The following is a 72,089-nucleotide window of genomic DNA, read 5'->3' as shown; positions in this document are numbered from 1 at the left end:
GCTATATATAAACATAATTTTCCTTACTGTGTATTTATACTTAAAAATATTGTATTCATTGTATGCTTTGTACTGCACTATTGTATTACTAATATTAGTACTATTATTACTATTAGGTCTGTTATTATTTTATTTATTATATTATTATTATTATTATTATTATCTATAATTGTCTTATTTTTTTACACTTTGTAGGCCTCATTTATTTTTGACCTGCTGTTCATATTTTATTATGCTTTTTTCTTTCTTTCTGTATGTTATATATTATGTCTGATTTCTTCTTACTTGTTGTTTACATTTTATTATTATTATCTTATTCAATTTTGTGTGTACTTTGTAAATTTGTAGTGTTTCTATAACGCAGTTTTTACTCCTGGTTGAGTGTTAGAGAAGGCCGTATGGCCTTAACTCTGCCAGGTTAAATAAATCATCATTATTATTATTATTATTATTATTATTATTATTATTATTATACCTGAAAAAAGCAAAATGAGATTCAGGCAGTTCATTGGAGCAATAAGCAGGTCTCAATATTTACTGCTGTTGCCTGGTTTAAACAGGAAGGTGACAGGGAAGTTCAGAAGAAATCCTCTGCATTAGTGTCAGATTATGTAGCGCATGACAAATATGCAGTGGATGTTTGTCTACGAAAAGTGTTTTCGGAAATTTTGGCGATTCTTCCGAACATTGAGGTGGTAAAAATATTTTCAGATGGAGCAGTGAGTCATTTTAAACAGAAGTATACATTAAGCAATGTGACATTGGATTTAACATAGAATGGAACTTCTTTCAGTCATATCATGGCAAAGGGGCCGTGGATGTGATTGGAGGCCAAATAAAAAGGATGACATGGATGCCTGTGAAATCGGGGAAGAAGATACAAAGCGCTACAGAATTTTGTAACATTGTGAGCAATAAAAACATCCAAATTATTGTTAAGGAGGTAGCACAGATTGAGATAGACGAAGGAAAAAAGTATCTTGATAAACAGTTTGAACATCTTGCACCTATTCCGCATCTCATGGAGTTTATTACGTGAAAGTGTTAGATCCCTATGTTATAGAATATGTACAACTGTCTTGTGAACAATCAATGCGAAAGATCCACAGGTTCCATGTGTGAAAAGAAACTAAAGTTTGTTCAGATAACAAGTGACATATTGACAGTGTTCCTGCAGTACATACTTGTTAGACTAAATAAGTGAGTCAGCGAGTGCCGTGGAGTGCTTCTACATGTTTAATTCCAATGGTTCAAATTCAATCTAAAAGAAGAACTCAACATTCTAATCTATTATTATGAACATAATACATAACAGCCATAGGCATGGGAAATATAAACTGTGATGTCACCTTATCATAATCGATAAGGAGGTCAGTGCCAGATGATTAGGAACGTGCTTGAATAACATAACATACTGTCTTACGCTAGGGAGTTGATGCCATATAGAGTGATAAGCGCTGTCAAGGTTGCTGTGACACTCTTATAGTCCTAAAACTAAACACCAATGCATATGGCTTGTATATACAGTATTTAATCACAGAGAAAGAACTATGTATGTTATTAAATAGGCCTATGTAATACTTGTATGTGCATTAATTTGTGTCATTTAAGATGCATGGTTAAGCAAACTAATTTTTGTATTCTGGAAAACATATTATTCCTTTAAATTAATCGTTATGTTAATTTACTACTTATAAAGTTTCATATTATTTTGTACTATTTACGGTTCTGTAAGTGCAACTTCATTTTAAAATTCATAGATGTCAGTCAGTTACACATCACTTTTTCGGCCATAACTCCATTGCTAATCGTGGTTTGGAGGTCGTTTTCAACTTAAACTGAAGATTACAATTTCCTTTCCGAACTATATTTTGCAAAATTGTATCAGGAATGACAATTCAGAGAAATCTGTGGAGAACCATGTTCACCCGAAGAGAGAGTTGACATTTATGTCAGTCTGTTACACACACTTTGGACGTAAATAAATAGTATACTTTTCCTATTAAAGACGTTTATTTTTATATGTATCTTAAGTGTACACTTCCCTCTATAAAATCCTGCGGTGACACAGTCTAATTTCAAACCATTATACAATTTAGGCAGACATTTTGCTGTCAAAGTGTACTGTAAATGTCAGTCAGTTACACGTGGAATTGCTCTCTAGTATCTCTAAGTTCAAGGAAAAGTCTGCAGGACTCATACTGATACTTGGTAATCCTGAATTTTCATATTACTTTCAAATGTTTATCTTGCATTTGCTCAAAACTAACTTCTGGTAGTTACGACGGTATTATTATAAGGGTGCGATATATAATTTGGATGTCCTCAGGAAGCCTGCGATAGAATATTCTAATCAGTGGTGAAATATAATGCATACTTTCATTGCTCTATGCATAGCAGAAGTGAAACTTCTTATGCTGTAAATATGTTAAACAATCTTAATATTTCTCTTGTTGACTAAACCCATCAAGTAACTCATGTGAATTGTTTTCCCCTTGATGTGAACATTGACACAGTAATCATAATCAATATTCCTTGGAAATTTGATTTATATTGTATTCACATCCACTGGAACATTAATTATTTGTCCCAAAATTCCATAGTGGCCATAGACATGCAACAATTACTGAATTTGCATTAATGGAGTCCATGGGAAAATAAGCAGTTTGGAGACCAAATCCAGTTTTGGTAGATGGACTGGTATTTTTGAATATGCAGTCATTTATTTTTGCGACAATGTTAGAATAGTATTTCTACTGAGGAATAATCGATTTCCAGAAATATTCTGTGAATAATTTGTTTATGCTGAGCAAAAGAATTTTTAAATCATTTTCAAACCACAACCGATCACAAATAAAGTACACAAATCGAAACTGATTTTTTATAAGTTGCTTTTTAAATATTTGATAAGCATTTTTATTTGATTTAAAGTCTTTATATGGTGAACTGCGATTTAATTCTCAATCACATCACTGCATAAGAGAGGTACCAATGAAATTAGTATCCCATATATTTTGTTACTATATAGATGGGAAATTAAATGTTGTTCAATAAGCATGCTTCCAGCTGTAGATTGCACTTTTCTATCATTACAAGGGAAGTTGGACTTGAATATCTGGAACCCGTGTGACCCATAAATTAATTAGTAATCTTCATTCCATACAAGATGACTCCTTATGTCAACAAATGCATATATCCAAAACCCTCCTATTGGCTGCACAATGCACGACACAATATTATTTATTTCCATCACCTTACCCAAACAGATATGTCTACTTACCTTGGAGTCACCTTTGATAATAAATTAACCTGGAAACCACAAGTACAACATCTGAAAGAACAGTTTATAAAACGTTTGACTATTTTGAAACAGCTAGCTGGAAGTACATGGAGATCCAAAAGATAAACACTAATAACAACCTACAAGATGTATATTGAGCCTAGTCTTCTATACTGCTGCGAACCTCTAGTCACTGCACCAAAAACTACACTAAACCCACTTGTCAAAGTACAAAATCAGGCACTCAGACTTATCACAGGAGGAGTGAAATCTACTCCCATTAACTGTATGCTTTACCTCACAAACATTAAACCTCTTGTAACAACAATAGAAGAAAGAGCCATTATTCTTTATGAAAAACTGATCAGAAGTAATGACGACTATTGGTCCACATACCTTAACACAAAAAGGTATCTGAAAACGCAACACGGATTCATCCAATATGCAGAGAAACTAAAAGAAGAACTCTATATACCCAATCTCCTTCAACCTCTAATGCTTCCACAAAACCCACTTCAGATAGATATAATTCAATCAGAAATAGACCTCCTATAACAAATCACCAAAAATCAACACAGTAAAGAAAATTTAAAACAATTGGCCCTTGAAACTGTCAACATCAGATATCCGGAAGACTATTGGATAAGAATTTATACCGATGGCTCAAAAACAGACCCTCAAGGAAATGTAGGAGCTGGTATTTTTAATAATCTTTTTTGCTTCTATCTCCCAGTTGGTTATAATCTATCTGCCTATGATGGAGAATTTGAAGCTATACATGTTGCCTTAAATCAACTTTTATTCCTATGGATAAATTCACAAATGCCGTCATCCTCTCGGACTCAAAAGCAGCCATTTTGTTCATAAATAAAACTGACCACCCCTACACAGAACAAATCAATAACTGTCAAAAAATACTTGCAACTTTAAAAGAACGTGGCAAAACAGTTGTATTACAATGGATCCCTGGAGATTGTAATCTACATGGGAATGAATAGGCTGACACATTAGCTAAGAAGGGTGCCAATCTCAAAATAAACCCACGGAAACCTTCGTCATTTAGCTCAGTAAAACAATATATCAAGCAACTACACAAAAATAATCCCCAACAAGAATTGGACATGAACATTTCGCAACAACGTAGGAAATTACTGAAGGATATACCTCCTGAACCCAGAAGAATAGCAGTTGCAAGCTTTCGTCTTAACATTGAACATGACATCCTGGGTAAACACCTCAATCATCTTGGCATCCTTCCATCAGCATCCTGCATTTTGTGCTATCAACAGGAAGACATGGATAGACAACATCTTGCAAAATGCCCTGCTCTGAAATCCTCCAAGGAAGTCGACCGCTACTGGGAAGTCAGAGCCCGAATGTTTTTAATTACTTAATTCGTAGTTTTATTCACTACTTTCTTGTTTTTCACTCAGTCAGTGATAGTAAATATCATGTACTAGCCATTAGACAAATAAATAAATATTATTTATTTCCAGTCTGAAAGCAAAAGCTGTTGTATATTTTCGATACCTTAATGAGAAATTCGCTAAACACGAGAAAGAAATATGATACATAAAGCAGTTGAAAACTAATAAAAACTGTCGAGGAAGAATGTGATTTGTAGGTGGGGTCGAGCACAAACCATTGGCAATTTATCTATGGCTGCGTCACCACTTAAAACACTAACCCAAACCCACTCCTGAGCGCAGCACACCAACCACATAAGTTGCAGTGGTTGCAAATGAGGCATGCATAGACACATGTGGAGAAATGACAAATGGGAACAGTGGTCAGTTAATCAGTTTCTGTTTGCTTCTTGTAGGCCTACTGTATTAGAATATGATCAGTGCTGTGCTGTGTTAAATTGTGTATGCTGTTAACGTCCTGCGATATGTACAGTAATATTGTATGTCTATGAAAGAAGGCAAATAAGGTGGAGTTGATTACAATGCATTTACTCCAGAAGCAGATTAACATTATGTATGTGTCTATGAAAGGAGACAAATAGGTGGAGTTGGTCACTATGCAAGTGTCCCAAACGGCCATATCTTGCAAAAACTCTAACAATTTTATGCCATTTAAATAATATTTCAAAATATTTTATTTTCTCTTGCAAAGATTGAAATTTCTAGCTACATTTATGTTGGAGTATCAATCCATTAAACTTGAACCTCGCAATTCTCAATTACACTTGTCTCACTTGAGCTTAGTACCAAACATACAGTGGTTATCACAAGAAAAATTACACATAAAAACAGTAAAAATATAATATGCACAAGAAAAAGTCTACATATATTCTACAAATATACATACTTCTATTTCATAATCATAATACTGAAAATATGGGAAAGCTGGAAGACCAAGGAACATAATTATATGTCATGTTTTCATAATATGTAATGGTATAAAATAGAGTGATTCTCTATAACATTTCAAGCAGAGTATAAATTTATTTTCGATTGTTCCACAGACTGAAAATAGTCTTATTTTCGTCTTACACATCCATTACGCAAAATAGGAACTATTAATTCATACAGATATGTTTTCTCAGCATAAAATTTGTCATGTAAATAAAAGTTATGCAGAACAGTGAGAATGTACCATTGTCATTGTTTGTATGGTGCGTGCCATCGATTTTGGCAAATGGATTTTGTTACTCTGAACTTCAGACCGAGTTACTCACTGGTACAAGGTCAGCTGATAGCTCGTGTCTCAGGCTGAAGAGTAGGTTGGAAGAGTAAACAAGCCTGAGCCGTGAATACTCATGGACAGGGACAGTCATCTTCAAAAACTATGCACATATCACAAACTATAGAACTAAAGTATTATGTTGTCCAATGTGATTTTGGACAAATCGCATCTAATTATGGACACTATGACCCAGCACTGCGACCTTCCACGATCTGTTACATTAACCCTCAAGCTAGGCACATTTCCAAACACATACTGGCTGACTACACTAAGGTTAGCTGCGTAGTTCACTGTTGTGGAATAAAGGTTAGCATGTCCGACCGTAAAACGAGTGGGTCCGGGTTCAAATCATAGTTGGGACAAGTTATCTGGTTGGGTTTTTATTCCAGGGTCTTCCCTCAACCAACTGAAGCAGAATTGTTGCTTAACTTTCGGCATTCGCCACCATTAATTCACATATCATCATCACTATACCATAGCCCGGGTTAAGTTTGCAGTGCAGCATGCCGTACTTGTATAAGAGCACAGCTGTTTGGCTACACAATTATTCACAGAATAGGAGTGGTAAACACACTAAACCTCATGTTGTAGTGTAAGCCTTTGGGTCCCTTCTCCGTACAAGAGAGAAAAAAAAAAGTTCACTGCATACCAAAGTTTCGAGCAAGCCACCCTACTCGCCCCTAGGCCAGCCACTCTGTGCTTCACAAACCGGCATTCGAGGAATGCTCATGAATAATGAAGAAATGTTGTAGATGCCTAATATGGGTAAAAGAGAGAACCCTGAGAAAAACCCCAACTGCGACTTTATCTGCCACAAATGCCACAACGAATTTTTCAATGAAAAATGCCAGACATAGCCAGAACTCAAACCCTGACTGCCTGCATGTCAGGCTGAAAGTCTGACCACTCAGCCACCACAGGAAACGTATCTAATTATACTAGATACTGTAAATCTCCCATCACTGTTTTATATTCTAACTCTTCCACTTCGGATATTCCTTCCTCTTCCATGAACTCACTATTGTCACAAGTTTCGCCACTGCTACTGCTGCACATACTGCTGGCACTGCTTGATACTACTCTTCTATTAGATTTAGTTTTCTTCTACTTGTAAACCAAGTTCTTTCACAATCTGCTGTAATGCTACTGACACTGCCTTAGAACCTAAGTGTGTCTTAGTCTTTTGTTGGACTATAACCTTCTGTATGTAAAAATTCTGAATAATATAAATACGTCTTCCAGCATGTTTATCTCATTTCTTCTGCTTCAGATTGCCAGTTTTTTAATGTCATGTCAAAATTTGACACCATGACCAAGAAGAACAAGAACAACTTCACACTCTCATTTATTAGTTCATTATACTGTATATTATATAAATAATCATAAAGACAATTTTTTTTTTAATTTGGCTGAGACTAAATTGTCCTTGCACTTAAAATAATTTATAATAAAATCCATTAAATTGTTGCTATAAAATATAATATTTTATGTATATAATTATAACACAACTAAGGAATACTCATATGAATAAAATTAAACTCATGGTTAAGTGAATTCGCTATACAGAGACAGCATGACAAAAACCACTTTTCCCATACCAGGGATGCTGAAAAGGTATATTTCCGCGAAAATCTGGTAATATACGAGGCGCATCCAGAAATTAAGTTTCCCGATTTTTTCCCCTTGAAAGTAAACGTAATTAGCCGTGTCAATTGCGCATGCGTAACAGATCTATGACGTATCAATCATACGCCAGCCGGACAGGTCCCGCCTGGTGCCAGTAGCGTGGCAGCAGTGGTCCGAAATGGAAGCTCTTATTCCTTCTCCCGCCGCCTGCGAGGTTCGGTCGGTGATAAAGTTCTTTAATGCACAGAGCATTGCGCCAATTGAAATTCATCGACAGCTCTGTCAGGTATATGGGCCGAACATCATGAGTAAGCACATGGTGCGTCGCTGGTGTAGGCAGTTTTCTGAAGGTCGTCAAAGTGTCCATGATGAAGAGCGCAGTGAGCGACCGTCCCTCATCAATGATGATCGTGTTGAGCTGGTGCAGCAGTGCATCATGGAGAACCGTCGCTTCATGATTACGGAGCTGAGCAGCCATTTTCCGCAGATATCGCGATCCTTGTTGCATGAGATTGTCACTAAGCACCTGCTGTTCAAAAAAGTGTGTGCCAGGTGGGTGCCGAAAAACCTGACACCCGAACACAAAATGCAACATTTAGGAGCAGCACTGACATTTCTGCAATGGTATCACGATGACGGCGACGAGTTCCTCGACAGGATCGTCACGAGCGATGAGACTTGGATTTCGCACTTCACCCCGGAAACCAATGCATTGGCAGCGTAGTGGATCTCCGGTCAGGGCGAAATTCAAACAGACGCTGTCGGTACGGAAAGTGATGTGCACGGTGTTCTGGGACAGGAAGGGCATTCTGCTCATTGACTTCCTTCCAAGAGGTGAAACAGTAAACGCTGACCGTTACTGTGAAACACTGCGAAAATTGCGACGTGCCACTCAAAACAAGAGGCGTGGAATGCTTACTGGAGGTACTGTGCTCCTCCATGACAATGCTCGTCCACATACGGCTCGGTGCACAGCAGCTGTTTTGACGGAATTTGGCTGGGAGTTGTTTGATCATCCACCCTACAGTCCTGATCTTGCTCCCAGCGATTTTCACGTTTTCTTGCACCTCAAGAAATTCCTGTCCTCCGGTGAGCATTTTGGCAACGACGAAGAGCTGAAGACGTCTGTCACATGCTGGTTCCATTCACAGGCGGCAGAATTCTACGACAGAGGGATACAAAAGTTGATCCCACGATACAAGTGTCTCAATTCTGATGGTGGCTATGTTGAAAAATAGCTGAAACATTGCTGTACCTGTTGCCAATAAATGTTTTCCTGAAAGTGTGTGTTCTTTTTTTTTTTAAATAGGGAAACTTACTTTCTGGATGCGCCTCGTATTTCGTAAATCTTCGTTTATCCTCACCGTGCAACCTTCAATAGAAAGATGGTGCAATTAAAGTCGATGGAAAAATGTTTGAGTAAGAAAGTACTGTATATGTGTACAGAACTATTCTTTTCGTTGCGAATTTTCTAGCTTTTAAAACCCAAGTGTACAGTACAACAGGGCAACTAGTGGCAAAAAATAGGAGAGACTGGCTCATTGTCCAAGGATTACCATTTCTTGTAAAAATATACTACGCGTGATTTAAATCTTCGAAGCAAGTTCTTGTATTCATCTATTTCCGGCTTTTTCTTTTTTAACGTGAGGTTTCTTGCCTGGGTGAGTGGAATGATATTTCTGTGTGCCTCTTTCGGTTATTTAACGCTCTTGAAATTGGACATATCGAAGATTTCTGTTGCTTCTGCAACTCGTTCTTGTACTTTGAGTGTTTTTGAATCTTTGGGAACACAATTCGACACTATTCATATATATTTATGCCTCTCACTTCATGAAGTCATAAACATTAGCAGTAATTTCTGTGAAATGTTTACCATTTTAATTTAGAAAATGTGGGAGACATACTATATATAAAATCATTGCAAATGAAAGTTGCTTACGGCAAGCTATTGAATCCACTCAGACTGTTCTGTAGTGTGGTTCATTTGTATGTTTCATAATAATAATACGAGGCGACGATGTGAAAATATGAACAAGGAGAGCATTATCACAACTCATTCACACAGGACAACAGTGGACCACTGACTTCCACTGTGAGCAAGGTTGTACACCAAAATCTAGGTTTTAGCTGTAATACATCTTAGGTCATTTTTCTATACAAAAACTGAATGTTTGTCGCCAGATATACTGCGCAATAGTAGGTAAGTAACCAAAGAATAAACCGTAAACTTTCGGAAGACTATAAAAATCTACTGAAACATGTTGAAAAATGGCTTAAACAGTCACTCAGTAGTGTGTATAACTAGACTATATGTTTTCCAACTGGACCTATTAAGAAGAAAAATTCAATTTTGATTCCTCAAAAATATTTGTACACATGTACCAACTGAAGAAGGAAGTTTAATATACACTCAGTATTTAGATTTTTATTCTAAATATCAGTTGCAGTTCTGTAAAAGGTACTGTCCTTACCATGTTTAAGCGAACAGTCCTTTGTTTATTTTAGAGCATTATATTTTTCTGTGTATATTCTTTATGTCTAGTTTCTCTCATAGTCACATTTCTGCCCATTTGGTTATGTTGGCCTCTTCTGTCTTCAAAGGTGAGCCCAAAGAAATCAGGACACAAGATCAAAAAGTGACAAGTCTTTGAAAGATTGATATTAGTGAATGAATAAACTGGTTCTTGAAACATCTGCTGTTGCTTGTGCGAGGAGTTGTAAAGCACTATGAGCAAGGCTGGTGAAGTTGATAAAAACAGGCGGGAGGGAAAATGACAGTACAGTTGACCATATCATGGTGCACCAATTGAAGAATTAAATTATTCTTCTAATCCAGAACACAGATTCATTCACATCAATACTACTACTACTACTACTACTACCAATAATAATAATAATAATAATAATAATAATAATAATAATAATAATAATAATAATAATAATAATAAAATATTGAACTTGATAATGCTTCCACAAGAACTGTGTGTTGCAAGCAAAATTAACTGCAAGTACTGTAGACTGAACTCAGTAACTTCTAAGCAATAAAATGATGGTACGTACCTCTTATCACTTATTCGATTATATTTGGACATTTTTGTTAACGAAGTCACTTTGTAGTAATAATCCTGGCATTTATCTTTTATATAGCCTACATTTCTACACCTCGTATTGTCCTTACAAAGTCATGTAATGTTTATTACCAGCAAAGTTAGGCTGTAGCCTAATTTCATCAAACAGAAAGCAATAGTTAGCTTTTTCCTTTCTTCTTGATGATATTAAAGATGTAGTTAGCTCTGTTTTTCCTCGTTGATAATATTATATCAATTGCTTTGTTAAGTCAGCATTCTTGATAAGATAAAGATAATATATATTTATGATATGCAATAATGCACATAAGTTTATTGCATGGATAAAATAGAGTGCATACACTGAGATCTGTTGAAACAGTCATCTTCAATCGGCGCTCGCCTCAGTAAGTGGTAAATTTTTATGCAGCTGATTTCATTTTCCATAATGCCAATGTAAATATCCCCTCATTTCAGCAGTCATCTCCAACTATAGTCAGCAGCCAGACAAACTTTTACAAATGGACCTTTGCTTGATGGCCAGTCATAAACTGCTCAGAGTATGTATTATAATTTGTCCAGTGGCATATGCAGAATTTTGTCGGGGGGGGAGTCATTAATATTGTTTACTACATTATCAGACTTTAAAGTTTGTGTATTATTATTATTATTATTATGCTGCGGTATATTTATTGATATTATACTATGGTCTAATAGGACAAATTCATGAATATTCCTATAAAATCTTTGAAACGTAATTTTTTCACAGCAATCCAATTTTTAACAAACAAGTTAAATTTCATATTGTCATCTTAATTTTATTGCAAGATCAGTACTAGGTGGTAGGTCTCTCTATAATAAATATAGAATTGTTGTAATTCGAACATGTCACAGCATCAAGCACAGGGATTATATTGAAGGAGGTGTAGGAGGACTATGCCTTATGTCGATGTTGATTTTGTTACTCTGACAGTGAATAATCAGAGAATGGAAGACGATTATGGATTAAAAAATACTCACATTTAAATAAGTAAACATTTTTTTAAGTTCAAGGGGAGTTCAAACCCAGTAAACCCCCCCCCCCCCTCCACTTGTGTACGCCCCTGATTTCTCCTCTCCATGAGTGTCAATTTTATAAGATTTCATTGCTTAAAATTACAAAAACTATTGAAATTCTTTTTATCATCATTAAATTATTCATTAATAAGACTATTAATTGGTACCCAGATAGCATCACTTGGAGAAATATAAGTAACATACTGCACAACAATGCAGAAAAAAGAAAAGTGATTCCGGTATAATGTGTAAACTTAAAGACGAGATTAAGTAAAATAATTAGAATTTACATTTCATATGACATCTTGCTTTTTTAAATAAACAGATAAAGTAAATGTAAAATTGGTCCACTGCTGTGGAGTGGTGCTTAGCACGTCTGGCCATGAAACGAGCAGACCCAGGTTCAAATCCTGGTTGGGGGTTTTCCGAGGTTTTTCCTCAACCAATTGAAACAGAATTGCTTGGTAATTTTTAAATTTGGGCCTCGGACTCATTTCGCCCCATCATTAATTCACATATCATCAACCATACAATAGCCCGGGTTAAGTTCACAGTGCAGTGTGCTGTACTTGTACAAGAGTGCGGCCATTTGGCTACTCAATCATTCACAGAATAGGAGTGATAAGCACAATATGCCTCAGGCTGCAGTGCAAGCCTTTGGGTCCCTCCTCCATACAAGAGAGAAAAAAAATGTAAAATTGTCTGTATATTTTGTTACAGTTTTATTTTATTTTACAATACCTTTATTAAATGATCATATTCCAATATACTGTACCAAGGTCAAGCTATAATGGGGGAGAAGATAAATGATGTCCCCCATAATCTCGTTATATCGGGATTCTATGGTTTTGCTTTTCCCTTTAAGGAAACGGTTCTCTCTCTGCCTATGATCACTAGTAATAGAATTAACAGCAATCATTAATCAATCATAATTATATCACTGAAATGAAGTGCTTTTAAGCTATTTTTACTGTTTATGGTAACTCACTGATTTATAATACTGCAACTTAAAGCTTTATCTTGCAATTGCATGCAAGGATATTGAATGATTTTAGACATCAACAAAAAAATTATCAATTTTTATTGGCAAAACGAGATAGTCTGATCCCAGAAACCAACAAGATAGTACTTTATCTTCTAATTTAAAGGAGACTGTTACTTGCAAAGTGTATATAGGTATCCAATGAGTTTGCTGATGGCAGAAAGACAGACAAATGAACGACTAGAAAGAAATTTAGAAATATTGAACAAATTAAGATGATAATACTTTTTATAAATAAATGTGATTAAAATGTTCTGAAATGTAAAATTTATTGTTTTAACTTTAAATTAAACGAGAAATTACATTTTGAATGTATAGGTGACATGTGAAAACATGCTTCAATGTATTTTCTTTTAAATACATTTATATTTAGAAAAGAAGTATGATTTAATGTAATACAGTCAATTATTATTAAGAAAGGATCCAGCTTTCTCATAAATTTTCACAAAAATAACAACCGTTAATGTTATCTTCATATTTTTAGTTACTAAAGCTAGACTTATTTTAACTTCTCGTAAAGATGACATGTGCCTAATGCACTACAAAATGTTGGGAAGGGAGGCAGGAACTTGCAAATAAATTTTCTTACAAAGAAGCATTCTCCTTCCTCCCAACCCCCACTCCTTAGTTGATCCATTTACTTGATGGAACGTCATGTATGGTTCACGCATCTGTTATCAATTAGCACATATTATCCACGAAGTTTTAAATGCAGCTCGCAATACTATGCTACTCAAAGGAACATGGATGTTTCCTCTCAGTTTGTAAATGAATCTCAGAACACATAATGTTCTTTATTATATGCTTAAAAATGAGAAAGAGGAAGAGAAATTGCACTTAGTTCATTCAATACCTACCAGGGGACTACCATTTAAAATTCAGTAACCATAGAAAATATTCCCAAAAATTCTTTCCATATTATTGTATACCAGTGCATATTTTTATGAACTGTTGCAACTTTTACTGACAGAATTGTCAAGACAGACAGAATAAGACATATCATCATCACCATGTGAATCAATGCACTACCTTTTAGACTTATAACCTGTATAAATTACAGCTCCCAGTCAAATGGTTACTGTAAAATACAACAGAAATGACTTCGTAAAGTACCAGAGACAAAGTTACAAAGCATTATTCCTACACCAACAAGTCACTTCATCACTCATGCATAAAACTTCTGGATGATCGATAGTTATTTCTTAAAACATTTTATATAGAGGTTTGAATAAAACTCCATAGCCCTGCCTGTAACTGTAATATTTTACTTCTTGTTATGAAATAAATTCTTCTATAGCCAGGAATTTTTTAATTTCCAACAGTGCCGATTTATGAAAAATTCAGTACCTACTAAAATGCCTTCCTTTCCTGTAAAGGTAAATCATTCCACAATTCATACATATGGCTCCTCCAACTTGACGCCACAAAGCCACTTCTAAGAGATAATTTATTCTGTATTCTTTAATTTTAGAGTTATTTTAAAGAGTTGATCGTATAAACTTTTTTATGAAACATTGTTATACAACTAATAAAATCAACTGCACTTCTTAGTTAAACATTTTGTATTGGTGGGTAGCCCACTTGTCTAAATTGTGTCCAGATCTGAAATCTGAGCCTACACTGTTCAACATTGCATGTTATTTCCTACTCGTGTGTGTACATACTCTTACTTGTCTTGCATTACTGCATTCAACTTTATTTGTTTCAGTGTGTACTAGTCATGGATTGCACATGGCAGTTTGAGTGTTCGTCTAAACAACTTTTATAGATACGGTACATCTGGAAGTTCACATTCAATTAGGGCATAAACGTCTAAGAACCAAATACCCTGTAAAAGTTCCGAAATTTAAGAAAATAATCAATTCTGATCATTATCATGTCAACTACAAAACAATCTGTGTTAAGTACCATTTTCTAAGAAGTTTATTTACAATGTTTAATTTTCCTTAAGGAAATTAAATTTTAATAGTAATATAAGTAATGAAATAGTGTTACAAAGGCACTCTTGTTTAAATGCTAAACTGGAAACGAAATTGCCTCTTGAATTTAACTATTACAGACTGGCCTTCAAAAATGGTTTCAGGTACTTCTGGAAAGATATATTAACAGGTTCTTTGTTTAGTGGACTTTTAGATGCTTCTTCAAAGAGACGTTCATAAACCCGTCCATCATAACAGCCCAGAGCAGATGATAAGATCTCATCACAGATATCAAAGCCATCCACAATGCCAACAGCATTTGGGCGAATCTGTGCCAGGAGTTGCTCCATCCATTTTTGAAGGCTGGAAATGTCTTGTGATGTCACATCTGAATACTGTTAACATAGAAAATAGGAAAAATAAAATTAGTTATTAAGTTGTCTGTTAAATTACTGAGACAGTTTTACAGGCAGGTCTGATGCTTGTGACATTAAACTGAAATTAGTTTTTGTGTCATAATTACCAGATATTTTAAATTATCAACTCTAGTTTTTTCAGTTTCACTTACAAGATACTGGTTGTAACAGCTTTAATTTATTGCAGATCTGTATGAAATTTCAGAAATTATTATTCAGAGGTGTGGTGGTGGTGGTGATGATGATGATGCTGATGCTGACGCATAGAAGTTATTCAAGCTTCATACACAGATATATTTTGATGTACCGAAGTACATATGATATTTCCATGCAGATATTCTGCGTCATCATATGATGAAAGAGTGATGGAACGGAGAAAATTTCTCTCCGGCGCCGGGATTTGAACCCGGGTTTTCAGCTCTACGTGCTGATGCTTTATCCACTAAGCCACGCCGGATACAACCCCGACGCCGGTTAGAATCGTCTCAGATTAAGCTCCATCTCTTGGGTTCCCTCTAATGGCCGCCCTCTCCACTACGTCATAGATGTCTATGAACGCAGGACCGAAGTCCATACATGTGTTGAGATGCACTCGAATGAGTGACTGGTTGGCCGGGATCCGACAGTATGGGCGCCGGAAATATCATATGTACTTCAGTACATCAAAATATATATGATATGCATAATAAATCACTTTGTGATTTAAGACGGCGCCCATACCGTCGGATCCCGGCCAACCAGTCACTCATTCGAGTGCACCTCAACACATGTATGGACTTCGGTCCTGCGTTCATAGACATCTATGACGTAGTGGAGAGGGCGGCCATTAGAGGGAACCCAAGAGATGGAGCTTAATCTGAGACGATTCTAACCGGCGTCGGGGTTGTATCCTGCGTGGCTTAGTGGATAAAGCATCAGCACGTAGAGCTGAAAACCCGGGTTCAAATCCCGGCACCGGAGAGAATTTTTCTCCGTTCCATCACTCTTTCATCATTCATACACAGAGCTCGCCAAAGAAACTGATGGAGCTGAGAAAAAATTCATGAACTATAAAGCAGCGATTCTCAACCTATGGTATGCATACCACTGGCAGTACGTGAGCCACTGCTGGGTGGTCCTTAAAGTCTGAAATAAAAATATAAATTGTAATGAAATAAAAATATATAGCTGTTTTATGTATATTTTATGGAACACTTCATTGAATAAATTCGAAGAGTAACTGTTTCTTAATTAAACAGACTCTGGGAGCTTTCCATAATAAATTTTGTTAGTGGTACAGCAAATTTCCTAAGTTATAAATACTGGTACCCCATTAAAAAGTTGAGAACTGCTGCTATAAAGAATCAGAGCATGTAGTCTGTTTCTATGAGCCTCAAGATAGATGCTCGTGACTGTTCCACCGAAACTTCATTCATGGTCTTGACATTCCTTTTGGAAGATAATGGAATGTTTATTTTGGGTGCCTATGTCTTTACATATAGGCCCTACTGTAAATAATTTTTTCCAGTTTTGTTGTTCTTAAAATTCGTTGACTATATAAGGGACCTGAAGTGCTGCTGAGAATTTGAGAGTAGAAGACAATAATTTTCTTCCTTGGAACAAAGTACATTTACTTTCATGTTAAGATAGTAAGATAATCTACAATTGAAGAGGGTGATTCCAAAATGAGTTCAGTCCATTTTTATGAAAGTACTGGGCTAATTTTTTATCCATCAGTCTATGGACTGAGCGAATTTTCAAGTGACATGCACAATAACAAACTTTTAGGCAAGAACTGGCATTGTTTTGGAAGAAAATAAGCTTAAAATATGATAGAGGTCCAAAAAAATCATGTATATGTATAAATCATAAAAATGGTCAAACTAACTGAGCCGATTTTGGGATTACACTCTTCAATTTAAACATGTTAAATTCTAGCAAGGGCTTAAATATAGAGTATGGCTAGAGAAACTTGACGATTTTTAACACATAATGAAGAAGCTAATCATAATTTAGATTTAATTTATTGTTACAAAAGCCATTTACTGTTACCTTGTATCAAAATGTCTCTATTTACAATAAAATCCCGTTTTTTAAGAATAATTTAAGTCTCAGCCAAATTACCATAAGAATAATGTAATTAAATTCCTCCACACTGTCAACAAATAATTAATTCCCGCATCTAAAGAAACCCAATTTAAGGAATACTTTTCAAGTGGATTTTGTGATACTGAAGCCCGAAATATCGACTTAACTTTCAATAATCAATAGTACTATTATATTCGATACCACATCTCAATTGATATTAATGCGGCATGTGGCAGCATTATTCTTTATGTTCTTGCTTTGTGTTGCTTTCACAAAGTGCTTGCTTTGTTCCCGTGAGTTATGTGCATCCTGTTTCCAAGTTTTTTTGATAGTTTATGCATCATAATGACGACTAAATGGAAGACATTAACTATCGGACAGAAAGTGAAATTACTAAATGATCCATTGATTAAAGTTCACGTTAACACTTTGTTTGTTAAAAACATAAAATTACTTAGTCATACGTTAAAAAGTGCTAAATGATGTCGAGACTAATCTTCAAATAATGCTATTGCAAAACACACACACACACACACACACACACACACACACACACACACACACACACACGGGTTGCAATTACTTCTTTATGAGGAAAAAAGAAAGAAATTTTCAATGCCAATTTCAGTGTAATTCGAGTTCAACTAAATGGAAAAACATTCGTGTCTCACCATTTGAAAAGTTAAAAAATATAATAATGAAGTACTGTAAATAATAATTGTAGGCCTAATTATGTATAAATGATTATAATGTTTGGTACCATATATAACTTACATGTTAGTAGTAGCAATTTGAGCCTTTCCTTCCCATTTCATGTAAACCCCCTTTTAAGGGAAAGAAAAGTAATCCCTCAGTGATTCGTTAAAAAGAGGTTATACTGTATTTTTAAACAGCACATCATTCAAATAATGTCATTATTATTTCATGCACGCCTCCATCCTTCTTTGCAAGTTTCTCATCATTCGTCTCCTGGTGTCTTCTCCAATCACTGCTATTTTCTTCCAAATTTCCCTCTTCAGTTATTCAATTTGTAGGGTCTACTGATGAAAATTGAAGCAACCCTCAAAGGAAGTACTCACAGGCAGTGAGATCAGGTGAATGTGCGGGCCATGAAAAATCACCTCCACACAAGATAATATTTCCATGCTATCACAATATTGGCAGTGGTTCATCTTGTTGGAACCATACAAATGAGAGTTCAATTCCATAATGCTAAAATTGTAAGTCAGGAAGTTGAGTAACATTTCAATACATCGAAAAGATGTGACAGCCCTCTTCAAAAGAATACAGATCAATGATTCCGAAATTTCTTACACATTTGTTATGTAGAAGATGCTGATGGAGTTGCTGTGGATTTTCCTCTGCCCAAAATGGAAATGCTGTTTATTTACACAACCAGACAAATGAAAACGTGCTTCATCTGTCATGAGAAGAATAGTTTCGTTGTTTAAGATTTGGAGCAATTGCTGTAATAATGTACTGCGACTTGTCAAATCACATCACTCATCTCTTGCAGTCTCACCATCTTCTATGTATGAAATTTCAGATCCATATACACATAGCTTCCTCTGATTGATGTTGTGACTGACTTGTACATCTATTATCAGGCAGTACATCTCACTTGACGATATGTGTCACAGGAAGAACAATTGTTTGTATACCTACATCTGAAGTCTGACTAGTGTAATATGTAGCTAGTTGGCACTGTATGCAACTGAGGGGGAAAGGAACTGGCCACCTTATCCAATTGTCTCCTGGCCTAGTTGCCTCATAAGTGGTGCCTTGTTGGTATCACTTGTGAGGTTCAGACCTGTCTTCAGACATTGACTAAACAACAACAAACAATACCTGTAGCTTTGTGATATTGCAACTTCAAACCTTTGTGTGGCATGGTACATCAGAATGTCTACGAAATAATCACTGAGTTGCTCTGTTTAAAAAAAAATAAAATGTGCATAACAAAGGAATTATTTTGAGCACTCAAATTATCTATGGCAATAATTACGCTAAGAAATTATAAGTTTTTCGGCCTTAAAATGATGCTGAGTGTTCCACAACTCCACAGTTACAAAAGTGGCAATAATTAAGCTAACAAAAATCTGAATGATAAAATTTCCTGCCTTGTCGGTATTATAATTTGCCAACAATAAGAATCATAAAATCGTCAGGTTCCTCTGCTGAATCCTGTACAATAAGGCAAAAAATATACCTGCCACTGGAAGGAAAAGATTATAGGCTTTTTATTATTATTATTATTATTATTATTATTATTATTATTATTATTATAGTACCTATTTTTATGGAATAAAACAGGTTTAAAAATAAAATTACATCACAGGAATCCGGTAGCCAATACCTTAAATCAGTGGTTCCCAACCTTTTTTGACCGACGACACACTTTACTTAACGCCCACGATATCACGACACACTTATTTGATTTTATTATTATTAACAATAATAATAATAATAATCATCATCATCATATCCTTCACGTATTAGACCCTACAGGATCTGTTACGGTCTCATGCCAGTGCTTGCGTGGTCTTCCCAATAATAATAATGACTACTTTTCTTCTGGAGAAAAAGGGTGGTCGAACTCTATGTAGAATATTTTATAAGGGACGGGGAAATGGGATGTCAAAATTTTCAAAATTAATCCTGAACTGTGTGAAAAATATTAAACTTCTGCTCTAATTTTAGAATCAAAAGAGGTTACTGTTCACTGCACGGGAATTTTGTCGTTTTTAACCTCCTTTTCGTCAAACTAAGACTTCCAAGATCTAAGAGGAATTCAAAGAAAAATTATATTAAAAACATAGTTATTCACACATATTTCGATGAAAAATGCAACAAGAAGGTGCCGTTCCAACACGTTCCACCAGGAAAAAGCACTGATAACAACTTCTATGTAGTGTCGGACATCCAGTATTGTATATAAGTTATGTTAACACGCAATAGAAAATTCTACAAGAACAAGCAGCAACTTGAGTGGCATTAGAAAAAAACAAAAGTATGTGTCAAAAATCCCAACCTATCTATGCTGGATGTCTGATAAAAAATTTTTATTATCGTTTTTGAAAACTCGCCTATTTAAATTAATGTGAAGTCTGTGCTTGATGGGTTGCACAGAGTTTCTCATATGTGGCCTTATGGCTGAAAAACTGAACTGAGCATTGTTGCAGGTGTTCACGTTTCATTGGTAAAGTCTGTCTCAAAACCAATATCAAAAGACTTCGTTGCAAATAAAAAATGTGTTGTAAAGAGACATTCTGAATGCAATAAAATTTATTTTTCAATTCCAAAATTTTGCAATACACTCCATGGAGCTGCGCGACACACCGGTTGGGAACCTTTGCCTTAAATATCTGAAACCAACAGATTTCATGGACATACATAACACAAGGTATTTTAAACTACCAATGTGAATAAAAAGTTAATAAAATAACAAATCTGAAATATTTACAAAAAGTAGTGAAAACTGAATAATTTGAAGGGAAAAATTGTTGTAGGGTCGGGTATCAATCCTGGGACCTCTAGTTGAATGTACCAGCGCTCTACAAACTGAGCTACCCAGGAACTCCACCTGACACCATCTCAATTTTTCCCCCTCATATCCACACAACTCGAGTGGGCTGACAAGAAGCCTGAGACCCACATCGAGTGCATACAAACTCTGTGTGACTTGGAATTGTGGTTTTCTGTTAATGTACCTACAGTAACATATACATCATCCAAGTCTAGTTTATCAGGTAAAGCTCCCTGTGAAGCAGACTTGAATAAGTTCAAAGGAAAAACTGTTCCGGGGCCGGGTATTAGAAATAGCTTGCTTTATATAAATAATTAGATACCAAAATGTCAGTATAAGCAACAGCTTCGGCACGCAACTTTAATGTGGCACGGAAGTTCAAATCCACATAAGGATATGTGAATACATGTGTGTGTGCACATACATACACACGCACGCACAAGCACACAAATATAAAAAAGAACACATACGCATAAAACAAAAATTTAAAAAATGCGCGCGCGCACATACACACACATTCCATAAAGTATAAGCGAATTTATAAACACAAGTAATGGGTGAGAAAGTATGAAACTTACCATCAGAAAATCTCCTGATTTCTGAAGCAACCAATAAACACCATACAGTTCGCTTAGTTGTGTTAACACTGTCTTGAGAGCATCTGACACAATTAACTCCGCCACAGTCTCAACAAATCTATTTACAATAATAGCACGTGCATGAGCCTACAAAAGACAAACAACCATAATGAGTCCATCATATATGAAATAACAGGTAATTAAATAAACAAAATCACAACAAGGAATTAAAAAATGATTGTGAATATATTCCTCATAAGTAACAAAGAAAAACTGTAAGTACTAATAAAATCATAAAGAAATTACTCTAAATATTAATAAAATATAATATCACTATAGTACAAAAACATGAACAACAATAATTTCTCAGAAAACAAAATCAATTGATATGGATTTTTGTGAAAGTCTATTAATGTAATAGTTCAAGTTTTACAGAAAACACCTTTTTTATATTTAAAGAACAAAATGTCAACTGAATAGTTAATATTTACCATATATTAAATATTCTCTATTCACAAACAATTGCGGCATTTTAATAAAAATTGGTGAATCTCTTTACAATTTGAGATTTTTATAGCTTATATGTTGATTTTTTTTAAAACATGGTAAATTTATTACTATTATGACAAACTTGGAGATCTAGTTTAGCAAAGGCAGCAAGCAACCTTTGCTAACCTTTGCTAAACTATGCTTATATTTGGATTGCAGCATTCTTATAGTCTGTCACTGACTTAGTAATCAGTTTCATTGCCAAGAACTCCATCGTCAAGGGGTAGTTAGAATTTCACAAAGAGTGTTATTATTCGTGCACTCACTTCCGCACACTGAGCTAGTTCTATAGACGTCATGTTCCATGCATCTTCAGGAGAAATTCCTCCACGAATTCTCCTATCCATGTTGTCTGCACACATCTTTATTTTCCTACAACATATAAGAATACACTAATATATTATATATTATTTTTGTTCATGAATGTTTGAGGGAAAACCAAGAAGAATTTAAGAATAAGATATGTGAATGCTACAGTATATCAGAAATAAATAAATGTTGAAGAGTTTATGTTCTTCAGTAGAGAAAGAAAACCGTTGTATTACAATGTTGTGACAAGACAACGGTTTTCTTTCTCTGCTAAAGAACATAAGAAACTTTTCAACATATACTTCTTTTCCTTTTCCGATCTATATTTTCGTCTTGATCTCCCTCACACGTCAAACCATTATGTGCAAAACTGTAACAAGCAAAATCAACTTACCCTGCTGCTACTTGTTGATGAGCCCTAACAATACATTCTGCTGTGTTCTCCCACCGTCGTAGACCAGTGTTACCAGTTACAGCATGCTTCAAGTACGCAACAGTGGGAGTCAAAGCCATGCCTCCAACAGCCTGCTGCCATGCCTTAATGAGATATCGGGCAGTCTGTAGAAGCAGGACAGTGTTCTCTCCTTCGTATGTGGATGCCGCAGTCACTAACCCATAAATGGAAGGCATACTGCTGCACGTCATGTAGCCATGCCCCCCACAGGCGAGGCGGCAAGTCTCCACACCATGTGCTACATCTGCTGTACATACTGCCTTCAGGCAACATGATAGTGCATGGAGCTAGAGTATAAATACAAATTAATACAGTTAATGAATATTCGGTTCTCAAACTTTTTTCTTGAACATTTTAAAAATATATTTCTAAAGTTTAGTTTCCTAAAACAAATTGTTTAGAACATTAAAAGTGGGACACAACATATTGCTGCAACTCTAAAGTAGGTACTTCATACAAATGCAACAACTGGATAAATAGTGTGTCTAAATTTTACCAAAGACAATACGCAAACTTAAGAGTAGCAGCAGCTATGTTGAAGTACCGCTTCAATATCTAACTTCGCATCATCTTGCCATAAATAAATGCAGCACAACTCTTACATGTTTCAACATTTCAAATATTTTTATATTAAACATTTTTTCTCTGGCGTAACATGTTTAACAGGAATAAACTTTGTTATTTATTTATCTTTGCTTGTGTAAACAACACAGAGAAAAAAAGTCTTTCAACTAAAATGCCATATTTTTTAAAATAAAAGACTTTCAATTAAGAGCACATATTTTCAAATAAAGATTCTGATATTCTGTATCATTATGAACAAAATACTTCCAACAATTCAGTTCTTTTTTTTTGCAATAGCACAGAAATGGTTTTCCTTATTATTCTAAAAAGTAACATATTTGACTTCATTTATAAATTATATGATTTAATTCGATTAGTGCCATTAATTTTTCACAAATTCACATAAAATAGCTATTCATACAATGCAGTAATTCATATGCTATTTTTAAATTATAAAAATCTGTTTTAAAAGTTATATAAAACTGAAAAATATCAGTGCGTTATAATGAGATTCTAAATATATTCTTTATTTTATTAAATATTCAGCAGTGCTGTGAAATCAAACCTGTGAAGAACAAGTTGTCAAATTTATTGTGGAAATTCGCCTGCACGTAACAAGAGTTGCTTACAATTAGTAATGTTTAGGTGAGGGGTTTGGACTTTTTCCATTGCTGGTTGTCACAATAAAAAAATTAAGACACAACGTTTCGAAGGGTGGTTCTCCCTTCGTCTTCAGGTGGAAGGAAGGAGAGAAAGGAAAAAACCTACTGTTGGGATCGTTACATGCAGCTATTCTGTATGACTGACTGACGTAATTCCACACTGCTCTGCTAGATGTCAAGTCCACGATATTTCGCACTCACGTCAATTACAATTAGTGGCTAATGATCCTTTAAGAAAGGACTCATAATTATTGTAGGCAGCTACGGCAAATACCTTACCATAATAATACCGGACAGCTAGCAGTTCTGCGTGTGAACAACGCTGATGCTGCTACCTAGGCGGCCGATGTGGCGATACTCGCGAAACAAGCTGTAATCAACTGCAATATATATTGTTGCTGGGCTAGTTAATAGTTTTATTAATTAGTGCTGCGTTAAAATGTCAGGGTGTATATGTGCTGTTTATAACTGCTACAATTACAGCATTATAAATTGCTCCAAATCGTACTTTCGATTTCCGAGAGATCATAAAATGTGAGTCAACAAAATTCTTTATTAGGCCTAATGCCTTTGTCTCTGTGTTGATAGAACAATAAAAATTAGCTTTTTTATTTAGTCCTAATAAATGAATATAAGTTAAAATATATTGGAAATTTTAAGGTTTTAGCAAATTAAGTTTTATTGTTGTCCACATGCCTTTACTAATTATTATAAGCATCAGATTACTACCATTTTTATCTTTGCAGTTGTCAGCAATGGGTATCATATGCGTTATTGTAAATGTCAGAATTAATTTTGTCTCACTAATGCAGAGAAAAAATACGCAACAATTAATTACAGAAAATAATATGAAGCATGGAATATTTCTCATAATATGCAACTTTGATATAAAATAATATTAGATTAAATACTATTCAACATTTCTTAAGTGTCTCGTATATTATTCCACATTAGTACCTCACGTTTTAAACAATAGTCCAATTCCTGCTATGTTAATATTTGTATTTGTGGACGTAATTCCACACTGCTCCGCTAGATGTCAAGTCTGCGATATTTTGCACTCACGTCAATGCTGCTAGTATACAGCTGTCTGGTATTATTATAGTAAGTCATTTGGCTACGGTGCAGCTCCTTTCCATTGATGACTTCTAAGTATTAAATACGGTTTGAGACGAAATAATTGTGGTCTTGTGTGATTATTATTCTTCCATGCCATAGGTGAAGAATTTAGATATTACAACTAAAAGTAGAAATAATTGCTCTGAAGAAATAATATTATTTTCTCAGCTTATTCTATTGTATGTAAAACAGAAAATCACCAAAATAATTTGCCATTGTGTAGTTAAATTCCATAATCCATTCATTCATAGTTTTCTATACAAGGGCAGGTCTTTCACTGTAAACCCAGCATTCACCAATATTCCCCATTTTAAATTCAAATAGACTCATTAATGTTTTATTAAAAATTATGTATGTTTCATGTGTATCATTCCTGAATAACTGCATACTGAATATGAACAAAAGTGACCGAACACCTGAGGAGAAATTATTATACTAATCCAAATAGATAGACAGAAAGATGTCAATGTCCAAATCACTTTTTCAGTACTGGTATCAAGGATGCAGACAAAGTATCTATTTCAGTGAAAATTTCGAAATCGACCTTTTGCAGCAGCACAGTTCTTTCTCTTTAGGATTCACAAATGATAAAACAAAAAAGTACTCTTCTTAATTCTTACTATTCACTATCATGAACGTCTTTCATTAGTAACAACTCTTTAAAATTATCCATATTCTACGCAGTCTATGAGACAATTCCACAGCATCAGAAAAGCTGTTACGAGGTAAACTGAAGTATTTGGAGAAAACCTGCTCTCTAGCCACGTTAACATTACAAATCCCACAGAATCTGCCAGAAATCGAACTTTGGTTCCTTTACGTTTGTCGAGAAATTACAGCTGGACCAACAAATAATGAAATATTCACGAATGGTGTTGTGCTAGTAAATTCAAAGACAGTAGTTGCTATTCAATGAATGCTTGTCCCCTGGGACACAAATCTCACTGGAATATGATATGGTGTAGTAGTTTTTCATTGTATTTTGTGTCAGTGATGGTATGACAGTGTAATATTATGCAATTTTTCACGAAATTATAGTTCACTACCACATCTCGTTGCTGAAATAATATCAGCCATTATGTTAAAAATTGGATTTCTGTGGTCTGATGTTAAGACAGAGACAATATTCATAGGTACCTCTGGCAGTCTGTCCAAGTCTCCCTCTTCAAGTTCTGCTGTCACTGAATTGTACATATTCCATAACCAGGCGGCATTGAAACGAAGAGCAAAGCATGCTGCCAAGTTTGGAAATAACTTGTATTGTTGAGTTGTATAGTCAAGAATCTGTGGTTCTGGTTCACTGAAAAAGACATATCAAAATATTTTATTATAAACAATGATAAAATGAGATCTAGATAATCATTATATAGGTAAGGTACTGTTAGTCAATATAAAACTTGTAAGCAATATAATAAATAACAGAATAAACCTAAATAATATATTATACGAATTAATTACCCTGGTTTAAGTTCAGATTGTCTTCGCACTGCACTGTAGCGTATTGAAATAGTTGCGGCTTTGGACATATAGCCTGCCATATCTTGAAGAATGACAACTCTTACAAACATCATGGTCCCATATGTCAGTTTATCACTTGGAGATTTTACATATGTTCCATCCTGAAAATCACAAAACATGAAACTTCACTAAAGAATAATAAAGTAAATATGATTTCTATACATACATAATAATTCTACAGTACAAATATGCAGTTAGTCTGGCACATGCAAGCTTAATATATCAATATAATTTATATTGTATACAAGAAGAATCTTCTGATATGTAAATACAAATAATGCATATAATACAGTGCCCAGCTATTTTATACAGCCTATTGATAGGATCATCAATGTATCTATATTACGGTATCTCTCTATGAGCAACAGATCAAAGATGGTACTGTACCTATAATGAAGCATGTGGAGACGAATATATAGTGCACCAAGTAACTACTACAGATACCACTACTACTACTGCTACAACTGGTGATGGTGGTAATGGTGAAATATTGATATGAGAAAACTGCAATACTCAGAGAAAACCTGCCCTAAAATTAAATTTGACTTTTCAGAATCTGAATGCATGGAAAAGTCAATGTTTTAGACATCCATTTAACAGTACATCTTTCCCTTGGATCATGTTGATCAGATCTCGAAGCCAGAAATACATTTAATCCAGTTCTTGCTCTCCCCATGACACAATGTTTCTTATCTATTTTCATGTCTCTGTCAGAATTTGAAGAACAGCAGATTGAACTCAGATACTGTAACTAAGCTTTAGAAAAAAGGCTTTAAAATGAAATGACTGTGAAAATGGAGAAGAATCTTTGGGTTTTCATGTAGGAAAAATTGAAGACCTGGTGCAAAAACCAGGTAAGTCCAGAAATGAACATTTTACAGGAGATAAAATAAACTTTCCACAAAAATTGAATATGTATTAATTTCGAACTAATTTTTTACACGATAATTATTTAGGAAATTAGTGAATTTTTAATGTAATTACCATTCATCCACAGAATTTTTTTTAAATGGTGGACTTGATTGTTTTTGTCCCGAAAATACAACAGATTTCTTTGTCATGTTTGAACGTCATTTATTTCTAGTTTGAAAATAAATCTACGAAACTTACTTCAGTCTTAGGTGAGTTTCCATTGAGGAATTAATGCATATATATATATATATATATATATATATATATATATATTACGTATATTATATATTTTCAAACAATTACTATTGTACTATATTTTAAAGCTTCAAGTGTTTAGTGCAGCCAATAAGAGTAAGCTTATAATCATTTTTTTAACTTGGTTATTTAACGACGTTGTATCAACTAGGCCTACTGGGTTATTTAGAGTCAATGAAATTGGTGATAGCGAGAGAGTATTTAGCAAGTATTCGCCACAGATTATCTAGTATTTGCCTCATGTTTGGGGGGAAAACTTCAGAAAAACCAAACCAGGTAATCAGCCTACGCGGGAATCGAACCTGTGCCTGAGTGCAACTCTGGTTTACCAGGCAAATGCGCTATTAGTGTCTGATCTTGGGGGACCGAAGCTGTTGTTAAAATTGGTACTGAAAAATAGGTCTACAGGGAAAGAACATGACCTGCCTTCTATCTAGTGGGAAGATCTGTCTGTTTTTTGACGCAAATAAGTGAAACAGCCGAATCCTTTTCAACTGTAGAGACATTACTAAAAGTCAGACTTGACGGATTCTTGCACAAAAGTATGCAGTATATATTTATCTATGCAATGCATACTAAATGTAGATTTTGAAAAAAATTGGACTTGACCGGTTTTTTGCACCAAGATCTTCAATTATAAGATTATGCCAAAAAGATTCATCAATCAAAAGATTTAAATGACAATATTTGATTGAAATTCATCTCCATCATCTTCAATAACAATGGAAAAGTAATTTCATAGTTACAGATGTGTGTGTGTGTGTGTGTGTGTGTGTGTGTGTGTATGAGAGAGAGAAAGTGCGTGCACTTATTCCCATGCCCACTCCTTTATAACTATAAGTAATCCTCGTGGATGGATAATTGTTGAATTAGCTGTCAGTAAGATCTGTGAACATATCATAGTGCTAATATGAAAAACAAAATTACTTCAAGAAAACCTATTTTAACAGTTTCTCTAAAATTTCACACTGGATTCAGCAGGATTAGAACTTGGGTCTCTAGTATGAGAATCTGACATTATGTTCCAAAATATGTAAAAAAAAAAATAAAAGAACCACGACCTCCTTCCTAGCCCATCTTATAACTCTTCACACTTATTCTGTCATCACTATCAGACACATTCCATGACAGACCAGCCATCTGTCCAGTAAGTAGAGAATTAAATGGCTAAAGTTACATCTTGCATTGGAAGATAGTTGTGGCAACCGAGGAATACATGGAAATGGCAAGTAAAAAAAACAGAGGCCAACACTTTTCAGTATGTTTACTTCTTCACTGTAAACAAGTTGCCATTGTAAAATTATTAATTCATGCATCTGTTCTACCACATGGAGAAATTGTTTATATCAGGCTATAATGGTCTCTTCTGACTCTAATGAATGTGTGGAAGACTACAGAATGAGGGAACACTTTATGTAAATACAGTACTGAAATTGTTACTTTTAAAAAACTTCATACTTATACAATATTTTTTACAATATACAGAAAACTGTATTCATTTGTGTACTGATTTCATAAATTTGACTCTTCTTTAATGTTAATATTTAATATTTGAGGAGAAAAATTCGGCGCTGGGGATCAAACCCGGGTCCTTGGTTCTATGTACCAAGTGCTCTGACCACTGAGCTACGCCGAATTCAATCCACAGCACCGGACCGAATCCTCCTCCTTCAATGTTTCCCTTTGTGGCCTGACTCCAAGTTAGGCATATATGTTGTTGAGCGAATTTTCTCCTCAAATATTAATTGTCAATATTACAGATATTATTCTGCAGGACAAATTAATAAATTTATAATATCTTCTTTAATGGCTAGAACACATCATTTCGTAAAACTATTGTATATCACCACTGCCACAACCACTGTTCAGCCATTGGTCCTTTGTGTGTTATTATCTAGTTTTCTCTCTTTCTCTATGAAGTAACAATATCTACTATGACAAAGCCTTTCCAATAAGTCGTCATGAAAAGTAAAAAGAAGCGCTAATTCATTATCTCATAATTATTGATGTACAAATAAGAGTATATGCCTTCTATCAGGGCAGGGTACTTGCAAAACACTAGTTTCAAAACTAGGAATAGGAAACTACTCTCCTTTCGCAATTTTTCCGACAACGAATGGAACAATTTGTACATACTCCATGGATAACATTACGTGTGCATGGTTCCCACACATTCTTGTCGATTATCCCACCTTTCAAAATTACTATCTAATCTCCCAAAGCACCATGCACTAGAATGCCAAAAAAAAATCAACTTTACAGGAAGCTAAACCTGGATGCCAGATTCGCACAATAATCAGTTATTCCATTATAATACTTGTGCGAGAGCATACCTGGAGATGGAGGAGGATGTTAATTTCGAACAGCTTAAAATGTGATCATGATCATGAAGCATATCATTTCTTGCCTACAGAACTGTCTACTATTAACGTCCACTGATAATATTTCTTACTTATCCTAAGTTGGAGTACTTACTGTAACACACCATATTGTTACAAACATTCCATACAATTCATTCCTTGAGTTTTGACACACATCTTTTCTGCTTTTCACTTCATTATCTCCATAACTATTTATAATAATATGCAGGGGTATAGTTGTAAATGAAATAGTACCAGGGCAAATCGTGAAAAGATTATTATTATTATTATTATTTTAGGATAAACCACGATAAGATGCCCTTCAAGGAACTATGTGTAAACTGTATTTACTACTGTGAATTTGGCGGGTTATCTATTATAATTTTATTATTGAATTACAAATTTCATGGATAGTAGTACAATATTAGCCCATTGTGTAATACGTCAAAGACATTAACCGCACCCATATGTACTTAGTTCTTTCGGAAAAAGAGGTATTTTATAGTTGTTATCCTGGAAAGTGAACCTTTACAATGAATAATCACATTTTCAAGATGAATACCATATTAATAGAATACAAGTTTTCCATTTAACATTTACTGTAATCAGAATCATAATCGCAGAGACTTCAATGCACCAATGAAAATAAAATTACTAACAAAAATTTCCAGAATTATGGCCGAGAAAGCAGTTTGAGAAAGAAGGCATAAGAAAAAAGTAGGATATATTGTAGCTGTATGTAGTCTTAAGCACACAGGTAATGGGGCTGAATAAGAGGGTGGGATGTTGTATATAGGCTTAAGTGCATAGTTGAATTCTGTGTTATTATTATTATTATTATTATTATTATTATTATTATTATTATTATCATTATTATTATTATTATTATTATTATTATTATTATTATTACTTATTAGTAATGCTGCTGTTATTATACAAACTACTAATCTATACTTATAAAATACAAAGTTGAGTAAGAAGCAAGTAAAGCAATTATTATTGTGTCCTGGTATGACTACACCACTGATAATATGCCATTTCTTGTCTTCAATTCCATCACTGCTATGTTCTTTATATCATTCTGGTGTTCGTAAGCAGCATTTAATATGCCATTTGTTATATTCTTATCAAATTCTGAACACTACACCACATTCAATCTCTCAAACCACGGTTACAAAGCTCATGCCTATCTTCACGACTGAAGTAAATGAAACTCCATTTCACTGTTCTCATATTTATTTATTCATTCTGGCGGAGATAAGGTCATCAGGCCTTCTCTTCCACTCAGTCAGAGCAAAAGAATATGTATAGTAATTTACAAATAGAAAGTCACTCAGGTAACAAGTGTACTGTGCACAGTAAAAATATCGCCAATTTTCGACACAAAAAAATTCTGAAAATATTGAGACCAAAAATTCTGAATCAATTAACGAGAAACAATTGATGAAGTGTAACTTAACATGGCTTAGATGAATCTTTCTCGTGGTATATATAAATGAAATAATGTACTGGAGGAAATGTTACAAGCAGCAACAATAGAGGTTTCACTGTATTTCATCAATTTCTACTTAAGCAGTACAATTTATAAATTGTCAATACACCTGACTTTACAGGACTCTCGAAACAATAACAGTGAATATTGATGATGATGATGATGATGATGATGATGATGATGATGATAAGGAATGATAATAATGCTAATGCTAATGATGATGATGATGATGATGATGATAATAATAATAATAATAATAATAATAATAATAATAATAATTGGTAAATAGGGATTACTTTTAATCATGTAATAAACCTGTACTGCTTGTAAGATTTCGCCCCAACTACTGCAAATGCTAGATGAAGTAGAGGGGAGGTGGAGAGTACTGGTGGAATGAAAGAGGAATAAACTATCCTGAGAGACCCACTCTACGAAGTTTGCTTTGTCCACTACAAATAGGTCAGGGATTGAACCAGTGCTGCTTGAATAGAAGACCAGCATGCTAGGTGAAGGACATTTAAGTGGAAATAACACTAAGTATTGCTTCCATTGTATGAAGTATTAAAGCTTTTGGCACTATTTGATACTCTGTAAATGAATAAAGGCAAAATTCTATATCCAACCCACCATTAATCTGTTATCAGGAGTTGAGAACAGAGGTCATCTTGATTATGACTGACGAGATCTGTGATGGAAAAGAATGGCAACAAGTTGATTCATATCTCGCTGGTCCTGAACCATCCACAAATTCAAATGTATATCAGTTAATTTGGATTATACTGTAAACAGTCAATGACTTAATTGCAACGTGCTCAGCAAAATCTAAAAATCAGTTATCCCAAGAGGTTACCTTCTCCTAGTGAGTGAAATTAACATACAAAATCGGTACTGGAGTATGTTTTCCCAGAATATTACATTTCCCTCTATCATCATACCACCTATTTTCTACTCCTATCTCATTCTCGAAAGTAATAAGGATAAAGCCAAGTTAATTATGCAGGATTGTGATATGGCTTTATTTTTTATAAACAAATTCTCCCCCATACAATCCAAGAGTGATATCTGTAAGCCTTACCTCAAGAACCTGAGCATTCTTCATCAGCATTTGTTCACGAGGAATACGAACATTGTCAAAACCAAGATAGCCATTATTTGTTGCATTCATACCAAGTTTCGTACCAATTTCACCAATTTTAATACCTTAGGAAAAGAACAAAACAAAATAGAATTATTAACAGTAAAAAGGTACGGTAACTCTTCGTTTCATATACACAACTGTAGTAAGGAAAGAGTGATATCTATCTTCAAATCTTGAATTCAATGTTCAAATTTTTCGATTCAAGTATTAATAAACACTGTGATATTTACATTGCACTTCATTGTATTTATAATTAAGAAATGTATAGTATCATGTTTTGGTGTTTCGATAGACAATTCTAATGACAGAAAATATGAAATACTTAACAGACTACATAATGCAAACAAAAGTTTTTATGCTGTTCACAAATTATTATCTTCCCGTTTTTAAGCCAGAAATTTAAAAATCATTTTGTACAAAATACTAATCCTATCGGTACTATTATATGGATCGGGAACATGGAGTTTAACTAAAAAGGAAAAACACAAATTAATGGATTTTGAAAACAAAGTGTTGAGGAAAATTTTTGGTCCAATTTTTTACCCATATGAAAACAAGTTGAAAATTCGACATAATAATGATATTCACGAACTTTATAATCAACTGTCAATTTTAGATGTAATACAGACCAGAAGATTAAATTGGGCAGGAGATGTTATATGTATGGATGACTCCAGCAGCACAAAAATATATATGAACATCTTTAACAACACAAGGCCACTGGGAAGACCTCGAAGTAGATGGAAAGATGAAATTCAGAAGGAATGCGTGGAAATGGGAAGTATCAACTGGGAAGAACTAGTAAAAGACAGAACAGAGTGGTTTTGTGAAATCGACATGGAGTCAACATGCTCCATAATGTTCTTTGATCGATTGATAGTTGTTGTTTTCTAATGCCAGGCGTTTGACAATAAAGTCATTTGACCTCTTGCACTCCAATATTTTTCAAAGATATTATCATGGCCAGCCACTGAAGCATAGATTTTGAGGGATTGATTGATAGTAGCATGTCCTTTAAAATTCATGACGAACATGCATAATGTATCTGTATAAAGTATAAAAAATGTATGTCTCTAACTTTTTGTTACCTGGCATTGGTTTGTGTGTCTCCTCATCCCTGAGCTGCACAATAAACGGGTGAATACCATGGCACACTCCTTGCGTATGAAGCTGTGCTACAACAACAGCATAGTTTGCTGTATGGCCCACTGAAGAAGAAAAATAAATTGCTTAAGTATCAGTCAAATACAAAGAGAATTCAGTAAATAGGCCACAAATAGTTATGAAATAATGTGTATTTTCTGAAGGTGCATTATTATCCACTCAGATGGTAGTGCAGATTCAAGGTACACAGTCTTCTGTAGTAATAAATATTCAAATTCATATGTTGATTAATGTTTTTTAATAATAATTTGTGATCAATTTACTGACTTACTCTCGTAGTAATTATGAAACAACCCAATATTCTCTATTACTTCTTAATTATTTATGCTTAGTGTTATACAGTCGGATCGCCAGTTTATGGTCGTTATAGCCAATAGTCGCACAAACCGGGTTTTTGTTTTTGCTAAAAATTTCATATCTGTAAATTTTAAGCTGCACACTTACATGGCTAATGAACAGAATAGAGTTAAAACTTCGAAAAACATAAACAGAAATACAGTACGTACAGTATTTGTGGAGAGGGACTGAAGAGGAATTTTTCTTCTAATGTTTATACAGTACGTACAGCAATAATATGCTAGAAAAATATAAAAACCTATAATAAGTGACACAGGGCTAACGGCTTCGAAGCTGGGTACCTGGTTCTAATGAAGTGCACTGGTAGCAATCTAAAACATGGGGGCATGAGATAGTTACTCTGCCTGCCATTAAAAATTCACTTCACTAAATCCCCAAGGTAAAAAAAAAAAAAAAAAAAAAAAAAAAAAAAAAAAAAAAAAAAAAAGAAGTAGCAACAATGTAAATTGTTCAATAATGTAGTCCATACACGGTCTTGACTAATGAATGAGATAAAATGTTGAGCATGTTTTAAACTCACTGTAAGTGCTATCACAGTCTAACATATACAGTCACGAAGCTTGGGATAATTTTTTGCATTTCTCGTGATAGTTGCTAGCCGCTTGGAGCGCTGTAAGTACTAGGACCAATAGATTGTGCCACTGCCATCGTGATCTAATACAGGCTGTAAGGAAGACCATGTGACTTGTTTAACCCGGTCATGAAGAGCAGCGTTTCAACCATATAAATTAGTTGGAATGCATATAGAGTAACATATATTTCTCTAAAATGTAGTGTAGTTGCATTAATGAAATTTTAAAAAACAATTGAGACACTTCAGACATAATTCACTTGTGAGTTTAGGTGTAATATTATTTTTGGTGTGAAAATTACGTTGTTCGTATGTGTAATAGGCCTACCTACCTTTATTTCGATTAAATATTGTGAAATTCTTGTACATTCATTTATGTACGATTCAATAATTTTCAGTTCCACCGCACGGATATTTAGATATGTTGAAATTATAGGTAATGTTTACTGTACCAGTACTTCAATATTCGCATTTATACATAATAATTAAGCATAATGTCATGTATGATACCCCGCACATTCAATTTGTTTGTATTTGAATACTACAATTGAGCTCCATACACTGCAATAGAAAACCCGAACATAGGTCTACATTATGGCCTGGTTTAGATCGAAAAGGCAATGACTGTGTCGTATTTCGCATTGTTATGAAAAGTTGTGTAAACTTTGAAATGTTCGTTATCGGTTGTAATAACTGTAAATGGCTAAAATACAATAATTTGAATAATAATATGGGACAAGGAGACATTTGTATTCTATAAATTGTAAGGAAAAGAGGTCAGAGTTATCCTTCTTCCGAAAGATCCAGGAAGGTGAGTTTATAAAATATAATATATACTTTATGAAAATAATATATAAACCTTATGTATTTCATATTTCAATAGTGGAAGGAAGGTGTTAATTTTTTCAAAAGAACACGATATAAAAGTATACATTTTATCGTCTGCTAGAAAAAGGTTCTGTGCTGAAGCAATAGTAGCGATTCTGGTGGTTAGCAACTATCTATGGATGCATATTTATTAAGTATTGAGCTTCGTGACTGTATATACTAGACTGTGGTGCTATATAGTATAATAGTCATGAATGACACATCCTCATTCCAGTTTACTGTATTACAATAATTACGTAATTGACAGTACAAAAATGAAAATACAGTACTCTATAGATAAATTACACAAAGGCCTACACTGTCGCCGGTTTTCCTTTTTAAAATATACAAATGTGACATCCTGTATCGTATATATTAGAAAAATCCAACACATATAACCACAGAATATGAATAATGAATACACTATTATTCACTTCCGTCCTTTAGAAAAAAATAACACATTATTGGAATTTAATTTTCTGGTTTTCTACAATCACAGCAAAGACAGTCTACAATCTAATTGAAAACAAGAGTTTGAAAATAAGCATTACATTGTTGTTAGTAATAATCAAATACATAACAAACAAATTAACAATGGGCATTATACCCGATAAATTTCTCCCAAAATATGATAAAAATACGCAGTTTTATACATAAGTCACAATAAGCGATGTCGTACTAAGTGATTTTGAATAAATACAGTGTTTATATAGGATTTAGACAGGACTGTTAAATTTCACCATTATAGCCAATACATCATTAAAAGCAATGTCGCTACAAACGGTTTGGACCGTATTTGCATCTGGTCAAATGAAATTTCACTTTAAAAAATATAGATCTTGCAGAAACATGGACATTACGACGAAATGAAGAGAAACGAATTAAAGCATTTGATATGTGGATTTTTTTTAAATTTTAGTTGGTTGTTTAACGACGCTGTATCAACTACTAGGTTATTTAGCGTCGATGAGATTGGTGATAGTGAGATGATATTTGGCGAGATGAGACCGAGGATTCGCCATAGATTACCTTGCATTCACATTACGGTTGGAGAAAACCTCGGAAAAAACCCAACCAGGTAATCAGCCCAAGCGGGGATTGAACCTGCGCCCGAACGCAACTTCAGACCGGCAGGCAAGCGCCTTAACCGACTGAGCCACGCCAGTGGCTGATATGTGGATATGGAGAAGAATGGAGTATGTGAAGTGGACAAATAGAATAAAAAATGAAGCTGTGTTGGAAGGAGTGGATGAAGAAAGATTAATGCCGAAAATGATCAGGAAGAGAAAAAGGAATTGGTTGGGTCACTGGCTGAGAAGAAAGTGCCTACTAAAAGATGTGCTGGAAGGAGTGGTGAACGGGAGAAGAGTTCGGAGCAGAAGAAATCAGATGATAGACAACATTAAGATATATGAATTGTATGCAGAGACAAAGAGGAAGGCAGAAAATAGGAAAAATTGGAGAATGCTGGGTTTGCAGTGAAAAACCTGCCCATGGGCAGAACACTTCTGTAGCCTATGTATGTAGGCTATGCTGATTGTTTTCCTTATTTCCTTCACCATTTGAAAACAAAACGACTACATAATATATGATAATACTAACAAAATAAGCCCTTAACTAGATAAGATTATAAATTATTTACATAATTATTGTGATATCAAACTGAATGAACTTACACGTGGGATATATCTGAGATAATTATTATTTGTCTAATATCAATTTTAAATTACAAAGGATATTCAGAGATAAAAACGTTCTCATGAAATTTCGGTCAGTGTATGGGACTAGTGCCATCCCAGAATCGTGATGAATTTCGAAAAGTTACAGTAGGCAGCGAAATCTAGTTCTGCAGGCTAGCTATAATAGCTGGGAGACCATCGTGCAAACCACAAGTTATCCCCATACTGGTTGGATGATCGTTCACTTCTGCTGAGGCATGTGGATGTGAGACCAGCAGTTGGCATCTAGCTTTGGCCCTCCAATGCACTGTCGCATAATCAGAAGTTAAGGCAATATGATATGACAGCAGTAGGGTTAGGTCATTTGGCAAGGGAAAATCTGACACATATTTCTAGCCTACATCAACTATTTTACAGAAGTTTCTTACTGAGTGTCGAACTGCATTATTTTTATAAATGCTAAATAATAACTCTTGACGGTCACATTGATTGGACTGTTGTGTGGTTTCTGAAAGTTTCGAATATACCAAGTGAACCAGTGTGTAGTTTCAGAATGTTGGACACTTCAAGGATTCTCAAGGGTCGAGTGGTTACAACTCAGTCCGTAAGAGGAAAATATATATCCTTCTGAAGAACAGCAATGAACATGTTGTATTATTTATGTCATGTGAAAGAGACATGTTGCTGAGTGAGAAGGCTACAAATAAAATTACTAGTAACTTGTCATGTTAAAGTTACACTCTGCCAGCCATTATTCCCACTTATCATTCTGTCATCAACAACAAGGTGGAAGTTTTCATACTTCAATTCATGTCTGAAACACTCCTTCACTCACGTTCAGATACTACAGGCAATAGAATGACTTTCATATAGCTGTTAAAATATTTAACTGCTAGTATAACGAATAACGTAACACTCACATCCACCAGGCCACCACTTATAAGATGTCAAAGTAGGGCTATTAAGAATGAACTCCTTTCTTTTTGGATCATAATGAGCTGTTGTTTCCAACCCTCTGATGAATGTCCCGTGGCCCAGCTCCGTCTGAAACCAGAAAGATGAAATAAAATATATTCAATACATATCCCATGTGTTGTTACTACAGTATCGTTTTCAAAGGATTTCAGGTTACTTACTTATGGCTTTTAAGGAACCCAGAGGTTCATTGTCACCCTCACATAAGCCTGCCATCGGTCCCTATACTGAGCAAGATTAATTCAACCTCTACAATCATATCCCACCTCCCTCAAACCCATTTTAATATTATCCTCCCATCTACGTTTCAGCCTCCCCAAAGGTCTTTTTCTCTCTGGCCTCCCAACTAACACTCTAATCATCTCAAACGTCAGGATTTAATGTTCCTAATTATGTCAGGTGAAAAAAAAAATGCGTACAGTTCTGCATTGTGTAACTTTCTCCATTCTCCTGTAACTTCATCCCTCTTAGCCCCAAATATTTTCCTAAGCACCTTATTCTCAAACACCCTCAGCCTCTGTTCCTCTCTCAAAGTGACAGTCCAAGTTTCACAACCAAACAGAGCAACTGTAAATGTAACTGTTTTACAATTCTACCTTTCAGCTTTTCTGAGAGCAGACTGGATGACAAAAGCTTCTCAACTGAATAATAACAGGTACAGTATTTCCCATATTTATTCTGCGTTTAATTTCCTTCCAAGTGTCATTTATATTTGTTACTGTTGTTCCGAAATATTTGAATTTTTCGACCTTTTCAAATGATAAATGTCCAATTTTTATATTTCCATTTCGTACAATATTCTGGTCACGAAACATAATCATATACTTTGTCTTTTCGGGATTTGCTTTCAAACCTATCTGTTTACTTGTTTTAAATAAAATTCCCGCGTTTTCCCTAATAGTTTGTAGATATTCAGGTCATCCCCATAGACAAGCAGCTGATGTAACCTGTTCAATTTCAAACCCTCTCTGTTATCATGGACTTTCCTAATGGAATATTCTAGAGTAATGATCGTCAGCATTGGCTGAAATGGGTAATGGGTAAGCAGTGCGCCATAATATGCCCCATCATGCAGAAGGAAGAGGGAGAGAGCATACCCACCAGCAGCCACGGATGCACCATAGTGCAGTCTCTTATCCACAGGTAAGAGACACTAGCCCAAGGGTGCACTGTGCTGATGACCGCTGTTCTAGAGCAAAGTTAAAAAGTAAAGGTGATAGTGCATCTCCTTGCTTTAGCCTGCAGTGAACTGGAAAAGCATCAGAGAGAAACTGGCCTATACGGACTCTGCTGTAAGTTTCACTGAGACACATTTTAATTAATTGAACTAGTTTCTTGAGAATACCAAATTCATTAAGAATATTATATAAAACTTCCCTCTTAACCGAGTCATATGCCTTTTGAAATCTATAAATAACTGATGTACTGTACCCTTATACTCCCATTTTTTCTCCAATATTTGTTGAATACAAAAAATCTGATCAATAGTCAATCCTATTATGCCTAAAAAAACCGCACTGATGATCCCCAATAATTTCATACACATACGGACTTAATCTTCTCAAAAGAATATTAGACAAAATTTTGTACGACGTCAACAAAAGTGATATTCCTCGAAAGTTACTACAGTTAGTCTTTTCCCCTTTCTTAAAGGTAAGTACAATTATGGACTCCATTGTTCTGGTACAATTTCCTTTTCTCAAATAACAAGTGCAAGCTTATAAATTTCACTATATAATGCGCTTCCACCCTCTTGCACTAATTCTGCTGGAATTTGATCAATACCTGGAGATTTATACTTTTTCAGATTTTCTATTGCAATTTCGACTTCAGAAAGTGTGGGCTCAGGTATAAATGGCTCAGCAGTTTGTATTTGAATTTCGTCCCGATCATTTCTATTTGACCTATTTACATTTAGTAGTTGCCCAAAATAGTTTTTCCATCTATTCAGCTGCAAGCAATTCTCCATTCTCATCGTTGATCACGTTTAACCTTGCCTGATATCCATTCTTAAATTCCTTTATGCCCTTATATAAATCTCTAATGTTTTTATTCTTACTATTACTACCTCATTCAGTTTTTCCTTCAAATAATCTCTCTTTTTATTCCTAAATGTACGACTTGCTTCCCATCTTTCATTGAAATAAGTATCTCTATTCGCCTCAACTGGATCCAGAATTTCAATTTTGCCTATTTCCTTCTTCCCATCTTCAGTGTTCAAAAATAATTTGATATTATGATAAACTCGTTAAAATATTGCACCATTCATAGCTACTGGCATTTTGAAGTCCCTCCCCCCCAAAAAATACGATATCTGAAAGGAACGTTACAGTACCTGGCCCATTAACCAGGTCTGGAATCAAAGAATTCCTGGATTTTGTTTTTCAATCAAATAAATAAGTAACTAATTAAAATATCGATTTGTAAGAATGCATTAAAGACTGCCCAAACATACGAAGTATATTTTTAGGTACTTTCTACAAATTATTATACGTTTGTATTATGACAGAAAGATGCTAAGTCATCATGCCTTGGACTTGCGTACAGAATGAGCATTGGGTTAAGTCTTCATCGGGGGAAATGAAACCCAGGGCACTCGACCTACAGAAAATTCATCTTCCACTCTTTACATTAAACTTGGTTTAATGGAGAACTTTGTAGTTGCTATGAATCTTGATTGTGATGATTTTCTAAGTATCTGCAGGAGAAGTTTGGTGATACAGAAATGAAAGTAGGAATTTTTATTGAACCAGAGATACAACAATTAATGTGTGACAATATATTTAGATCAAAACGCAGTGCTCTTGAGGTGGAAGGTTGGGACACTTTACTTCTTGTGGCAACAGAGTTTCTAGGGAATTATCGACCTGATGGCTAAGTTGACATTCAAAGCAAATGACAGAACTATAACAATCAAAGATTCCGGTATTTGAACATCATATTATTCCATTAGTTGTTTCTTACTTGAGCATATGTTCCAATGATGTCACAGTTCCACGCTCTTCCCATCCATTCAGCTTGTTGTTCCACTGTACCTTGCCCAACAAGTGTTGGAAGGAACATAACATAATGAAGGGTGATTGGATTACCATCTTTAAGAATGGCACTACCCAGCATACCACTCAAAGTTTGCCTGAAACAAAACATACCAATATTTATTATTACTAATTCCAATATTTCATACTTTCTAAATTAAATGTAATCGTAATAGCCTATAGTGCATATGGTTTTACATAAAGCAATGAAAATGTGATACCGTACTGTCGACAATTGTGTAACAGTCAAATTACAAAAGTATAAAAAAAATTCTAAACAGTTGTATTTTCTGTGCTTACATTTCAAAATGCGAACGTGAATATGAATAAATGTTAAAGTTTAAGGAAGGAGAAGCAACAATTACAAAGTGAACTCCACAACAATAGTGGAGCGTGAACAAGGAGGGTAGACATCATCATCATCATCATCATCATCGTTGTTAAAATGCAGTTTTCAACACGTCCAAATCTTTGTATCAATAGGTCATTGTCATTGCTAGGCAATAGGAAGAATTTCAAACCAGACATGACTAATTCACGTGAAATAATTTCGGAGATATTCAAGGCTTAAGTTCAGCTGATATGGTGACAAACTTAGGGCCGAATTCATAGTCAACACTTATCGTAAGGAAACACTTAAGCAGTTGCTTATAATAATTTCCAATTCATAAATCCCACTGAAGTGAACACTTATTCAAATAAGGTAGCTTGTCAGTTTACTCAAGTGTTTCCTCATATGCATTGTAATCAGCTGATTCGGTATACAATGGATGATGATTATGATTTAATTTCATTTATTGAGTTCTGTAATTAAAATGAAAATGAGTTTCGGCAAGCAAAAGATATATCAGAGATATGGAAAACTCTTTAGAGATGTATAATGATCAACAATTTAAGAGGAGATACCGTTTCGACAAGAACACTGTTGTGAATATTCTGGTGTCTCTCATTTAAATTCACAATACAACCATGAGGCTTACTGATTTCGCCACTGCTGAAAGTACTGGTTGCTTTGAGATTTTATGATACAGCAGCATTTCAGGTAGATTTAAGTGGCATTTTCTTTTCGAAAAGTATTCACGTCCCAAAAAGTGTTATTTGGATTTTTGTTTGTATTCTACCCAAGAAATAAGCTGTTAAAATTTGCGTAATTATATCATTTCCACTTTGTTTAGCATAAAAATAACTGAAAAATAAATGAAAATGATTTACTTACAGGAATACAGGAATATTTCCGGAGTTTGCATTAAAATCAACTGCAATTTTGTTCCATATCAATTTCTTCTTTTGGAGAGAACTTTTTTTTTTTTTTACTTTCGACGATATCTCCATATTTCATAACTAGTTATCTTAGCTCACTTCTTTCTTTTCTGTAAAATGCTTTCTGGACATCTTGTATAATTTTTAGCTCTATAATATTTACTTCTGTATTTGCGTATAACAATAATGCCGATTTAACAATTTGAAGGCGCTAGAAAACAATTGAATGTAGGAAAGCGCTCACATCTAGCCATGTTGCCATATTTCTTTCGATGTCAAGGGAATGCTCAGGGCATATGAATGAGTAGCGTCTCTGCAAAACGATCTGAAATAAGTGCTAAGGAAATCCACATTACTTAAGTGTTTCCTCATTTTATAAGTGACGACTATGAATTCGATCCTTAATCTTACAATTGCAGCCTTCAGCAGTTGAGTAAACAATAATTTATGTTGACCACAAGGTAGATTAAGATAAGGTGTGATTAAGATAAGAAACTTGATTATTTTAATATTCTTAGATGGTCACGTCTGGCTTGAAACCCCTCAATTATATAAGCTATTAAATAATTTGCATGATTGCAGTTTAAAAAAATTTAACATTGCCACATTAGAGCATAAGAGATGATAAATTTTAAAATACCGGTACACAGAGACACCACTGGCTGGTCAGCAAAATCACAATATACGGTACTTTTAATACTCAATTATGTACTACTGTTAACTGTTATGTCAACAGTTTATAAGATAAACATGTATAAATAAATTTTTCTTGTAAATAAGCTCAATCAGTCTATCCTTAATTTCTGGGAAGTTGTCTATCACTCTCTTCTTGAAGTCAGGTATCTTGCTAAAATGCCATAGTAGTTCCTTTTACATATGGATAGTATTTCAAATTTAGGCAGTCTTTGGTTGGTCATCCACTTCCTCAAATATTGTAGAATTCAATACACTGAACATTCAAAAGACACAAAGGATAAAGGAACAGGCAACACCAACTTCAGTAATTTTGTTGTTCCTGTATACACACACCGAAGTTCATTATTCAGAAATGTAAGCCAGTAATAATTGTTAAGAGTCAAATATGTGAATGTATCAGGCTCTGAGTAAATGTTTACCAGTTCGTTTTTAAATTAATCCACATAAAAATCCTTAGGGTATACACCAACAAGTTCGTTTAAATTTTGGAATCTGAGAATGGTAAATATTGCATTTTGTTTCATCGGGAAGTTACACGAAACCAAGTTCTTCATTGTTATTTATACGTTTCTCTCACCGAACCCAACACAGAATCAAGAATTTCTTAGGCAACCCTTCTCCGAGTCTGGTCAACACTCAATCTGAGGATAAAATAGCACCAATTTCTTAGTAATTTCCTAAGAGATCTAAAATATTGGCACCTGTAACCTTTACCTCTTTCATGCACAACTTTACATGAGATGACGTTTCCCACTTAGAACATTTAACAACCAGTGTAAACGAAAATCCTGGAAAAGAGAGAAAAAAAAAAAGAGTGAAAACTTGCGATTCTGCAATATATTATATAGATGCCTGGACTGATTCTGTATCTCAACTGTCGGAATTTGAATGTTGGACTGCAGTTTTCAATTCAGAAAAATATTCTTTCACAGTCACAACAATCTGAGAATGGTAGTTCCATCAACTATGAGAGAGGTGAGGTAGCTGAAAACCTTACTCTCTTAGCAACCCTACACAGCTTGAAGAACAATAGAAGAATGCATGAAAGACAGTTAAATTGTAGATGACTTATTTAAGTTCTTTCATAGTTTTAGCAGCATGAAAGGGAACCAAATGGAGTTCATAACGTAATAGTGTACAAAGATGGCAGGAGGCTAAAACTGTCTGACAATTATGTATTATTTTAATGTGCCGAAGTACATATGAAGTTTCCATGCAGATATTCTGCGTCATTGTATGATGAAAGAGTAGTGGAACGGAGAAAAATTCTCTTCGGCACCAGGATTTGAACCCGGGTTTTCAGCTCTACGTGCTGATGCTTTATCCACTAAGCCACACCATTCCACTACTCTTTCATCGTACGATGACGCAGAATATCTGCATGGAACTTCATATGTACTTCGGTACATTAAAATAATATATATGACATGCATAAATCGCTTTGTGATTTAAGACGGCACTTATTCCGTCGGATCCCAGCCAATCAATCACTCATACGAGTGCACCTCCGCACATATGTGGACATTGTCCTATGTTCATAGACATCTATGGTGTAGTGCAGAGGACAGGCCACTAGAGGGAACCCAAGAGGTGGAACTTAAACTGAGACGATTCGATCCGACACTGGGATGGGAATCTGGTGTGGCTTAGTGGATAAAGGATCAGCACGTAGAGCTGAAAACCCAGGTTCAAATCCCGGTGCCGAAGAGAATTTTTCTCCGTTCCACTACTCTTTCATTGTCTGACAATTGCTTGGACACTCTGTTTATGACCTGTCATAACAGTGGTCCCACTGTAATAGTGTCATCAAGTTCAATTCTTTCAGGGTTGCGATTATAACCCATCAGCTAAACACATAGCAGTCTTATCAGAAGACATAATCATAAAAGCTCAAAAACTGCTCTTCGATTTTTCCATTAATACAATACTTCTATAACATCACGTTAAAACCAACTTTATTATATATGGCAGTGATACTTGGGTGCTAAATAAAAGTGATACAGAGAAATTTGAAGCAGCACAAATGAGATTTTTAAGACTATTATTAGGCCTCACGAGATTGGATCACAAAAAAAAAATAGATATCCTCAAACAATTAAAAGTAGACAGTATAACGGATGTTAAATGTTATCAGAAAAATGGTTTCAACACACATTGGACCCACACCGCATCCTAAAATTAGCTCTACAATATAAACCTATGGGCATAACTACGATGGAAAGACCAGGAACATTTTCAAGAGTTTTTAAGGAACAGGTCTTGGAGAACCTAAGCCGGATTAGTTCATGATGATGATAATGATGACAGTACTTCACAGCTATACCCTATTAAGGTTCAACGAAATGTGTGTAGTTTTGTCAGGTTGGATAGAAATGAATTCAGCTTACTCTATTTCCCTTTGAATACGTTCATGAACAGTAAGCATTACAATCTAAATTAAATCATTTTGTATGTCACTAAAGCCCCTTTGAAAACTTTTTCTGATTCTAGGTGATCTTTAACACAAAACTCCTCCAAAGCCAATACATGAAGATAACCAAATAATTCTCTTTGTTAATGGAATGTTTCTCAATATGTTTGATGGCTTGGACTCTGGACCTCTCTGAAAGATTGTGGTCAATACAGCATCACTCTAAGGGTAATTTCATACACATCAGTTCCAATAAGGTATGAACTGGCTGGTACTGATGCGCTAAAACTTCTGACAATCCAGAAAACATATGAACCACTACTGCAGATCGACTGTCATCATTTAGGCGACCTTTCACCAAGCCTATAAGTCCCAACTCATCATTATCAGCTTGTTGAATTTCTCTCCTGTATCACTTACTCTCGATTAGTGATCGACATAACACAGTTCTACCATCCTTAATGATGACGTCATCAGACGTGGCAACACAGTAACTGACGAAATCATAAGAATCGTACTCCAGTTCCAAGTAGCCTGGCATTCCCACATCCCAGTTGGTAGGTGATAAGTACTGCACTAAAGCTCGATTTTCTATGTCAAAGTCACAGAAGTTTTGGTAGTACAGTAGTAGTAATAATTGTAAAAGCATTCTGTAACAATGAGTGAATATCAAATTAATATAGAGCTATTCATAACGTTGGTTGAGGCTAGACCAGTTTTGTGGGATAAATCAAGTGACATCTACAAAGACTGGGATGGCACATGGAAGGCTGGAAAGAAGTGTGTGAAGGATTGAAGTAGGACTCCTCATCTTAGTCTTCTGACAATGAAGATCATACTTGAATCAATTATATATCTTATTAAAAGTAGTAATGGACATGCGGAAATAGTTAAAAAAACTTTTTCTAATCTTTCCTCAGATATTCAAATAATGTGTCTATACAAAACCACACGACAATAATGTGCCTACCATCCATAACAATGACAGACGAGGACTAATTGCTTGCTGTCCAGCTCTTGCTGGCAAGTGTGAAAGGAAAAACAAACCAGCAGTATTTACTAGCATGATTCCCAGATTCCCAAATGCCACCACATGTTTTTGGCCATTTTATGTCAAGGTTCTTCGCCATCATTGCCAGACTTGTTCTTCACCGTTCCACACGGTCATTCATTTATCATACCAGCACTTACCAGAATTTTTCCAACAAATTTCTCGTCCTGTTGTGATAAAGTCAGTTCAGGCTGTTTCTGTAACATCTTTAATATTACTGTTTGTTCTACAGAGTGTTCAAAAACGTCACGCAACCTTATTGGGAAAATACATGCAATCATCCTCCCCCCCCCCCCACATGGTGTGTAGCTGTAGGGTACATTTTACAGAGAATATATTATATACATTGTCACGCAGTATATTTGCTTTGGCAGTTATTTCAGGACTCAGAAGGCCTTCTCAGAAAGGCACGAAACAGTTGCTCCAAACAAATCTTCCATCATACATCTATAAAACAAGTTTCAGGAGGCAGGGAATGTCGCAGCTGCATTGAGAAGAGGTCAATGAAAGGTGATAATAGAGAAGAAGTTGAGCGACGTGCGAGCTGCATATGCTATGAGTGTCTGGAAATCTGTTTGACATCTTTCAAGACAGTCTGAGCTCTCCATTGGCAGTGTCCACACGGTCTTGCATAGGTCCTTGATAATGTACTCCTACATAATCCATGCTGACCAGCAACTGCTGCCTGAAGACCTGCAACTCCGTCAAACTTATTGTCAGTCAATGGTTCTTGGAATCTGTAATGCTGGATGGTGGGGAAATGGCATGATTACTACTGGTCTGACAAGGCATGGTTCCATATCGACGGATACATCAGTGCCCAAAATTCTCGAGCATGGGCCACAGAAAACCCACATGAGCTGCATGACAGAAAGTTGGTGTCTAATGTGCCATGTCACGTAGTCACATCTTCATTACATTCTTCCAACACACAGTGAACAGTGACCAGTATATTATGATACTGTAAGCATTTGTCAACATGTTACTGGCAGAGAAGAAGCAAATCACGTTGCTTCAACAGGACAATGCCACAGACCACACAACCAGAAACACTATAGCTTACTTGAAAGAATGTTTTAAAGGCTAACTGATCTCAAAGTGGTTGTGGCTAGCACAATCTCCAGATTTAACACCTCCTGACACTTTGTCAGGATACTTGAATGATGTTGCCATTGATGTAACTCAGTCGTGCAATATTCAGGAATTGCAAGTGAACATTCAAAATTGTTTTGGTGCAATGCCGTGGCAAACATTGCAAAGAGTGTTCAAGAACATGATTAGGCAAGTACACTTGTGTGAAACACAGACTGGTGGCCAATTTCAGCATTTTCCAATTATCAAGTTGTCTAGATATAATTATAATAAGCTAAACTATGTCAAAAGAAACACGTAAAAAATATTCAGATTCACACGTACACATGCTGTATATCTCTAATACAATAGCCATAATATAGCGGTAACACAAAATACACTTTTTATTTCATTATTATTATTATTATTATCATCATCATCATCATCATCATCATCATATAAAAACATTTGACAAGGCTCAACATAATAAGTTATGGAAAATAATGTATAGTAAAGAATACCCCATTATTTACTTAAAATAATAAAAAAATGTATACAGAAATATTAATAGATATTACGAATGCAACCATTAAAAATGCTAAAATTAATCAAGGTATGAAACAAGGCTGCCCATTATCGCCAGCACTTTTTAACATATATTGACTCAGCTGTTGAAGAATGGCAACGAGATTTTACACATGGACTTAACATACATAATACTGATATGGTTTTAAATACTTTATTATTTGCGGATGATCAGCTGCTCATATCCGAAGACGGAAGATGAATTACAAATTGCAGCATATCATCTTCAAAAATGCATGATGACATATAATCTTAAAATTTCCAATGTTAAATCTGAAACAATGGCATTTTTAGGAGTAGATTATTTAATAAAGATGTAAAATTATAATAAATGATGAAGCAATAGAACAAATATCATCCTTTACTTATTTAGGCTGCAATACCTCATACACAAAGGAAGACGATACAGACCACAAACGGAACAAATTTCAGAGAATGTGTGGAACAATTTGTCACTCACTCAAAAATAAAACTTTAAAAGAAACACAGATGAAATTTTACAAAACTTTAATCGTTCATTTTTAACTTATGGCTGCAAGTACTGGTCTTTAAACAGAAATGCCAAAAGAAAACTGGAAAGCAGTGAAATGAGATTCCTCAGAAGTGTGGCAGATTATTCATTTTTAGACCTTTAGAGAAACGAAGACATAAGATACCAATTAAATACTTATAATCTAGTCCATCAAATAGAAGAATAAAAACAAAACTGGTACGAACATATTCAAAGAATGGAAGAATATAGACTACCAAAAATACTCCTTTTAACTATCACCCGAAAGGACGAAGAAGAAGTGTTGTAAGATCTAAAACACAATGGATAAACGACATGACCCTCTATAAAGTCGGAACAGGTCTTGTGGCCTAAACCCTGATACTGAAGAAAAAGATTGATTATCATTATTATTATTATTATTATTATTATTATTATTATTATTATTATTAAGAAAACACTGAACAATACATACCTAAATATTTCTAAATCACCTCCCTTGTCTCGCAGTTGTGTGACTTTCTGAAATAGCAAACATGCTTTTCTCACAGCCTGTTCATATTTCTCCTTGTGACTCAAGTAATCTTGAGGCACTGAATCCTTAAGTTCAGGATCAGATAAAAAGTAATGTTCTGAAAGGAAATACATAGACAAATATAAGTTATATCAATATAGGGCCTAATTTGCTTAATAGTTCAAATAAAAAATTCCAATTAGCAAGACATTGCATGCAACTCGTCTTTACATCATAAACTTGCATGTAAATATCACTAGATAATGTTGATATAATTTATGAAATACGAGAGAGCAAAACCTGATTCGTTGTTAAAATGTAAAGAACTAGGAACATGTTTCTCCAACTTGCTAACAAACTTCTACAAAGAGGATGATAGCTGTTAGTCAATTATGCCTTTTTCTGTCTGACAGGTGCAAGTGAATTTTATTCTTGCAAACAGTTCTCCAACAATTTCGGTGTGCAGTCCATTCAGTGAGAACTAATTATTATCTGTGTAAAAAACAATGATCCTTCACATGCAGCCAATCTTGTAAAGGGAGGGGGCTGATCTAGGGACGAGTGGGACTGCCTGCTCGAAACTAGTAAACTCTGTGAACCTTGGCTGGTGTATGTTGAGAATGCGCCTAGTTTGAGAGTAAGCGTAACAAATCTTCTAGATTACAGCACTGGGTTATAGTGATCCCCGATATGCAAACTGTATGTACAGCTGTCAAAAAAAAAAAAGTGGCCGCACTCGTGAACAGCGAATATTTTCAAAGTTCACTTCGGGTCACGGCGATGTTACACGATGCATGTGCTTGTACAAGCAGTTCCGGAACTATGAAAGTGTTCCATATCTGCGCCTCGTAGACCAGCGGTAGAGTGCTTGTTTAATGATTCAAAGATCGTGGGTTCAGGCCTTCTTCAAGTTTTCATTTTATTTTTTAATCGTTCTTTAGCGATGCAAATGATATTCAAATTATCATTTATATCCAGTTACCATTCTTTATGGATATCACGTTATTTATATTTTGTTATCGTTCTTTAGAGATATGAATAAAATTCAGGTCATCATTTGTATTCTGTTATCGTATTATAACGATATGAATAATAATTATTATTGTATCTCCAATGGGGGTTAGCCCTATTTTACATATGTATGTTAGGGCTATAGTTTTATACACAAAAGATAAGCATAAAGAGAAATGGAAAATAAAATTAAATTAGCTTACGCGATGTAAACAAAACATAAACAATCCGTAAGTTAGGCATTGCAATTGCAAAACAAATATCAGGTATCAATTTGAAACATACAAAAACATTAACAACACACATACGTAACACTTCTATAACACAAATATGCAGCTTTCCGTACTATACATCACAAATTAATACACAATAGTCACACAAACATAATCAAACTATAATTACGACATTGCGACGACATCAAGCATCCCATAACTGACTCACATACATAACAAATCAAGCATCCGTTACAACACATACACTTCAACATAGTAACCACACTTTTAAAAGTTACAAATTTGGCTCCAAGAAGAATAAATAGGACACTGTTACTAATTATATTCTTCCACAATTTCTTAAATACATCTGTAATAAATCTGTGAAATTCCGATATGAATATTGTTATCGTTCTTTAGCAATTTAAATAATATTCAAGTTATCATTTATATTCTGTTTTCCTTCATTAGCATTATAAAAGAATATTCAAGTTATTTATATTGTTATTGTTCTTTCGCAATATTTTAATTAAACAAACCGATATTTATCATTTATATTCTGTTATCGTTCTTTAGTGATACTGTATAAATAATATTCAAGTTATTTATATTGTAATCATTCTTTAGCGATATAAATAATATTCAAGTTATTTATATTGTAATCATTCTTTAGCGATATAAATAACATAAATTTAATATTAGGTTTGTAAAAATCCAGTTGCATAATACTGGTATTAGTTTTTCTTTTTGTATTGTTACATTATACTATCTTGAACCAAAATAAAATGAAAAGGAGTAACGAGGAATTGAACCTGAAACGTTGACATCTAAATTCCGACGTTAGTCCGCTGAGCTACGAGAGCAAAAGTGTGGAAACATTTTCGGAAAAATTGGCCCAATCACACTCTAAGATGTTCTGATGATTCGTAGAAGCTAGTCCAGGATGCAGGGGGCAAAGGCTAATTGAGATTTCCAGGTCTCTGACCGGGTCAAACATCCTGATAGAATTAATATTTAACCCTTGCCGTGACTTTCGGTGAAGTCCGGAGGGCCCAATTAGTCAAATCCACTCTCTTCATCTCCACGCTTGGGCCCCCTGGAATTTAATAAGATGCGAAAGAGATAGTGGTGTGCGGAAAGCAACGGGATGTTACCGCATTTAGACCTATCCTTTCCAAGAAAACTGCAAACATGAACAAAGGAAGCTTTTAATAGAAGAAGAAGGATCTTCTGCGGACCTCTGGAAAAAGAACTAAGGAAGAGACTAGTGAAGTGCTTTGTGTGGAGTGTGGCATTGTATGGGGAAAGAACATGGACATTACGACGAAATGAAGAGAAACGAATTGAAGCATTTGAAATGTGGATGTGGAGAAGAACGGTGCGTGTAAAGTGGACAGACAGAATAAGAAATAAAATTGTGTTTGAAAAAGTGAGTGAAGAAAGAATGATGCTGAAACTGATTAGAAAGAGAAAAAGGAATTGGTTGGGTCTCTGGTTGAAAAGAATAATAGACGACATTAGGATATGTGGATCATATGCGGAGACTAAGAGGAAGGCAGAAAATAGGAAAGATTGGAGATTGCTGGGTTTGCAATGAAAGACCTGCCCATGGACAGAACATTCATGTGTGTATGTTCAGAATGCCTGGAATATCGTGCCTAAGAACAGTCACTATTTGCAAAGACTAGTCAATTCCATGCCTACTCGACTGCAAGATGATCGAGATAAGAGGAAGATAGACTAAATATTGAATTGTGGCTTTTTGTTTTGTTTTTTGAACGCTTAATTGTTTGAATGTTTTAAGGCCGACGCCAGTAAATTTGTTATGTTTATGCCACGAAAGATATTTTATTGAGAATAAAATCTTTTTTCTTTCCATTTGCAGCCACAATATCATAATGATAATGATAAAGTCATGGCATAATATATTAATGAACTTGATGTTAATTACTAAAATAATCATAAAAGAGAAAGGAGCCATTATGTCTAGTTTGTCTCTCTCAAAAACAGAACAAAAAAGGACATAAAAAGCACGAGGTTGTAGTCGAACGCAGGACCTCATGAATAAGAGGCCTGAACACTACCATTATGCTATCGAATAACACACAGTATACTTCAATTATAACTGTAGATATCAGGCAACGTGGTCCAACAACATGTAACATCGCCTGTCTCCGAATTGTAGCGAAGATACCCGAAGGGAACTTTGTTTCAGGAGAGCGGCCACTTTTTCTTTTGACAGCTGTACATACATAAATTTTCCTGGCCATTTGGTACCCAGGTGGCACAAAGTGATTGAAAAGTGTTTGAAGTGTGCTACTGCAACAATAAATTAATTACACAAATCTAGCTTTCAGGCAAAGCTCCCTGTGAAGCAGACTTGAATAATTTCAAGGGAAAAATTGTTCTGGGGGCGGGTATCGAACCCAGGACCTTTGGCTGAAAACACCAATGCTCTTACCAACTGAGCTACCAGGAACTTCACCCAACACTGTCTTAACTTTTCTCTTTATGTCCTCGTAACTCGAGTAGGCTGACAAGATGCCAGAAACCTACATCAAGCGCACACACAAACACTGTGTGACTTGAAATTGTGGTTTTCTGTTAACATACCTATAGTAGCCTAAATCCAAACATACCTGGTTCTGGAACAATTTTTTCCTTGAAATTATTCAAGTCTGCTTCAAAGGGAGCTTTACCTGAAAGCTAGATTTGTATAATATATACTTTACTATAGGCATGTTAACAGAAAACCACTATTTCAAGTCACACAGAGTTTGTGTGCACTCAATGTGGGTTTCTGGCGTCTTGTCAGCCCACTCGAATTAAGTGGACATAAAGGGAAAAGTTGAGATGGTGTCGGGTGAAGTTCCTGGGTAGTTCAGTTGGTAAGAGCATTGGTACATTCAGCCAAAGGTCCCAGGATCGATACCCAGCCCCAGAACAAGTTTGCCCTTGAAATTATTCAACTAATTAATTCTCTAAGCTTTAACATCCAGCATGCCTTTCATTATTTTCATTATTGATTTGATTTTTTAAAATACTGCCAAGCATTCCTTCATCATGCCGCAGCAATCAGCATGCCCTTGTCACCAATCAGATTCTGTTATTCTTCAGTGGCAGCTGTTAAGTCCACATAGAGTCATTTCCATGTTGTCAGATTGTGTCTTAGCTATTATTGACCTCTGTTTTATATTAGGCACATACGATTCTATTGTTTAACAGTGAAGGAAAAGGAAGTGGCAAAATAATGCGTAACTAGAAACTCTCATCCTTGAGGCTGGTGTTAATTACTGAAACAAAACCAGCTTCCATTTTATCCGCCAGTGTTAACCTTTAGAAAACTTCAACAATAGAATAAAGGAAGCCACCTGGATATCAAATGAGTAAGCGGACTTTACATACTGTCAGTGACACAGTTCATCTGCCTTGGAAGGAATGCGGAGTTGGGGTAGTAGTTTCGAACAAGTAGTGGATGAAGTGGATGTAGAGAAAGTTAGAAATACAATGCAGCATTCATTGTAAAAACATTGATTTACCAATTCCGCACCACATTACTATGGAGTACACTACACATGAAAGTTATATTGCTACGTCTTAACTTTGAATATATATTTACACCAGCAATTCTATTAAAAAGCAAACGTTCACCTTCGTCTTGCAAGTACAAATGAAGAGAGAGAAATGTTTTTTTTTTTGGAGAAAATAGAAAGGGGATTAAGCAGAAGGTATTCACACCAAAAGTACCGTTAGCCAGCCGCTTGCTCCAAAGTTAGCCTCATACCCCTCTAAACAACACCCCTAACTTCCCCATGGTTCAGGGCAGATGAACTGTGTCATTGACAGTACATAATATAACATTACACAGCAACTACTTCCCAGGGCGACAAAATTTCAGTGGCAGCAAATTAAAAAAGAAAGAGAGAGAGAAATTCGTGAAACTACAATGGAAACAATATACAGTACTTTCATTGTTAAAGACCAAGAAAATTATATACAATATAAGACACAGTTTGTGATAAGAGTGTATAATATTATACGAGTTGTTGTTGTCTTAATAGCACTTGCATGAAGCTCCAAAGTTGTGTGCAACTTTAAAATGGATCACATTCCTGCCATCTATCCGCAATATGCGGAGTCCGAATCACGTAAGTGAAGTGAGTAGGCATTGGACACACACACACACTCACACATACTTGTATGATGTAACAATCCATAACTACTACTAGTGTTCTGCAATGTTCGAATATGAGAGGCAATCAAGACATTAAAAGTTTCGTCTTATTTCATATGAAAAACTAATCGCAAGATATGTACTAAAATTCTGAAAAGCGGTTAAAACATGGGTGAATGACAGCGAACATTGGTGAATATCGAACTTCGCTGTACTCGAGGAACTTGAACCGAGCATAGCGTCTGTAATGCATGATGCTACTAGATATAGAAGCCACACTCATTCGAATCCAGGTGCTATCAAAGAAAGTGGAAGACTTTGAGGTATAAACAGCTGACGACAATGTCAATGTCAAAGACACCATCTTGCAGCTGTGAATTATAATTTATGGCCATAATAAGCACTGTTGCTAATACGTCTTGATGCTAATCAGTGCATTCTTCTTCAGTGATCACGTGTTTTAGTTGGATGTTTCTGTATAGAGTTATTATTTTTCTAGTTTTATTTGATAGTGTGTAGTTAATATTTTTAGTAGTATTGCATAATGTGCATTAAGTGTGAATAGGTGTAACAATAAGTGGAGGCCTTGAGAAACAAACCAAATTCCTTCTACTGAAAATGAACAAAGTGACCCTCAACCTAGCACTAGTGATTCCAGTGCCACAAAGAAGGAAAGCAACAAAAACTTTAAATAAACGAAGCCAAAAGTTTGTTTGTAATTCGCTCGAGTATGTTAAAAAAAAACAATATAGGAAAGGGCTCAATTTCGGAGACCACCAAGATTTTGAAATTAGACAGAAAAACAGTGCGAAGAATTGTGCAGAGAGGTCCTGTCACGTCAAAAAACCCAGGAAACGAGACACTAAAATTTAATAAAATAGATGATTTCTGCTGTGATTTCATTAGACGCGAAGTTTATCAGTCTTTCAGAGATGGGCAATCGCCGACAGTGCGTGAACTTTTGAAACACTTAAAAACTGTTTCTGCTTTTTCTTACGAGGAAACGACACTTCGCGAACTCTTAAAAAAACTTGGATTTCGTTTTCGGTGTTTTCAGAAAAAAATGTAGTGATGGAATCGGCAAGAATAGTGGCTTGGTGGTACCATTACATAAATCGAATACGCGAGCTGTGATCACAAGGCTGCAGAGTCATTTATCTGGACGAAACTTGGTATGACACCTACGACATCATGAAGAAAGGATGGGACAACAGTACCTGCAATTGTATACTGAAGATGCTTTCATTGCGAGAAAAGCGTATTAAGATACTTCATGCTGGAGGCAGTAAGAGTTGGGTCCCAAACTGCCTTTTTATAACTGCAAAAAACATTGGGGATTCCAAAGCTGACAGCCATGATGAAATGATGGCACAAGTTTTTGAAAATTGGTTTTCATACTGTCTGATGGTGAACTTGCCAATGGACACAAAATGTGTCCTTATTATTGACGCTAGTTATCATTCACGACTGTTGGTTAGGGTCCCAACCAGGAATACTAAAGTACCGGTACAGAATATTATTTCATTCATGATAAATTACAACATTCCAGTACCGAACCCCATACCAATAAAGGCAGACTTGTTGGAATCTGTAAGATCTGCCAACATAACAAAGATGAGCTTGCAACCCCACTTGGACATGAAGTATTGCGTCTTCCCCCCCTTCCATTGAGCACTAAATCCAATCGAACTGATATGGGAAAATTTGAAATCGTATGTAAGAAAGAATAATGTGACCCTTACCCTTAGTGCTAGTGTGTGTTAACTTCTACGGGATGGAGTAAAGACAATTAACAATCAACTTTGGTCCTCGTGCATCCAACATACAGTCAAAATTGAGAACAAGTACATAAATCACGATACAGACAATACTCTGGAGAGATTTGTGATTCATGTGGGAGACAGTGACGACGACAATGATGAGTAAAGGTACATTTAATCTAATTTAATTGTTAGTATAAACTACGGCAACAACACGTCACAAAACAACTGCCTCCCTGCTGGAAGAAATGTGAAGGGGAGAAAAGTTTGGGGCACAAGAAGATATTAGTTAATAGATGACATTAAGATATATGGATCACATGCGGAGACTAATAGTAATTAAGGCGGAAAATAGGAATGATTGGAGAATGCTGGACAGTGGAAGACTTGCCCTTAACTATGAATATATATTTCGTATAATAACAAAGTAAAAATCATCCTATTCAGCATATTTACGATCTTCTTCGTGACGGGTAGCACAAAGAATTTGTTTTGGCATGAATCTGCTCCTTTCATATGAATAATTGTCTACAGAGATGTAAAGGTCAATTGCTTGTATGTACAACTCTGCAACATCCAATCAAGAATTACTTCATAAAAAATTAGCTAAGAAGGGCAAATTCCAAAAAGATTGCCGCTTTAAATTCAACACATGTTTTACAATAAGAACTTTCTTATCTGGATAAGATTAGCACTGCTTAGTCATGATCGTAATCAAAATGTTACAAAGGTTCTATTTACATTAAGTGTAACTTTACAAAGCAAACTTAACAACTCCTCAACCAAACTTAACGAAAAAGTCTAAAGATAGAAGTAATAAATTCGAAAAAGAACTGAAGATGCACTGATCTATATGATATGTTTAACAAGACAGTCTGTAGTTGGAGTGGGAGGGAAGTAAATAGAACTTCTCTTATCTAGTTGCGATGTATTAATCTATTAAAAGTCCTTGTCATTATTTTCAAGTTGTTTACTCTTGTGAAATCGGCAATTATAACCATTCGTTAATGTCAATATTTCTTAACTTCAGATTAATCTTTCATTGATGACCTGGAAGATAAAGGTAGGTACCGGTATTATCTGTTGATTAGCTTTCGTCTTTGACTAGTTAATTCAAGATTCCCTTATTCTCCATATTGATCAATTGATATACTGAAGCATTTCTCTTTGTTATGTACTTATACATTGGGAACATAAATTTGAAGCAAATTTTTAAAAAATACTAACAGTTTATAAATAGCCTAGTAAAAAGAAAATATGATTTTGTACTTTTAAACACTTGAAGAATCTAAAAGAGGAAAAATACCTACACTGTGTCATTAAAAAAATAAAAAATCCTTGACACACCTTTCATAAATGAAAAACATAGTTTTTGAAAATATGTTTCAAATATTCCCTTTTTTTATCCTCTACAATATTACTTTTGCATACAGTTTTTCTTCATAAAATTAAAATTAGGAAACCTACAAGCAGTGTTTCGTACTTTTTACTAACCTTCTGTACATGTAACACCACAAGGATCTCCTCTAACCCCGAGAAAAAACCCCACAAGTGTCACTATCTATTTTTCAATGAAAAATTCCAGACTCCAACCTGGACCGCCTACATTACAGGCTGCAGGTCTGACCATTTAGCAACTATGACATTAATACTGCATCTGTTTGTCACAGAAAACTTAAATTACAAGTCCTTTTTATTTGCAAACTTCGGATAATAAATTAAAATAGATCGAAGTGTAGTCTAAAGGAATGCATCTATATGACTTTTCTGGTCAGTTTCCTGTTTGTAACACAGTAAACCAATTTCTCACAGTTTCACTCTTGAGTCTGCATTTTAAAAATCACTACATTATTGATAAAATTCTTTGCTATTCTACTTAATATTCCCTTTTATCAGACTTTTAAACACCACTGTGGGTAGGAGAGAGAGATTCATTTCATTGTACACTAGAATCTCTCATGGGATCGGCATGATGCAGGGCCGCCGCTGAGATATCAGGATAATCACAAGACACTGGACGAACATGCAGTCCCATGGACAGGAGATAAATTTCTTTCACTGCACACACATGAAATAGAACCTCATATAACTTATTGGAAAGCACACGCGATGCCTACATAGCCATAATAGCAACCAGATCACACAAGAAGAATAATAATTATACTCATGTTGCAGGAATGTATGAATATAATTACATTACATTTAACAAATTTTGAATTACGGGCCCTGGGGAGGGATGGGACTTCTTAAACACTTGGCAGACATTCATTCATTCTCCGAAACAAATCTAATCTAACATTTTGTGAATTATAATATAATGATATTGTGAACAGTGCTACCTGTTTTCTCTTTGCGAAAGTCACCAGTGAAAGCTGAGTGAAAGTGAAGGTCAGGGTTTGAAATGAACATTTTCACGAAAAGGAACACTGTGCTATTTTTGTGGACATGTTAGTGTTGATCACAACAATGACAGAATTAAATGACTAGTAATATGATGCTGAGTATTACCATGCGATATTTCTAATAATTACGACTGAAATATTTATATACTCATTAATTAGTATAATAATGTAGGATACATCTTCGAAAATGTTAAACTCTTTATAAAATTCACAATCCCTTTATCAAATTCACATAGACAGAAACCATGGATGGTAGTTACTTCTTTCAAACGAAAAATCCACTGAATAAAATGCACACATCCTAAATAATTTGCTTCAATTAATGTTTTTTCAAAATAAAGTTATGCTATGCAAGCAAAAAGTATTGTCATACAGTTATTCTGCATAAGATCGGGGATAATGATTAACAGTTAGTCCATGGCAGTCATGAAGTTCTGATCTGATTTTGTCGACAGTTCAGCTCAAATGACGTCACACGAGGTGTGCTTTTGGTAAACACAGAAGCATGGGAATTTGTATTATGATGATGTGATTGTGCTTTAAAAGCAAACATTAAGCAGTTTCTCAAAATTTTAAATTGTTAGTATGAAGAAGTTAAACTTTCATATTATACAGTAAAAATTTATAACACTATAGTGATGCAAAGTGAACAATAGTGATTGTCAGGGAATGGATTTAGGCCTATATGGACTAAAATTGTATGAAATATGTAAATATAGCCTATATGCACTTATTTTTTATCAAAATATGGAATTAAATATGGACTTGAAATGACTATCACATTAAATTACTTATTAGTACAGTTTAATCGAACTAACAAATAACATAGTGGATATACCTTATCTTTCATAGTACTATTTTGTTATGTGAACTTAAAACAAAACACAATTTTTATTCACTGTTCCCATAACAATAGGTTACAACAATTTTTTTCAAGTGCTGCTGAAAAGTGAATCTTCTTCTATTGTCTCTGAGGATAGATTTATACTGACAAACTGCATTCAACATCAGAAGTACCGTATATAAATTTTAAAAGTATGGAGTGTTACATAATTATTGGGATTTGGTTAAAAATGGGAAGGATTAGAAACAGAGAAACCACCGAAAAATAAATCTAGAAAACTTTCAAATGATATAAAAGTTAAATACAATCCTCTGGATAAATTTCTAATGGATCATTTACAGGCTAGATTTGGACAGTACAGGCAGATGAGTGGGGACAATTATCATATTTATCTCGTTCAAATGTTGCAATCTGGAAAGAATATAAAATTGCCGAGTCTTCATCATTTAAATCAGCAACATGCTGGATTTTTAATATCAGAGATTTCGAACATTGTGATAAATAAATTGATACCGATGGTGGACTATGGTTCAAAAAGTCAGTTTCCAGAAGTAATGTCAGAATGTCAAACAGTTGCAATAATTAGTAATTAGTGATTAGGATTACTTTAAGTTACATTGCAAGCTATGCCGTTGCATGTATAAGCAAATCATTCAATTGCAATTGTTACTGTAAAACTAAACTCTGTCTTGTAAATGAACTTGAAATAGAAATCCAAGCTCAAAAATGTAATCATTATTTACGGCTGGCATATAGAGGACGTCTCAGGTGGCCAACAGATTTTGTTTCATCACTGCCATTAGAAACTTGCTATCTTTTTCAGTTTATCATTTCCGAAATTCATGTAAACAGAAATATATTAAGGAATCAAATATCATTAATTATCTCAATGGGGTTAAAATTATGTGTAAGTGAAGATATTTTCTGTAAGTGTGATGTTTGTGGTGCAAGGAAGCGTCTTGTGAAAACAAATGTAAAAGTGGCAACAAACATTTTTTGAACTATTAGGCCTATACAAAAATTAATTTCAGTGTAAGTGCAGGAAAGAAGAGGAGGAAATTCAGACTTACAATTAGGAAGGAATGCAGATAATTCGTAAATAATTTCCGTTTGTAGTTTTAAAAATAATTAGATTAGGGAAAATGACTTCCAATTTAGAAAACATCATTTAATTAAACTATTACCATATGCTAGATGGAATAACATATAGGGTATATTCCAATATTTTAAATACCGTAACAAACAAGTTTAATTAACAAACAATTAATAGTTTTGATTATTTTAATGTATAAATAACTTAATCAATTTTTATGTATTTGAGTGACAATTTGTTTTTTATCGCCTTGCATTGCGAGGTGACAGCTATTATGGTCGGGCGTGTACTGTGATATCAGTATCACCAAATCAAGCCTTCGGGCCAGATACATACCACAGGCCTCCTGAAACGCAGTTGCAGGAGAAGGACAACATGGAAGTACAGTTGGAAAATATGGATTGGGAAAAAGAAATTATAGAGGAAAATATTTGGTGAATTTCTGTAAAAGGAATGCAATGATTATTGTAAATATATTATTCCAACAACATAAACGAAGAAGACACATATAGACATGCCCAAGGGACGAAAGCAGATGTCAGACTACATACTGGTAAAGGAAAGATTCCCAAATTTCTTAAAAATGCAAAGACTCTACCAAGAGTGGATATAAACTCAGATCATGTCGACTGCTGACAGCGAAGAAGATAGGCTATTCATCTGAAGAAGGTAAGAGGAAGACAGGTAACGAAGAAATTGAATATGGAAAAACTAAAGAGCGAAGTGGAAAGAAAAAAATTTGAAGTACATTTTCAAGGGAAAGTCGCTGAATCAGAATCCACACCTGAGAATAGCAATGAGTACTGGACTCATATAAAAAGTTGTATACAGACAACAGCAGAAAAAACAATAGGATACACAGAAGGTGTGAGTATTAAGAAACCTTGGGTCACAGGGAAAATGTTGGAAAAGATGGAGGAAAGGAGAAAATGGAAAAACATCAACAAAGAAGAAGATAGAAGAAATTATAGGAAACTAAACAACGAACTAAGAAGTGAAATTGATATAGCAAAGGAAGACTGGATGAAAGAGAAATGTGAAGAAATAGAGGATCTAGAGAGAAAATGAAAATATAATTCAATGTAACGCGAAATAAAAGTTTGGACTTCACAAATAAGAACGGAAATCCATGTGTTTAATAGAGAAAGACATCGGAAATGAAATAACAAACAAGAGATACTAAAGAGATGGACAAAATATCTAGAAGAGTTACCGGTATATGAGACAAGGAATCGTCCAGATGACTTAGCTATGGAAGACGAAGAAGCTGTATCAAGAGACGAAAAATAATTTTATATTTTAAGGAAGAAGTTGAACTAGCGCGTAAGGAATTGAAGAATGGGAAAGCAACAGGAGTTGGTGGAATCCTCATGGAATTAGTGAAATGCTTGGGTGAAGACAAGGAGGAAATTCTATCATTATGAAAAAGACAAATGGCCTAAAGATTTTACGGAGACAGTGTTGTTTTCAATACTGAAGAAAAATAATGCCAAGAAATGTAACGAATTCAGGACTATCAGCCTGATATCACACTCGACGAAGATTCTCTTGCGAATACTAAATCGATGTTCTATTCTAAGATGGAAGAACAGTTGAAAGATGAGCAGTTTGGCTTCAGGAAGGGAAAAGGTACGAGAGATGCAATTGGACTGCTATGAACAATTGGCAAAAGATACCTAGAGAAGAATATATATATATATATATATATATATATATATATATATATATATATATATATATATATATTTGTGGACCCAGAAAAGGCATTTGACACAGTGGATTGGAGTAAACTGATGGGGATCCTAAAGAAAATAGGTGTGGATTGGAAAGAGAGAAGGCTGTTCATTAATATCTATATGAAAGGAGTCAAAGTCAGGATAGGACAAGAAATATCAGAAGGAAGTGAAATTGGGAGAGGAGTATGTCAAGGATGCCCTTTATAACCTAACCTGTTGAACATTTACTTGGAGAATTTAGTAACGAACTTTTTCAGAACATGGGAGGAGTGATAGTAGGAGGAAGAAGAATAAAGTGCATAAGATTTGCTAATGATATGGTGTTGTTAGCACAAGAGAAGATGATACTAAGGGATATGCTACTGCAGCTAAATGACAGTTGTGACAGATGGAATGAAGATAAATGCAAATAAGACGAACACCATGGTCATAGGAAGAAAAATAAAGAAGGTAAACATGCGAATTCTAAAAGAGGCAGTAGAGCAATGGACAGCTTCAAATACTTGGGGTGTACTATAAACAGTAACATAAGCTGCTGCCAGGAAGACACAAGGACGATAGCAATGACCAAGAAAGCTTTTAATAGAAAAAGGAGCATTTTCTGCGGACCTCTGGAAAAAGAACTAAGGAAGAGACTAGTGAAGTGCTGTGTATGGAGTGTGGCATTGTATGGGAGCAGAAACATAGACATTACGACGAAGTGAAGAGAAGCGAATAGAAGGATCTGAAATGAATATGGAGAAAATGGAATGTGTGAAGTGGACAGAATAAGAAATGACACTGTGTTGGAAAGAGTGGGTGAAGAAAGAATGATGCTGAAACTGATCAGAAAGAGAAAAAGAAATTGGTTGGGTCAGTGGCTAAGAAGAAACTACCTACTGAAGGATGCACTGGAAGAAATGGTGAACGGGGAAAGGGTTCAAGGCAGATCATAGACGACATTAAGATATATGGATCATACCTATGAGGAGACAAAGAGGAAGGCATAAAATAGGAAAGATTGGAGAAAACTGGGTTTACAGTGAAAGACCTATCCTTGGGCAGAACACTGAATGAATATGTGCTATTCTTATAGGCCTACTATCGACAGGTCTAAAATAAATTGACAATAATTTTCGCTTTAGAACGACACACAAAATTTGATACCACAAATTATGCGTTTTTACTTTACGTTTAGAGAGAGAGAGAGAGAGAGAGAGAGAGAGGGGGGGGGAGGGGTTGATAATTTATGCAAATTATACAGTGCTTTTTCGGGGGGTACACAGTTGTAGTGTGTCAGATTGTTTTTTGGGAAGGGGGAAAGGGTTTGGGGGTATAAATAAAAATTTTAATCACAATATATGCAAACTAATCTAAATTTTCGGGACTAATTGAGCATAGGGGTGCGCTTCCTTATAGGCCTATTTTCCATTCTGTGAAACGGAATGTACTTAGAAACTTTACGGGTTATTGGATCCAATATTGTAATAAAGTATTTTGCATAAGATTTCGTGTGCATTTATACAGAATGAATACCGGTAATTACTACTTACTACACCATAATATAGGCTACACTCACGTTTAACACCACCGTGTGACGATGCAGAGCAAGTATTTACACATGAGAGTAAATTAAGATTTCTTCGATTTTTAGGCTACGACATTTCGTAATACAAATCGCATCACATCACCCTACTACAGCGTTCTGATAAATTAAATAATATGTAGGTAGGGTCTATATTGTTAAATTCATGAACAAAACACGAAACGGAAGAGACGATGTCATGTACTGAAGACAAACAATTAAAGAAATACAAGATCCGTAAAGAGTACCGTAATGTACCACTTTATTTTAACATGACGTACAAACTTAGCACTGCACCACTTGCCTCCACACGATCTGCTGTCAACACCGGAGGCAGAAATGAGTTACTTTCATCATAGAACATTACGGTTAAGAGTTTTAATTATTTTCAGTATCAGCTCATTCAACACTTTTTGTATAGGCCTAACAATGTTATCTTACCTCGTTCTTTCCTTTCTTTTGTTTTCTCAGGTCCTCCATCTATCAAATGTGTTAATTCAAGTGGATTGAACGAACATTTCTTCCTTTCCCTCTCGAGATCTTCATTATTTTTTACTTGGTCAGTCTTCTTGAATCCCATGGCTTGCTTACCGGTACGAAAATAGTTACTGGTATACTCAATAAGATTTCGTACGTAGTGACAAACCGAACAGTCAGCAGTCTCTGACTTCAAACTCGTTTCTGTCATGTAATCTATACAGCAATGAACTTTGTACCGCTATGTTGCAAGCATCAGCACTCATACAGAATGTTACAGCTGTTTTCTGTCACCTGCCAATACGTTGTTGTTTTTTATTCTGAGATGTCTTTGATTTTAAAATCTTATGATGTCTAAATATAAACACCTTCCACTGTCAGACAATAACACATCCTACTTCTATGCCCCATTCACCTCTAATGGACACGAATGAAAACTTGAAAAAAACACAACAGGACAGCACACAAGCATTGTAAACTTGAACTTTGTATGCTTGTATTACCAACTTTCGCGAAAAAAATGAGCTAGAAGACAGACGCAAACGCGAGAGAAACAAGAAAAATGTTTCATAGCGATATCACACAGTGCAAAGAATTGTCAAAATATTTATTAAAATGTGTGTGATACACATGCAATGGTGGCTCTGGAGTAAATGAAGAGGTGACTTGCCAAAAAAAAAAAAAGGTGGTTTCTCTTTGAATGAGTAAATTTCGCTCCAAACAAGCAACCTGTTGTTAAATTACCGAACATGGTTTTAGTACCATCGGTAACAATATTTTTATTTTTTATTTTTAGTAGGTTCTTTACGATGCTTTATCAACATCTTAGGTTATTTAGCGTCTGAATGAGATGAAGGTGATAATGCCGGTGAAATGAGTCGGGGGTCCAGCACCGAAAGTTACCTAGCATTCGCTCATATCGGGTTGAGGGAAAACCCCGAAAAAAAACCCTCAACCAGGTACCTTGCCCCGACCGGGAATCGAACCTGGGCCATCTGGTTTCGCGGCCAGACGCGCTAACCGTTACTTCACAGGTGTGGACAACAATAATACATAGACACTTTAATTATTGCAATTAAATTTAGAACTCATCTCATTGTTTGTAAATCAGATCAATTTTTCTCTCCTACACTTTAGCGATTGCACCTACCCATAATATGATAGAGGATTCTTTTCTATGTTCTGATTAAAATTATGTAAACTGTTAAGACATAGATACATTATTTCAAATGTTTAATTAATACTATTAGGCCTAAATCCCATCAAAATAAAATATAGCCCTATTTATTTTCATATAATCTGATATTTGTCTCCAGATTTCTTCTTTAAGTTTCGTGTTCTTATAGTTTTCATCCCTGTATCATATAAATAGGCCTACGGGTGACATCGTACAAGTTCGGTAAGTTTCTGACTGCAATTATCAGCCATCTTTCCTCATTTTCAAATAAAAACAATACAATTCATCGCCACCTGTGATATCTTTTTCTACATTCAATCGTCATAAAGAGTATAAATGTCAATCACCTTTGATAAATGTGTCAAGAAAATTCACTGAGCTACCGAATCCAGCGAGAAACTCGCGCGAGGATTTTGCCTCGAGCGAGAATCTCTTCCAATGTGTGGACGTCCAATTGAATCCATGTTACCAATTTTTTAATTTTCTCGCAACACATTTCTCGCTGGCGAAAACTCTGCAAGTGTGTTACGGGCCTATGTGTCAAGAAAATTCGCTGAGCTACCGATTCCAGCGAGAAACTCGCGCGAGGTTTTTGCTTCGAACGAGAATCTCTTCCAGTGTGTGGACGTCCATTTGAATCCATGTTATCAATTTTTTAATTTTCCCGCAACACATTTCTCGGTGGCGAAAACTCTACAAGTGTGTTACGGGCCTTAAGGGGTTGAGTTTTCATTCATTCAGTCACTGAGGAGGTCGTTATGGATGAAAATTAATGCTAGCGATATCAACCTACGTCAATCCTATTTAAACAGGAAAAACTTATCTCTGCAAAACTAGTCAATGGAAACGTAGGAATTAAACTGAATACTTATAACGCGTTTGAAATACCTCATCCATATTGCGTTCTTTGACATTTCACTAGTTTCAATATTAATATTTCTACACCTTTTATCTTGAAATGTCAAATCATATAGTGGCGGTTTGTCCAGAAGAGCTTCAGGGCTGCAGCCCTCCGGGAAATTAAAATAAATAAATGAATAAGAACCGTACTTCAATAATTTTTAGGGAATTATGTACATTCTTTAAAGAAGGCTTACATAAAGAAATGGTATCGGTATACTGTATTTGCGTCGTGTTAGATACAGACAACTGTAAAGGCTGGTTCACAATAAACCGAGAACGGAAACGACAACGAGAACGAGAACTGAAATATTGTTAAAATAAATGTATTTAAATGTGAGCATTCACAATTAGCTATTGTGAACGCTGACATTTAAATACATTTATTTTAACATTATTTCGGTTCTCGATCTCGTTGTCGTTTCCGTTCCAGGTTTATTGTGAATCAGCCTGAACTGTCAAGATGATTCCAAGACACCTTCGAGCTATTGCTGCTAAATAGAGGAGAATCCTCGACGTATAAGATGTAGTGTTTGCCCGAAAAACAAGGACAATAAAACAAGCAATTTTTGTGTCGCATGCAGGAACATTATGTGTAAAAGTCATTTGAAACACGTAGGCCTATGCGTAGACAGCGGTGACCGAACTGGGTATCGTGATTACATCGTGTAATCAAAGACATTCATAGTGGTAAGGGGAATTTCCTGTACTTTGCTCTCTGTCTCGCTCACGTACTGATGGTAAGCAGCAGGGCCGCCGAGAAGGGGGGGGGGGCAAAGGGGCAAGTGCATATGGGCCCGTGAGCAGTAAGAGCCCGTTAGATCAAGTGAGTCTGATTACTTTTTATTATCACGAATAATTATTCACAGATACATACCGGTACTATAAAATTTTGTAAGAACATTTGTTACATGAATCTGACATATTAACCAACAATAGTAGAATTAATACCAATTACCACTTCATTATGTATGTGTTTAACTTTTATGTAATAGAATATTGGTTTCCCACATTAACAATCATCGACACGACACTTGAGGGCTCCAGGATTTGCCTGAAATTTGTTCCCGTCGCTTGTACCGAACATGTTCAATTGGCTTGTCCTCTTAACTAACAACCCCTGTCAGCTCACCGCAATATGCTAGTGGGCTTTCCAAAATCCAAGCCGGAGGATTACGTTTCCTTTTCAGTAGGGCCTACATAGTATGTTTCGCGACGAAACTTTCGTCTTTTCGTTGTTTTTCTAGTAAATTCTGTATTACCAGTGGACAATGGACAAGTAGAAGCTTAAAGTCGGGAGATGAGAAGGGCAAGGAGAGACAGAAAAACTGGAAGATGTTAAGAAAGGGAGTAGAATTTTGTTTGAAGTTGGTGTGAAATTGAGCGATCTTGGAAAAATAAAACGAGCAGACAAATTGTGTCATTGAATGTGTTGTTCGAAAACAAGAGCCTTTCCAAAAACAGTATTAGGCCTATAGTATTTTCAAAACTCAAAAATGGAGAATGTGTTCCAAGAGACTGGCTACTGTGGAGTGAAATAAATCAGAGAAAATAGTACAGTGACTGATTTGTTTCACTCCAATTTGGCCGGTCACTGGGAACACATTCTCCATTCTTGAGTTCTGAAATTAATACTGGAAAGGCTCTTGTTCCATCACTTAGAAGGTTATTAGGCAGGTTGGGGGTACTTTTTCGAACAACACATGCAGTGACACAATTTGTCTGCCACTTTTTGTTTTCCAAGGTCGCATGTTACTGTACTTGCCATGACTCAGACTTAGTAACTGGTGTGTGTAAATTTGTTTCACTTGCACATATTAACACATCATTTTTACTATTGTTTGCTTGTTCTGATTCAATACTACGTTATCAGAATTTTTTTTTCTAGACAGCCACAACTATCAGTATTCACTTCTAAGTATGAACTGTCTTCATTTTTGACAAACTGAACAGACGGGCTTGAGATTGGTTTATTTTCTGCACTTTCACTAGCAACGCTCAATTTCACAGCAACTTCAAACAAAATGAAGGAAATAAAAATGTATTCAGAGTAACAATGTATCAAGAAAGACTGAGTAATCTTGGCCTCCTCAGTCTAGAGAGCGATCTTGCTAGGTCTTTAAATTTTGATGATATAATTGATAATTTTGCATCAATGAAGTCAAGGAGAGTTGTTTATTGATGCTGGCCTGCAAGTCAGAAATTACAGATGTTTAAGAATAGTGTTTTATGAAAACGAAAAGAACAAACGACAACGAAAAGACGAAAGTTTCATCACGAAACATATTATGTAGGCCCTACTGAAAAAGAAGCGTGATGAATATAATATATTGTGCTAATGTGAAGTTTTGCTAAAAGCTTTCAACGTAACAAAAGTGTATATTTTTAGATTCGTTTCTGTGTATGGGGTTATCTTTTATTTATTTTGCAAATAATTATTATGATCAGAATAATTGGGAACTTGTCACTTTTAACTTTTTTTTTTCAATGGGGCCCGAGCACAATATTGCAAAGAGGCCCATAAATCCTGTCGGCGGTCCTGGTAAGCAGTGTCGGTATCATGTCGCTCTACGAACAGGAACAGAAGGTTTCGTACAGAATGGGAAGACGAATTTATTCGCTGTTCTGTCGGAGAACATGTAATTTGTTGCTTTGTTCAACGGTTCAATTAGTAGTAGGCCTACGAGTAGTATATAGAAGCAAAATTACAGGGCATTACGCTGAATACACAGGCATAACAGGTATTATTATTATTATTATTATTATTATTATTATTATTATTATTATTATTATTATTACTATTATTTATCACCAAGTGTTACCATAATTCTTATATATGTGCCTCAATATAAGGCCTACATCTTCCCTTGAATGATATAATAATTATTACTACGCTATATCTACATTTTAATTCCTTTTTTAATCTTTTGATGTCTATTATCAGTTACTTACTAGTTATTGATTTAATAATAATAATAATAATAATAATAATAATAATAATAATACTGATAGCTTTATCAGTAGCAGTAGTTGTAGTAGTAGTAGTAGTAATAATAATAATAATAATAATAATAATAATAATAATAATAATATAGAGAAACTGATGGAATATTACGTGCTAGTGTAGTAATGAAATGAGCTATTAAACTCCAAGAACTGAAATCAGCCTTCAATCATCGTCATGAAGAGAAAGATAACATAAATAAATGTAAGGAAGCCAGCTATCTAGTGGCGAATGAAATAGCTCGTTCTCTTAAGCATTCCAACGAAAGAGAGTTTTATAAAAGCGTAATGATCAAGGTGGCTGAAATAATTTGTCCAATAAAAGTTGTTAATTCATTTTGAAAAACTGCACATTTCTCGACTAAATATCCATAAGAGAATTCAGGAAATTTCTGAATGTGTTCATTGAGGAATATTTAAAAGAAGCAAGAAAATTTATAGGCCTATATATTTTTTATTGGTTCTTGATGACAGTAGTGACTTTACTGATAGAGCAAAACTTGCTATTTTTATTCGTGGAGTTGATGAAGAAAACGTTGAGAGTGCACGAACAACCGCTGGTTGTAGTTTTCATGCCATGTACCTCTCCTCCGTCTCCTGACTTCTTAGACTGTCTCTCGCGTGTGTAAATCACTGCCGTTCGAATTTTGGTCACCGCTAGCGTAGAGTGTCTAGATCTAGAATATTGGAAAAATGACGAATAGATGTGAATTCCTCCACAATGATCATTAATCATGAATTGTATTAAGTGCTGATTACCTTATTTAGATAATATTAGCTTAATGATTGATGTAATGTAAATTCATTAACATCCATGAATATTTTGCAGTAGCTACCGGTATTTGCAATTGTGTTATTTTCTTTGTATTCCCACTCAAAATTTTGTGTGTGTTTTTTTAAGCAGAAATGTTTAACACACTAACACTTACAAACTAATAGGCTACAATGAATAGAGTGATTTACAAAAAAGTCATTAAGGACCTTAATTTTTTCGATTTTACTTGGGGCTCAAAGCAACCCCAACGCGATTGTGTCCATTTATTTCACGCGACTACTTAAGTTAAAGCTTGTAAGTCGCTTAATAACATTGTTACACGACAGCTCATGATGTTTAACACCTACGGTATGCAAATATTGCCAACTTATTGATTAATTATCTGAAATTTAGAGTCAATGTGATCAGAAGGAAGTAGTTATTCGACTTTATTGATATCGTATTCTTGACAGTAATATCAAAATCATTTTATTGTTGATTAATCTTTTGAACTTCCAACAATTTCCAACACTTTTCATTTCATTGTTGTGACAAAATATTATGTATAATTAATCTTGGAGTCCACACCTGTGGAGTAACGGTCAGCGCGTCTGGCCGCGAAACCAGGTGACCCGGATTCGAATCCCGTTTGGGGCAAGTTACCTTGTTGAGGTTTTTTCCGGGGTTTTCCCTCAATCCAATACGAGCAAATGCTGGGTGACTTTCGGTGCTGGACCCCGGAATTATTTCACCGGCATTATCACCTTCATTTCATTCAAACGCTAAATAACCCAGATGTTGATACAGCGTCATAAAACAATCTAATAAAAAAATAAATCTTGGCAGTTGAAATGAACTTACTGTACCTATGCCAGTTATGATGTGCTTGAAAGTAGGCATTTGTGATTGATAGATTAGGGCGTATACAGTTTTAAGTTATTAATTATAAAGTTAGAATGCGAGAAAGAGTAAGTGGGGTTGAATATAGGTAGGGTTACCATACGTCCGTATTTTTGTACGTACAGTTTGTATTTTAAGATCAGTGTCAGTATCCGTATCGTACAAGTAAGCTAAAGAGGGACGAAATGTCTGTATTTTCTGGATCGGGCTAGGAAATGAGATTAAGAATAATTAGTTGTTACATTTTTCAAGGGAAGACACCTACTACATAGTAATCAATGATAATAGCCACTGTTTGTACTGTACTTTGATTTTGAAGATACATCAAAGACAGTAGCGGCTGGTGGTCAAAATAATGAGTGTGCTACAATCTCTATATTGGCCTACTGTATACACTTATATGTATTTATCTCAATTTGAGACTCGCCTTGTGACGAAATATGAAATCCATACGACGTTCCTTCCTACTGCAGAACTTGTCATTTACCCTGGTGTTAAACCCCTCCATCTTGGACATCATACTATTTTCTATTGATAGTGTTCCTTAAAAACGTTTTTATGCGTTTTAAGCAAGAAAAACTTATTTCTGGTTCAGCAGTAGTCATTGGTTTTGTAACCAAAATATTTAACAACTTCGTTACTTCACAGAATGGATCCTGTGAATTGTTGGAGACTATGTATTGTAACAATTGAACAGTTCCATCTATATTCCGGAAGTCTGGTCTTCCATATAGAACTCAAAGTTGTGTCTTTAACACT

At 35.0% G+C, this 72,089-nt stretch overlaps 1 protein-coding gene across 1 annotated transcript; it reads right to left on the bottom strand.

Moving 5' to 3' along the window:
• Window positions 1-14,188: 14,188 nt before the first annotated feature.
• ACOX1 (acyl-CoA oxidase 1) lies at window positions 14,189-65,078 on the bottom strand. Its single transcript, XM_069848035.1, has 12 exons — window positions 64,561-65,078; window positions 49,285-49,441; window positions 41,176-41,344; window positions 38,157-38,280; window positions 33,687-33,806; window positions 32,536-32,660; window positions 26,382-26,542; window positions 26,061-26,223; window positions 22,519-22,865; window positions 22,082-22,187; window positions 21,267-21,413; window positions 14,189-15,074 (listed from the first exon to the last, which is right to left on the bottom strand). Exons 1-12 carry the CDS (start codon window positions 64,805-64,807, stop codon window positions 14,814-14,816), a joined length of 2,127 nt encoding a protein of 708 aa, XP_069704136.1. The 5' UTR covers window positions 64,808-65,078; the 3' UTR covers window positions 14,189-14,813.
• Window positions 65,079-72,089: the final 7,011 nt, after the last annotated feature.

This window comes from Periplaneta americana, chromosome 15 (genome assembly GCF_040183065.1).
Source record: "Periplaneta americana isolate PAMFEO1 chromosome 15, P.americana_PAMFEO1_priV1, whole genome shotgun sequence".
NCBI lineage: Eukaryota > Metazoa > Arthropoda > Insecta > Blattodea > Blattidae > Periplaneta > Periplaneta americana.
This window is presented reverse-complemented; position numbering and strand designations above follow the sequence as displayed.

What these genes read in the sequence shown, in the direction of transcription:
- ACOX1 (XM_069848035.1), bottom strand. Translation starts at nt 64,807, where the DNA reads ATGACAGAAACGAGTTTGAAGTCAGAGACTGCTGACTGTTCGGTTTGT. An exon ending in GACACACAAACCAATGCCAG is followed by an intron (nt 32,661 to 33,686) that starts GTAACAAAAAGT and finishes TCTTTTCCTAAG; the next exon opens with GTATTAAAATTGGTGAAATT. An exon ending in AGAATGCTCAGGTTCTTGAG is followed by an intron (nt 26,543 to 32,535) that starts GTAAGGCTTACA and finishes TGTGATTTTCAG; the next exon opens with GATGGAACATATGTAAAATC.